The 71749-nt window shown below is 41.9% G+C and overlaps 4 protein-coding genes across 7 annotated transcripts in view; 3 read left to right on the top strand and 1 right to left on the bottom strand.

The window, feature by feature from the left end:
• The window catches only part of ddx31 (DEAD (Asp-Glu-Ala-Asp) box polypeptide 31), a 24331-nt gene extending 12523 nt beyond the window's left edge, over positions 1 to 11808 (top strand). For all 4 annotated transcript variants that reach the window (XM_061893765.1, XM_061893758.1, XM_061893770.1 and 1 more), the window contains exons 12-21: positions 562 to 668; positions 774 to 991; positions 1062 to 1205; positions 1270 to 1329; positions 1395 to 1445; positions 1533 to 1672; positions 3847 to 3931; positions 9932 to 10043; positions 10109 to 10313; positions 10396 to 11808. In XM_061893765.1, coding sequence (XP_061749749.1) covers positions 562 to 668; positions 774 to 991; positions 1062 to 1205; positions 1270 to 1329; positions 1395 to 1445; positions 1533 to 1672; positions 3847 to 3931; positions 9932 to 10043; positions 10109 to 10313; positions 10396 to 10501 — 1228 coding nt within the window. In that variant the 3' untranslated portion in view covers positions 10502 to 11808. The remainder of the gene's footprint in view (positions 1 to 561; positions 669 to 773; positions 992 to 1061; positions 1206 to 1269; positions 1330 to 1394; positions 1446 to 1532; positions 1673 to 3846; positions 3932 to 9931; positions 10044 to 10108; positions 10314 to 10395) is intronic.
• A 10683-nt stretch (positions 11809 to 22491) lies between these two features.
• Positions 22492 to 33845, bottom strand: cfap77 (cilia and flagella associated protein 77). Its single transcript, XM_061893750.1, has 8 exons — positions 33221 to 33845; positions 33010 to 33093; positions 30121 to 30220; positions 29801 to 30038; positions 29631 to 29730; positions 29482 to 29562; positions 25416 to 25508; positions 22492 to 22580 (listed from the first exon to the last, which is right to left on the bottom strand). The coding sequence occupies exons 1-8, from the start codon at positions 33233 to 33235 to the stop codon at positions 22548 to 22550; spliced, it is 744 nt and encodes a 247-aa protein (XP_061749734.1). The 5' UTR covers positions 33236 to 33845; the 3' UTR covers positions 22492 to 22547.
• On the top strand, positions 33528 to 57847 carry qsox2 (quiescin Q6 sulfhydryl oxidase 2). The gene is made up of 12 exons (XM_061893741.1): positions 33528 to 33869; positions 39797 to 39897; positions 39986 to 40034; positions 47135 to 47240; positions 49622 to 49712; positions 49782 to 49927; positions 49992 to 50132; positions 50201 to 50330; positions 50431 to 50553; positions 55323 to 55473; positions 55565 to 55750; positions 57280 to 57847. The coding sequence occupies exons 1-12, from the start codon at positions 33638 to 33640 to the stop codon at positions 57666 to 57668; spliced, it is 1845 nt and encodes a 614-aa protein (XP_061749725.1). The 5' UTR covers positions 33528 to 33637; the 3' UTR covers positions 57669 to 57847.
• A 2764-nt stretch (positions 57848 to 60611) lies between these two features.
• Positions 60612 to 70668, top strand: LOC133548794 (nucleus accumbens-associated protein 2-like). The gene is made up of 7 exons (XM_061893738.1): positions 60612 to 61731; positions 65145 to 65308; positions 65366 to 65571; positions 65625 to 65801; positions 65927 to 66032; positions 70014 to 70111; positions 70206 to 70668. Exons 1-7 carry the CDS (start codon positions 61303 to 61305, stop codon positions 70640 to 70642), a joined length of 1617 nt encoding a protein of 538 aa, XP_061749722.1. The 5' UTR covers positions 60612 to 61302; the 3' UTR covers positions 70643 to 70668.
• Positions 70669 to 71749: the final 1081 nt, after the last annotated feature.

The following is a 71749-nucleotide window of genomic DNA, read 5'->3' as shown; positions in this document are numbered from 1 at the left end:
ATCGCGAAATGATGAAGTATGACACATAGAATGGACCTGCGATCCTCGTTTAAATAAGAACATCTCATTTCAGTCTAAAATATATTTATATACTTGTTTATTTAATTTAAATTACTTATCCCACTGGGTGTGAGTTTTCCTTGCCCTTATGTGGGCCTACCGAGGATGTCCTAGTGGTTTGTGCAGCCCTTTGAGACACTAGTGATTTAGGGCTATATAAGTAAACATTGATTGATTGATATTAAGTAGCAGGGAAGAGGGAAGTCTGGGCTTCTCTGCTTAGGCTGCTGCCCCCGCGACAACACCTCGGATAAGTGGAAGAAGATGGATGAATGGATGACTTATTCAAATAAAAACATTATGACAGAGAACAAACTTGAGGGGAGCCCTAAAGTTCAAAAGAAAAATGTATTGTGTTGGTTTTGAAATAGACAAATATGAAAATGGCCCCCAGATGCTGTGATTGTTGGTGTGGAAAAGGTTTGGACCCCCCTTCATGTGGACTTTGTTTCTTCATCTGAGATCTACTGACGTTCTTACTCTCCCCGTGTGTGCGTGTAGGATCCTGGACATGGGCTTCGAGAAGGACCTGTCAGTCATTTTAAATTCTTTGAACTCCACGGGACCGAGCAGACAAAATGTTCTCTTGTCAGCCACACTAACACACGGTAACTACACACTCTCTGTGCGTGCGTGTGTGTGTGTGTGTGTGTGTGTGTGTGTGTGTGTGTGTGTGTGTGTGTGCCAACAAACACTTCCTGTGTGTGTTTCAGGCGTGACCCGCCTTACGGACGTGTGTTTGAACGAGCCAATCAGCATCCATCTATCTGAGCCCGCCCCCTCCGACCTTCCCGCCGTGACCTTGGAACCCCCCTCGGGCGACCAGTCGGAGAGTTTTGCGGTCCCGTCGGCGCTGAAGCAGTTTGTGGCGATGGTCCCGAGCAAAGTCCGCCTGGTGTGTCTGGCCGCCTTCGTCCTGGACAAATGCCAGGTCAGCTGATTGGGGGGCGTGTCTCCGGCTTGTGGGCGGGTTCTAACGCGTGCCCCTGTCGCGTCTCCAGGTCTCGGAGGACCACAAGGTGATGGTGTTCGTGTCCAGCTGCGAGGAAGTGGACTTCCTGCACTCGCTCCTCGTCGGCGTGCTGTCGGCCAATCAGAAACCCCCGCCGAGCTTCCTGCGTCTCCACGGCAACATGCAGCAGGAGGTGAGGCGGCGTGCGGCGGGCGCACCGCACGGGCGAGCTGACGTGCGCTTGTTGTGTCCACCAGGAGCGCTCCGAAGTCTTGTGGAAGTTCTCCTCTGATGCACGCGGGGTTCTGCTGTGCACGGTCAGTAGTTCACATGTCGACCACCGGGGGCGCCACCCACATTCAACGCTTCTGTCGCTTTGCAGGACGTCGCTGCTCGAGGTCTGGACTTCCCTCAGGTCACCTGGATCCTTCAGGTGCGCCCACACACACACACACACACACACACACACACAGTCTTCAGGATGTAGCGGCGCGGTCCAAACCAGGGTTCTTGTGCGCAGTACACCCCGCCCAGCAGCGCGGTGGAGTATGTCCACCGGATCGGCCGCACGGCTCGAATCGGAGCGAGAGGAAGCAGCCTCCTCCTCCTCACTCCGGCAGAGTCCGCCTTCATCTCGGAGCTGGCCAATCACAACATCAGGTGTGTGCAGTGGGGGTTCTACTTCCTGGTTCCACACAGATTACAAACACAGTCACGCCATCTTGGATGTCTCAAACTCCCACTCAGTCACGTTGCCGCTTTCAACACCAGCAAAGCAAGGAAGCTTAGTAGAAAATTCTCCGACGGAAAGTGAAGCGCCGCTCTTTTAAAATGCGCTAGCTTGATGCTAATTTGCATAGGATTTGCCATGGACTGGCTAGCATTAGCGTTGACATTTTTACACAGACATTTCAACACCTTCATATTTGGTCAAAGAAACAAGACCCATCATGATTGTGTGCAGCAAGTACAGTACTTGGAGGACCGTATTTCCTTGAATTGCTGCTTGGGCGCTAATTAATTTAAAGGCTCACTGCTCACTCTTGCTGCTTGTTGTCACTTCTTCTGCAGCCGAGTAGTCGCAAGAAGGATCACTAGCGCCCTCTACCACCAGGAGGCGGGAGTCATTTAATGACTCATATTTGACACACGCAGCTACGGTATATTAATGAAACATAGCTGCTTACTGTTCTTTTTAGCATATTTAATAGCTTGGACCTTAAATCCTACTGAATAGCTCTTAATCTTCTTCCCTTTATGCCATTTCAAATGATTGAAATCAGCCTCCTCCATTTTGAAAATGATGACAGGTGAAGTGTCACTCGTGACGTGACGAGTTTGGCCCGGCGGAAATTCTAGGCATATGCTAATTATTTGGCGAAACGAGTTTGACCCGGCAGTAATCCTAGGCAGGCGCATACTATATACCCTGCGGCAAATGAAGGAAATCTTGGAAAAAAAACTACAACAGACTGCTCATAACTTCCGTTAGGAATGTCGTAGCGACATGAAACAAAAACTTCTATGTAGAACTGACTTGGACCTACAATTCATAATTTTACTTTCTCAGGCAAAAATCAACAAAAAGTTGGCAAAAACCCCTTCAATACAAAATTTTCGCAAAAAATGCTATTTTTGCCTCTTTGAGCTGTAATTTGACCCCCTTAAAATGCTTTATAACTCACCAAACTTGGCACACACATCAGTACTGGCAGAAATTGCGATCTGATGAAAAAACTAAACCCGAAAATTAAAAAATGCGCTCTAGCGCAATTTTTGAATAAAACACAGCAAAAACTGCTCCAGGGAAGAAAACACAAACAAAATTGCTTGTAACTTCCAGTAGGAATGCCGGAAAGACATGAAACAAAAACTTCTATGTAGGTCTCACTTAGACCTACATTTAGATGATTGACATCCTTCGGCAAAAATCAACAGGAAGGTAAAAAAATTACCCCTTCAAAATAAAAGTTTGGTAAAAACCCATCACCTTTTTCAAACGTAAACTCCTCCGAGCGCGTTTGTCGTTTCGGCTTCAAACTCGCACAGGAGAGAGATTGAACCCTTTTGATTAAAACTATCCAACAAAGTTTTGATTACTGCTCCAGTTTTGATTTTACACGCCTTCAAAGAACCCCTGCGCAAAGTTTCCTAAAAAATGTCATTTTTGCCTCTTTGAGCTGTAATTTGACCCCCTTAAAATGCTTCAAAGTGCAAGTTAAAGCTCTACTATGCAAAGCGAAAGCCATATATCAACAACATCCAGAAACGCTGATCTGTAATTTGACCCCCTTAACATGCTTCAAAACTCACCAAATTTTACACACACATCAGGACTGGCGAAAATTGCCATCTAATAAAAAACCAAACCCCAAAAGTCAAAATTGCACTCCAGCGCGCCCTAGGAAAAAACCCAGACAAAACTGCTTGTAACTTCTGTTAGGAATGTCGTAGAGACATGAAACAAAGACCTCTATGTAGGTCTGACTTAGACCAGGGCTTGCAGCTTTAATTTTTAATTGTTACATGAAAAATCAGATTGTTTTATCAAACAATTAACATTTATTAACACACAAAAGCAGTGAAAATTGGTACTGTTGAGTCCTGGTATCGATTTTCATTGGTTAAACATAAAGTAAACGTCCGACAGAAGGTAACATCATTGTTTACCTTTTTAAAGCCCACTCAGGGGCGTGAGGACTCGCTGACCTCGGGTTGTTGGGGGGGGGGGGGGGGGGGGCTCGAACTCCCGACTTTCTGGTATAAATGGAAGGCAGCACTTGGTCCCTACTAGCTTAGCCTGGTGGTCTCATCCATCTCCTGGTGTCTTCCAGCCTGGCAGAGATGAAGCTGTTGGACATCCTGTCCAGCCTCATGAGGGACAACACCTACAAGGGGCGGGGCAAGTACCACAGCAAGGTAGGGCCCCTTCTCCTCTTTTTATTCATCCAAAGCCGTTCTAATGTCAGGACTTGAAGGACGCATCTTCTGCCATCTAGTGGGCGAATTATGGAATTGTTCAGACCTTTGATCATGCAACTATCGTAAATTCCGGACTATAAGCCGCTACGCTTTGACCCCTGCGGCCTAATTTATGGGTTTTTCTTTGCTGACGGCCGTAAGGAAAATTGGTAAAATTTAAAAAAAGCAAAGACACTTAAAAGGTGTGTTATTGTTTGTTCTATGGCAGCCGGGCGCCATTTTTTGGACAAATGTACTCTTCAATCGCAAGTACAAGTGCCCTCACGTCCTTTCGCCATCCATAGCATTTCTACTTGTATGAATACTTCATTCATCACTCCAAGCAACGGTTGTAAGTTTGACAATATAACTAAAACAATTCCTACTTACTAAACCAGGGGTGTCCAAACTTTTTCCACTGAGGGCCGCACACTGAAAAATCCAAGCAAGCGGGGGCCATTTTTAATTTTTTAAATTTTAAAAACCCAATACAACATACTTATAAAAATATACATTTAGGCCTCCACTCAGTCCCTATAAGATTTTGGTCAAAAATATTACAAATGTGTAATTATTCAGTATTATTATTTGTGTTATTTTTCAATCAATCAATCAATGTTTACTTATATAGCCCTAAATCACTAGTGTCTCAAAGGGCTGCACAAACCACTAGGACATCCTCGGTAGGCCCACATAAGGGCAAGGAAAACTCACACCCAGTGGGACGTCGGTGACAATGATGATATATATATATACGAAATATATATGAAGTACTCGAGCTGGTGAATTATACTCGTCCCCTCTTAACCACGCCCCCACCCAAACCACGCCCCCTCCCCACCCCTGACCACACCCCCTCCCCCCTGAAATCGGAGGTCTCAAGGTTGGCAAGTATGATATAAACAGTCTGCTTTATAGCAATTAGGGAGGTTTGTGTCACGTTTGTCCTCCTACAGAAACCGTAATAAAACAAAAAATGTATTTTATTTCCCCTCATATTTTTCCATTTTTCATATATTTTTGAAAAAGCTCAAGAGAGCCACTAAGGCGGTGCTATTTTTCAAGTTTTAAATCGCTAGATCGTCATTTGGTCATTCTGTCAATATAACATTTTTAAAGATTTAAGTTGTATGCTCTTTTTGTCAAAGAAAACCATGTTTTTTATGGAAAAAACACAAAATATGCAATATTTTCACCCAATAAAATTTTTAGGTGGAATATTTGAGATTATATAATATTTGGAGCCTTAAAAAGGTCAATCACTCATAACACCATTGATTTTATTTTTTATTTTATTGAGCAATGACACTTAAAGACCTACTGAAAGCCACTACTAGCCACCACGCAGTCTGATAGTTTATATATCAATGATGAAATATTAACATTGCAACACATGACAATACGCCCGCTTTACTTTACTAAATTGCAATTTTAAATTTCCCGGGAGCTTCTTGTTGAAAACGTCGTGTAATGATGACGTGTACGCAAGACGTCACGGGCTGTTGGGAATACGAGCGCTGCACACACACACAGCTAAAAGTCGTCTGCTTTAAAGGGGAACATTATCAGCAGACCTATGTAAGCGTCAATATATACCTTGATGGTGCAGAAAAAAGACCATCTATTTTTTTAACCGATTTCCGAACTCTAAATGGGTGAATTTTGGCGAATTAAACGCCTTTCTGTTTATCGCTCTGGAGGCGATGACGTCAGAATGTGACGTCGCCGAGGTAACACACCCACCATTTTCATTTTCAACACATTACAAACACCGGGTCTCAGCTCTGGTATTTTCCGTTTTTTCGACTATTTTTTGGAACCTTGGAGACATCATGTGTTGTCGGAGGGTGTAACAACACTAACAGGGAGGGATTCAAGTTGCACCACTGGCCCCAAGATGCCAAAGTGTCTGCCGCCAGACCCCCATTGAATGTGCCAGAGTGTCTCCACATTTGACCGGCGATGCTAAAGCAGACATGGCACAGAGATGTATGGATAACCTGCAGATGCATTTGCAACGATAGTCAACGAAATCACAAAGGTGAGTTTTGTTGATTTTGACTGCCAGCTAATCGATGCTAACATGCTATTTACCGGCGGTGCTAAAGCAGACATGGCACAGAGATGTATGGATAACCTGCAGATGCATTTGCAACTATATTACGTTTCCTTCCACCCACATTTAATGCGAAACAAACACTTACCAATCGACGGATTTAAGTTGCTCTAGTGCAGGGGTGCCCATTATGTCGATCGCGAGCTACCAGTCAACCGCGGGGGGTGTGTCAGTCGATCTCGAGCCAGGCTTTTAAAAAAAATAGACCTAAAAATGAGTGATCATCAATCTTCACCAAGACGTCACTTAAATGACATTCATGGTACCGGAGGGTCTTGTGAGATGACGCTGGCTGCTGCAAGATCATTATTATGAAAATATGACCGAGAGGAAGGCCAGAAACACTTTTTATTTCAACAGACTCTCGCGCCGTCCCTTCCGTCAAAACTCTAAAGGCCGACTGCACATTTCCTATCTTCACAATAAAAGCCCTGCTTCATGCTGCCTGCGCTAACTAAATACAGAGTCTCGGAAAACTGGCGTGCACAAGCGATCCCTCAGAAAGCTGGCGTGCACATCACTTGTGCACGCCAGCTTTCCGAGACTCTTATTTTGTTAGCGCAGGCAGCATGGAGCAGGGCTTTTATTGTGAAGATAGGAAATGTGCAGTCGGCCTTTAGAGTTTTGACGGAAGGGACGGCGCGAAAGTCTGTTGAAATAAAAAGTGTTTCTCGCCTTCCTCTCTGTCATTTTTTCCTAATAATGAACTGGCAGCAGCCAGCGTCATCTCACAAGACCCTCGGGTGCCGTGAATGTCAATCAAGCAAGCTACGGAATTTGCCGCCAATGTTTTTCTTGTAAAGTGTATGGAAGCTGGATGAATTAGATGCCAAAAAGCAACCACTTTCATGTGGTATTGTACAGAAAGGACAACTTTTTTTCTCCTCCATTTGAAAATGTGGGCGTTATCATCATTACTGTCTGATTCCAATCAATGCAAGTCATCAGAATCAGGTAATACACCAACTTATATTCTTGTCTTTGTGGAAGAAAGACATCTATATGTGTTACACATGCTTGTATTATCATTAAACACATTTAACTTGTTTACAAAAATGTCTCTTTCATAAATAAATAAATATAAATGATATATATAAATGAGGTAGATCCCCTCGAGTTGGTCAATTGAAAAGTAGCTCGCCTGCAGAAAAAGTGTGGGCACCCCTGTTGTAGAGGCAAGGCTTTTCTCTTCGCACCGAAAGTTGCGAACTTTATCTTCCATTTTCTCTACTAAATCCTTTCAGCAAAAATATGGTGTAATGATGAAGTATGACACATAGAATGGAGCTGCTATCCCCGTTAAAATAAGAACATCTCATTTCAGTAGGCCTTTAAAAACAAATCACATTAAAATTATTGGGATCAAAAAGGGTCCGACTCAGTGTTTCCCACAGGTCAGGCATCTATTTGTGGTGGTGTGGTCGGGCGGCGGGTTTTGGGGGTGTTAGTGGCGGCGGCGATGACCAAGAAGAACGCGGAGTTGGAATTTAATTCTAACACTTTATGTACATATTTATTTACATATTTATATAATAATAATAATAATAATAATGGACTTGGAGAAGGCATTGGACCGTGTCCCTCGGGAAGTCCTGTGGGGAGTGCTCAGAGAGTATGGGGTATCGGACTGTCTTATTGTGGCGGTCCACTCCCTGTATGATCAGTGTCAGATCTTGGTCCGCATTGCCGGCAGTAAGTCGACCACATTTCCAGTGAAGGTTGGACTCCGCCAAGGCTGTCCTTTGTCACCCATTCTGTTCATAACTTTTATGGACAGAATTTCTAGGCGCAGTCAAGGCGTTGAGGGGTTCTGGTTTGGCGACCGCAGGATTAGGTCTCTGCTTTTTGCAGATGATGTGGTCCTGATGGCTTCTTCTGACCGGGATCTTCAGCTCTCACTGGATCAGTGAGAAGCGACCGGAATGAAAATCAGCACCTCCAAGTCTGAGTCCATGGTTCTCGCCCGGAAAAGGGTGGATGGCCATCTCCGGGTTGGGGAGGAGACCCCGCCCCAAGTGGAGGAGTTCAAGTACCTAGGAGTCTTGTTCACGAGTGAGGGAAGAGTGGATCGTGAGATCGACAGGCGGATCGGTGCGGCGTCTTCAGTAATGCGGACGTTGTACCGATCCGTTGTGGTGAAGAAGGAGCTGAGCCGGAAGGCAAAGCTCTCAATTTACCGGTCGATCTACGTTCCCATCCTCACCTATGGTCATGAGCTTTGGGTCATGACCGAAAGGATAAGATCACGGGTACAAGCGGCCCAAATGAGTTTGGGTCTCTCCCTTAGAGATAGGGTGAGAAGCTCTGTCATCCGGGAGGAACTCAAAGTAAAGCCGCTGCTCCTCCACATGGAGAGGAGCCAGATGAGGTGGTTTGGGCATCTGGTCAGGATGCCACGGGGAAGACCCAGGACACGTTGGGAAGACTATGTCTCCCGGCTGGCCTGGGAACGCCTCGGGATCCCCCGGGAAGAGCTAGACGAAGTGGCTGGGGAGAGGGAAGTCTGGGGTTCCCTGCTTAGGCTGTTGCCCCCGCGACCCGACCTCGGATAAGCGGAAGAAGATGGATGGATGGATAATATGTAACTACAAGCTCTTTTCACAGACAGAGTCCCATTGCTTTTATGAGCGGTCGAGCGAGTCAAAAGCCAAAAAAATAAAAATAAAAAAAATAATTATATATATATATATTTTTATTTTTTTTTATTTTTTTTGTGGCAGCCATAATTCTTTCTTGGCGGGGCGCCACAAACAGATGAATGTGTGGGAAACCCTGCCTACTCATTGAAGTGTTTAAAAATGTATTATATATATATTTTTTTACTGTTTACTTTTAACACAATAATCTTGAGATCACCTTCAGATCTATCCGTCAACTATAAGTTGTATTGTTGTTTATACAGTTTATGAGAAACACAAAACATGCAAAGTTTCCCCCAAAAAATATCTCAAAGTGGAATTTATTGTTTATTATTTAATGTGATTTTTTTGGGAGCCTTGAATAGGTCAATAATTCATAATGACATAGATTTTGATTCATTATTATATTTAAAAAAAAAAAGAAACAGCCTGCATGGCAGCTTTGTGTTATTCGCGTAAACATTGCAACATTTTATTGTTACGTTCCACCTGTTTGCTCTTTCATTACACTTTTTATGTTTTAGTTTTTTTTTCCAATCGTATTTTTGAACTGGGCCGTTAAAAAATTACCCGCGGGCCGCACTTTGGACACCCCTGTACTAAACCCTTCCATGTGTGATGTCTGTAGGAGTGTTTTCATGCATGCTATCATAATGTAATGCAGCTAGCATTGTTAGCATTAGCTAAAATGTGTCTGTTTTGGTATTATTAACTTACGATGGCATTTATTTTGTATTGTTTGTTTTGTAAATTCATCAAAACATCACATTGGGGTTATTGAGTCTTTATAGCTGTTTGGAGAGCTAGCTTGCGCAGCTAGTGCGTCCATGACCACGACTTCTGTTTTGTTTAGTCAGCCGTTTTACTGCAGAGTTACAGACACCGTTTGGAAACAATTAAGGTAGTAAATAAATATTTACAAAATATTTTGTACTGGTGTATATTTGCGGCTTATAGTCCGGTGTGGTTAATATATGGAAAAATATAATTTTCTTCAAAAATGTAGTGGGTGTGGCTTAAACACCGATGCGCTCTGTAGTTTGGAAAATGTGATTAAGGAATAAGTAAATGATTATTTTGCAGCAATTCAGTGAAATTGGCTCATTTCTCACGGCACAGTGGTTGAGGCTCGCTGCCTTTAGAGGTCAGAGGTCCTTCGGGGGCGGGGCTTAGGACTGACAACTTTGATTGGATGTCCTTCAGACCTCCACCAAGGCTTGCGAGCAGGAGATGCGTGAACGAGCGACGGTCCTGCAGACGCACTTTGAGAACTTCGTCCACGCCAACGCCACGTCTCTGCGGAACGCCAAGAAAGGTAAGGAGTGCGGTCCGGCTCTACGTCAGGCGGGTCACGTGACCCACGTGTTGTGACGTCGTCAGCGCTGCAGTCCTACCTGAGGGCGTACACCAGCTACCCCGCCCACCTCAAGCACGTCTTCCACATCCGCGCCCTCCACCTGGGACACGCCGCCAAGAGCTTCGGCCTGCGAGACGCTCCACGTGGCCTCAGCGCCGCCGGCCCGCCCAGGAAGGAGGGGAAGGCGAATGCCAGGCGAGGCGTCAAAAAGACCAGCGCGCCGAAGAAGTGAGTGCGGACCTTCCTCGCATAGAATTGGATGGGTTAACTCCGCCCCTTCATGACATCTTTGCCGTGTGTTTGTGTTCAGGTTCTTTTCAGGTCAGAAGAACCGCGCCTTGCTTCGCTCGGAGTTCTCCAGCGGCTTGGACGCGCCCAAGAAGAAGAAGACGAAGAAGGAAGAGGAGCTACAGTGACCACCTGCGTATTCTTCAGTCATGTGACATTCGAATTAAAGAAGACTAGGGAGGAGGAGATGCAGTCACCGCCTGTGAATTTAGTCATGTGACATTCAAATTAAAGAAGGAGGAGCTACAGTCACCACCTGTGAATTTAGTCATGTCACATTCAAATTAAAGGAGGAGCTACAATCACCGTATTCTTCAGTCATGTGACATTCAAATTAAAGAAGACTAGGGAGGAGGAGCTACAGTCACCACCTGTGTATTTAATCATGTGACATTCAAATTAAAGGAGGAGCTACAATCACCGTATTCTTCAGTCATGTGACATTGAACTGAAAGGAGGAGGAGCTACAGTCGTGTGACATTGAAGTGAAAGGAGGAGGGGCTAAAGTCATGTGACATTGAATTGCAAGGAGGAGGAGCTAGAGTCATGTGACATTGAAGTGACAGGAGGAGGAGCTACAGTCATGTGACATTGACGTAAAAGGAGGAGGAGCTAGAGTCATGTGACATTGAACTGAAAGGAGGAGGAGCTAGAGTCATGTGACATTGAAGTGAAAGGGGGAGGAGCCAGAGTCATGTGACATTGAAGTGAAAGGAGGAGGAGCTAGAGTCATGTGACATTGACGTAAAAGGAGGAGGAGCTAGAGTCATGTGACATTGAAGTGAAAGGAGGAGGAGCTAGAGTCATGTGACATTGAAGTGAAAGGAGGAGGAGCTAGAGTCATGTGACATTGAAGTGAAAGGAGGAGCTAGAGTCATGTGACATTGAAGTGAAAGGAGGAGGAGCTAGAGTCATGTGACATTGAAGTGAAAGGGGGAGGAGCTAGAGTCATGTGACATTGAAGTGAAAGGGGGAGGAGCTAGAGTCATGTGACATTGAAGTGAAAGGAGGAGGAGCTAGAGTCATGTGACATTGAAGTGAAAGGAGGAGGAGCTAGAGTCATGTGACATTGAAGTGAAAGGGGGAGGAGCTAGAGTCATGTGACATTGAAGTGAAAGGAGGAGGAGCTAGAGTCATGTGACATTGACGTAAAAGGAGGAGGAGCTAGAGTCATGTGACATTGAAGTGAAAGGAGGAGGAGCTAGAGTCATGTGACATTGAAGTGAAAGGAGGAGCTAGAGTCATGTGACATTGACGTGAAAGGGGGAGGAGCTAGTCATGTGACATTGACGTGAAAGGGGGAGGAGCTAGAGTCATGTGACATTGAAGTGAAAGGGGGAGGAGCTAGAGTCATGTGACATTGACGTGCAAGACAAAGGTGACTGCCTGGCGACACGTGCAAACAACTTTTTGAGGAATAAATAGTAAACATTGAGCTGCCTTTTCATTGGAGAATGAGCGGGATGTTGCACAGGTAGATGTCCAGGATGGGCGGGGCAAGCGTGTACAGGTAGGGAGTGGGCGGCGGCCGGTCCAAAGCGAGCGCCGTCTGGCGTTTCCACTTGGTTCTGTGGGAGCAAGTTTGAGAATTGGAGCGTCAGACCAAGTCCCCGCCCCCGGTCCCGGTGTCACACCTGCGGTTCTGGTACCAGGTCTTCACCTGCGCGTGGCTGAGCTGCAGCGTGGCCGCCAGCGCCGCCCGCTGCTGCACGCTGATGTACTTCTGCTTCTGGAAGCTTCTCTCCAGACACACCAGCTGCTGCTGGCTGAACGCCGTGCGAGCCTTGCGCGCTTTCTTCAGGCAGGCCCCGCCCCTTTCTGCACGATTGACACTTCTCACCTTCTAAACTTTCCGTCAAAGTCACCTCTCCTACTCACCTGCCGGCTCTGGGGACTCACGCTCCACCTGCGCTCCTTCCTGTCCCGCCTCCTCCGCCAGGATGTCCCGGATAAGGAAGCTGCGGACGCGTGTCTTCATCCGCAAAGCAGGCGCCAGCCGAAGTCCTGCTGGGGTCTCCATGTCCTTCCACGACCTTTCACCTCTGTGACCTCACAATGATTGTTGATCATCAATGATTATTGATCATCAATGATTATTGATCATCAATGATTATTGATTATCAATGATTATTGATCCATCTCCTGCAGGATCCAAGTCAAAGTGAGAATACAACGCTGCTTCTGCCAAATGCAACCAATCAACACTAACTTCTCTCTCTCTCTCGCTCTCTCTCTCTCTCGCTCTCTCTCTCTCTCCATCTATCTCTCTTTCTCTCTGTTATGAAGCCAGCATTAATAGTTTATTGATTTTAGGTTCATAGTATTGATCATTTTGACAAAATTTAAGGTACTTGTATTAATGTTTGTAATAAATTATGATAATGATAATATTAAAGCTGCAAGCAGCGTTGGTCGGGTCCACCTTTGGCCGTGGTCTAAGTCAGACCTACATAGAAGTTTTTGTTGCATGTCTCTACGACATTCCTAACAGAAGTTACAAGCAGTTTTGTCAGGGTTTTTTCTCAGGGGGCGCTAAAGCGCAATTATGACTTTAGGGGTTTGGTTTTTTATTAGATGGCAATTTTTGCCAGTCCTGATGTGTGTGTCAAATTTGGTGAGTTTTGAAGCATGTTAAGGGGGTGAAATTACAGATCGGCGTTTCTGGATGTTGTTGATAAATGGCTTTCGCTTTGCATAGTAGAGCTTTAACTTGCACTTTGAATCATTTTAAGGGGGTCAAATTACAGCTCAAAGAGGGAAAAATTACATTTTTTAGGAAACTTTGCGTAGGGGTTCTTTGAAGGCGCGCAAAATCCAAACCGGAGCAGTAATCAAAACTTTGTTGGACAGTTGTAATCAAAATGGTTCAATCTCTCTCCTGTGCGAGTTTGAAGCCGAAACGACAAACGCACTGGGAGGAGTTTACGTTTGAAAAAGGTGACGGGTTTTTACCAAACTTTTATTTTGAAGGGGTAATTTTTAACTTCCTGTTGATTTTGGCCGAAGGATGTCAATTATCTAAATGTAGGTCTAAGTGAGACCTACATAGAAGTTTTTGTTTCATGTCTTTCCGGCATTCCTACTGGAAGTTACAAGCAATTTTGTTTGTGTTTTCTTCCTAAAAGCAGTTTTTGCTGTGTTTTATTAAAAAATTGCGCTAGGGTGAAATTATGAGTTTTGGGTTTTGTTTTTTTCACTAGATCGCAATTTTTGCCAGTCCTGATGTGTGTGCCAAGTTTGTTGAGTTTTGAAGCATTTTAAGGGGGTCAAATTTCAGCTCAAAGAGTCAAAAATACAATTTTTTGCGAAAATTTAGCTTTGAAGGGTTTTTTTCAAAATTTTTGTTGATTTTTGCCCTAGAAGGTAAAATTATGAAATCTAGGTCTATGTTAGACCTACGTGACAGTTTTTGTTTCATGTCTGCATGTTAAGGGGGTCAAATTACAGCGCGTAGGTGCGGAATAATAATAAAACACAGCAGTTTCAATAGGGTCCTTGGACCATGGCCTGTGGAGTCCTTTGCCATGGTCCAAGGACCCTATTGAAACTGCTGTGTTTTATTATTATTCCGCACCTACGCACTGTAATTTGACCCCCTTAACATGCTTCAAAAGTCACCAAATTTGACACACAAGTCGGTATAGCAAACCTTCCCAACATATTAAGCAACCAATCCCCCAAAATGAAAATTGCGCTCTAGCGCCCCCTAGGAAAAAATTACAGACAAAACTGCATGTAACTTCTGTTAGGAATGTCATAGCGACATGAAACAAAAACTCCTATGTAGGTCTGACTTAGACCCAATTTTCATACACTCACTTCTTTCAGCAAAAATCTACAGGAAGTTGGCAAAAACCCCTTCAAAATAAAATTTGTGCAAAAAATGCAATTTTTGCCTCTTTGCGCTGTAATTTGACCCCTTTAAAATGCTTCAAAAGTCACCAAACTTGGCGCACACATAAGGACTGGCGAATATTGCCATCTAATGAAAAAACCAAACCCCAAAACTCAAAATTGCGCTCTAGCGCTATTTTTGAATAAAACACTGAAAAAACTGATACTAGGTAGAAAACACAGACAAAATTGCTTGTAACTTCCGGTAAGAATGTCAGAGAGACATGAAACAAAAAACAATATGTAGGTCTCGCTTAGACCTACATTTCATAGATCGACAACCCCCAACAAAAATCAACAGGAAGTTTGCAATCCCCCCTTCAAAACAAAAGTTTTGTAAAAACCGGTCACCTTTCTTCAAACATTATCTCCTCTGAGTGCGTTTGTTGTTTTGGCTTCAAACTCGCACAGGAGAGAGATTGAACCCTTCTGATTAAAAGTATAGAACAGAGTTTTGATAAGTTCTCAGGTTTTGATTTTACGCGCCTTCAAAGAACCCCTGTGCAAAGTCTCCTAAAAAATGTCATTTTTGCCTCTTTGAGCTGTTATTTGACCCCCTTAAAATGCTTCTAAACTCACCAAACTTGACACACACATCAGGTCTGGCAAAAATTGCCATCTGATGAAAAAACATAACCTCAAAACTCAAAATTGCGCTCTACCGCCCCCCTAGGAGTACAACACGGACAAACTGCTCCTCGGAAAAAACACAGACGAAACTGCTTGTAACTTCCGGTAGGAATGTCAGAGAGACATGAAACAAAAAACAATATGTAGGTCTCACTTAGACCTACATTTTAATAATTAACATACTTTAGCAAAAATCAACAGGAAGTTTGATATTTTCACTTCAATACAACAACTGCATTACTTTCACAATGCATTAGATTCTCAAAATAGTGGCTCCAAGGCGTCTTCTAACGCTTATCCGGCCGTGGGTCTCGGGGGCAGCAGCCAAAGGCGGGCCCGACCAACGCTGCTTGCAGCTTTAATTAATATTATACCGCCGCCTCTTTGAGCTGTAATTTGACCCCCTTAACATGCTTCAAAACTCACCAAATTTAACACACACATCAGGACTGGCAAAAATTGCCATCTAATCAAAAAACCAAAACTCAAAATTGCGCTCTAGCGCCCCCTAGGAAAAAACACAGAGAAAACTGATTGTATCTTCCATTAGGAATGTCGTAGAGACATGAAACCAAAACCTCTATGTAGGTCTGACTTAAACCTAGATTTCACAAAATGACATCCTTCAGCAAAAATCAACAGGAAGTTGGCAAAAAACCCTTCAAATCAAAAGTTTCCTAAAAAATATGTCATTTTTGCCTCTTTGAGCTGTAATTTGACCCCCTTAAAATGCTTCAAAACCTACCAAACTGGACACAAAATTGCGATCTAATAAAAAAAAAAAAAAACAAACTCAAAATTGCGCTAAAGAGCCCCCTAGGAATAAAACAGACAAAACTGCTCCTAGGAAGAAAACACAAGACAAAACTGCTTGTAACTTCCGGTAGGAATGTCATAGAGACATGAAACAAAAACTTCTATGTAGGTCTCACTTAGACCTACATTTCATTAATTGACATCCTGCAGCAAAAATCAACAGGAAGTTGGCATTTACCCCTTCAAAACAAAAGTTTTGTAAAAACCCGTCACCTTTTTTCAAACATTATCTCCTCTGAGTGCGTTTGTTGTGTCGGCTTCAAACTCGCACAGGAGAGAGATTGAACCCTTCTGATTAAAAGTTGCGCAAAGAGCTTTTATAACTGCTCTGGTTTTTATTTTACCAGCCTTCAAAGAATTACTGCGCTGATGCTGCTGCGCTGCCGCCGTCTCAAGATGGCCGCTTAAAAGCAGGAAGCACCAGCGTGACCACACAATGCAGAGAAGGTAGGTACTGTGCAGGTAACGATATGTTGTCTGGGTGATGGCAGGAAGCACCAGCATGTATGGGTGAAAGAAAGAAGCACCAGTGTGACCCCAGGATGCAGGGAAGGTAGGTAATGTGCAGGTAAAGATATGTTGAATGGGTAAAGGCAGGAAACACCAGCAAAAGTCGGTCCCGTCCGTCGCTGCTTGCAGCTTTAATTTTTATTGTGTTTTAGAAATAAAATATAATGATGGTAATACTCATTTAAATAATGTTAAGTTCAAATGTTATACAATGTTAGTAATAACTTTAGCAATAATGTTCATTGTATTAACCATAGCAATGAAAAATGAACAATATCAATTATTATGATAATGTCCTTTTTTTTTTTGATTGAGCAAAAACATTTTTTTATTGTATTAATATGAGTGATAAAATATGATAATTGTGTTAGTGGTAATATAAATAAGAATTTTTATAATGATAATATTACAAATCATTTCAATAATTTCAGCAATATTATTTATTGAATTATTGTTTGTAAAAATAATGTCAGCAATAATGTTAGTAATAAAATGTAATATTGATGTTATTGGTAATGTTAAACATTTTAGTGTTTTTTTTAAATTATGTTGGTATTAGTAATTTAGCAGTGTTAATTGTAAAGATGTCAGTAATAAAATATAAGATAAAATGTTAGACAATGGTAGTAATCATTTTAGCAATATTGTTGATGTTTGTAATGTTAATTGTATTAGTGTTAGTAATAAAATGCAATAATGTGGTAATAATCATTTAAATGGTGTAATGATGTTAATGTTTGACATAATGTTAATTATGTCAGCAGTATTAATGTTAATTGAATTAGTATTAGTAATAATATAAACGTTATCAAAAATATTGTCAGTAATCATTTTATCAATAATAAAGTGAATTGTATTAATGTAAGTAATAACGTAATATTAACAGTAATGTTAATAATTTTTATTATGTTACAATGTTAATTTTAGTCGTAATAATATAAAAGTGTAAAAATACAAATGATGTTTATTGTATTAACGTTGCTAAAAATATTAGAAATATCGTTAGTAATATTTTAAATAATTATCTCGTCTCCGCTTTGCAGCAGCATGTTCTCCTTCAGGCCACTAACGACTGGAACTTGGACTTTTGACAGAACTGATCCGACACCAAACCAATCAGATGCCCCCAGTTTGAGTGACGTGTCTAAGGAGGCTTTAAAGGACGTGTGTGTGTGATTGACAGCAGAGAATGATCGCCTGCAGGCATTTTCCTTCATGCTAACACACTGAGACACATCACTCCGGTGATGAGCATCATTAAAAACTACACCTTCTTTTCTTATTTTTAAACAAACATTTACTATTTTACAGCAATTTTGGATTGATGGCACTTCTAAGTGCGTGTGGGTCTTTGTAGATGTGGAACAGGAGCTTGGTCCGCATGTTTGTCAGAGCTTCTGTTCAGTATTATTATGCACTCACTTTGTGGGCGCAGTCAAAACATTGAAAGGGTCCGGTCTGGGATGATGAGGCCCCCATGGGTCACCTGCAGTTGAGTGTGAAGCTTCTGGGATGAGAGTCAACACCTCAGACTGTCAGGGCAGCGGGGCATTTGCAAGGTATTCGTGAGCGGCAACCCCACACAATACAGTCCATGACACAGATGGCAAGGTATTTGCGAGTGGCAACCCAACACAGTACAGTCAATGACATTAGGTTGAGGTATTTGCGAGTGGAAACCCTGTCAATACAGTCAATGACAATATGTTATTGAGGTATTTGCGAGTGGCAACCCAACACAATACATTATATGACAATAGGTGGCGAGGTATTAGCGAGCAACAACCCCACACAGTACAGTCAACGACATTAGGTTATTGAGGTAATTGCGAGTGGCAACCCTGTCAATACAGTCAATGACAATATGTTATTGAGGTATTTGCGAGTGGCAACCCAACACAATACATTATATGACAATAGGTGGCGAGGTATTAGCGAGCAACAACCCCACACAGTACAGTCAATGACAGGTTATTGAGGTAATTGCGAGTGGCAACCCTGTCAATACAGTCAATGACAATATGTTATTGAGTTATTTGCGAGTGGCAACCCAACACAGTACATTATATGACAATAGGTGGCGAGGTATTAGCGAGCAACAACCCCACACAGTACAGTCAATGACAGGTTATTGAGGTAATTGCAAGTGGCAACCCTGTCAATACAGTCAATGACAATATGTTATTGAGGTATTTGCGAGTGGCAACCCAACACAATACATTATATGACAATAGGTGGCGAGGTATTAGCGAGCAACAACCCCACACAGTACAGTCAATGACATTAGGTTATTGAGGTAATTGCGAGTGGCAACCCTGTCAATACAGTCAATGACAATGTTATTGAGTTATTTGCGAGTGGCAACCCAACACAATACATTATATGACAATAGGTGGCGAGGTATTAGCGAGCAACAACCCCACACAGTACAGTCAATGACATTAGGTTATTGAGGTAATTGCGAGTGGCAACCCTGTCAATACAGTCAATGACAATGTTATTGAGTTATTTGCGAGTGGCAACCCAACACAATACATTATATGACAATAGGTGGCGAGGTATTAGCGAGCAACAACCCCACACAGTACAGTCAATGACATTAGGTTATTGAGGTAATTGCGAGTGGCAACCCTGTCAATACAGTCAATGACAATATGTTATTGAGTTATTTGCGAGTTGCAACCCAACACAATACATTATATGACAATAGGTGGCGAGGTATTAGCGAGCAACAACCCCACACAGTACAGTCAATGACATTAGGTTATTGAGGTAATTGCGAGTGGCAACCCCGTCAATACAGTCAATGACAATATGTTATTGAGTTATTTGCGAGTGGCAACCCCACAGTACATCATACGACAATATAACGAGGTATTAGCAAGCAACAGTCCCACACAGTACAATCCATGACATTAGATGACGTGGTATTTGCAAGTGGCAACCCCTTTTAATACAGTCAATGACATTAGGTTATTGAGGTATTTGCGAGTGGCAACCCCTCACAATACATTATATGACAATAGGTGGCGAGGTTTTAGCGAGCAACAACCCCACACAGTACAGTCAATGACATTAGGTTGAGGTATTTGCGAGTGGCAACCCTGTCAATACAGTCAATGACATTAGGTTATTGAGGTGTTTGCGAGTGGCAACCCCACAGTAAAATAAATAAATGATAAATGGGTTGTACTTGTATAGCGCTTTTCTACCTTCAAGGTACTCAAAGCGCTTTGACACTACTTCCACATTCACACACACATTCACACACTGATGGAGGGAGCTGCCATGCAAGGCGCCAACCAGCACCCATCAGGAGCAAGGGTGAAGTGTCTTGCTCAGGACACAACGGACGTGACGAGGTTGGTACTAGGTGGGATTTGAACCAGTGACCCTCGGGTTGCGCACGGCCACTCTCCCACTGCGCCACGCCGTCCCTACATCATATGACAATAGGTACGAGCAACAGTCCCACACAGTACAATCCATGACATTAGATGACGATGTATTTGCGAGTGGCAACCCTGTCAATACAGTCAATGACATTAGATTATTGAGGTATTTGCGAGTGGCAACCCCACAGTACATCATATGACAATAGGTGGCGAGGTTTTAGCGAGCAACAACCCCACACAGTACAGTCAATGACGTTAGGTTATTGAGGTATTTGCTAGTGGCAACCCTGTCAATACAGTCAATGACATTAGGTTATTGAGGTATTTGCGAGTGGCAACCCCACAGTACATCATGACAATAGGTAGCGAGCAACAGTCCCACACAGTACAATCCATGACATTACATGACGATGTGTTTGCGAGTGGCAACCCTGTCAATACCGTCAATTACATTAGATTATTGAGGTATTTGCGAGTGGCAACCCCACACAATATATTATATGACAATAGGTGGCGAGGTATTACCGAGCAACAACCCCACACAGTACAGTCAATGACATTAGGTTGAGGTATTTGCGAGTGGCAACCCTGTCAATACAGTCAATGACATTAGGTTATTGAGGTATTTGCGAGTGGCAACCCCACAGTACATCATATGACAATAGGTAGCTAGCAACAGTCCCACACAGTACAATCAATGACATTAGATGATGATGTATTTGCGAGTGGCAACCCTGTCAATAGTCAATGACATTAGATTATTGAGGTATTTGCGAGTGGCAACCCCACACAGTACATTATATAACAATAGGTGACAAGGTATTACCGAGCAACAACCCCACACAGTACAGTCAATGACATTAGGTTATTGAGGTGTTTGCGAGTGGCAACCCCACAGTACATCAAATGACAATAGGTAGCGAGCAACAGTCCCACACAGTACAATCACTGACATTAGATGATGATGTATTTGCGAGTGGCAACCCTGTCAATAGTCAATGACATTAGATTATTGAGGTATTTGCGAGTGGCAACCCCACACAGTACATTATATAATAGGTGACGAGGTATTAGCGAGCAACAACCCCACACAGTACAGTCAATGACATTAGGTTATTGAGGTAATTGCGAGTGGCAACCCCTTCAATACAGTCAATGACATTAGGTTATTGAGTTATTTGCGAGTGGCAACCCCACAGTACATTATATGACAATATAACGAGGTATTAGCGAGCAACAGCCCCACACAGTACAATCCATGCCATTAGATGACGAGGTATTTGCATGTGGCAACCCCTTTTGATACAGTCAATGACATTAGGTTGTTGAGGTATTTGCGAGTGGCAACCCCACACAGTACATTATATAATAGGTGACGAGGTATTAGCGAGCAACAACCCAACACAGTACAGTCAATGACATTAGGTTATTGAGGTATTTGCGAGTGGCAACCCCGTCAATACAGTCAATGACATTAGGTTATTGAGTTATTTGCGAGTGGCAACCCCACAGTACATTATATGACAATATAACGAGGTATTAGTGAGCAACAGTCCCACACAGTACAATCCATGACATTAGATGACGAGGTATTTGCATGTGGAAACCCTGTCAATAGTCAATGACATTAGGTTATTGAGGTATTTGCGAGTGGCAACCCCTCACAATACATCATATGACAATAGGTGGCGAGGTTTTAGCGAGCAACAACCCCACACAGTACAGTCCATGACACGAGGTAGTGAGGTATTTGTGTTTGGCAACCCCACACAGTATAGCTAGCGTGGTATTTGCGAGCAGCAACCCCACACAGTACAGTCCATGACATTAGATGGCGAGGTATTTGCAAGTGGCAACCCCCGTCAATACAGTCAATGAAATTAGGTTATTGAGGTATTTGCGAGTGGCAACCCCTCACAATACATTGTATGACAATAGGTGGCGAGGTTTTAGCGAGCAACAACCCCACACAGTACAGTCCATGACATGAGGTAGTGAGGTATTTGTGGGTGGCAACTCCAGACAATATAGCTGGCTTGGTATTTGCAAGCGGCAACCCCACACAGTACAGTCCATGACATTAGATGGCGAGGTATTTGCAAGTGGCAACCCCCTTCAATACAGTCAATGACATTAGATTGTTGAGGTATTTGCGAGTGGCAACCCCTCACAATACATCATATGACAATAGGTGGCGAGGTTTTAGCGAGCAACAACCCCACACAGTACAGTCAATGACATTAGATGGCGAGGTATTTGCAAGTGCCAACCCCCATCAGTATAGTCAATGAAATTAGGTTATTGAGGTATTTGCGAGTGGCAACTCCACACAATACATTATATGACAATAGGTGGCGAGGTTTTAGCGAGCAACAACCCCACACAGTACAGTCCATGACACGAGGTAGTGAGGTATTTGTGGGTGGCAACTCCAGACAATATAGCTGGCGTGGTATTTGCAAGCGGCAACCCCACATAATACAGTCAATGATATTAGGTGGCGAGGTATTTGTGAGTGGCAACCTCACACAATCCAGTCCATGACTTTAGGTGGCGAGGTATTTGCGAGTGGCAACCCTACGGAATCTCTTTAAAATAGGCCAGCACAGGACTTTAAACAACCCCACTGTAAATAAAGACGGTGAATCTGAAAATGGGCTGCCGGCCCCCTGGTGTTTGGATGAGACTAAGTATAAACCTAAAGAGTAAACGGAGAACACGTGTCATTTATGTACTGGGTGGAGTTCTACCAACAGTCCAGAGCACATCTCGTGAGATTACCTTTCACGTGGAAACCTGAAAAATTATTTGAATTGTATTGGCCATAAACTAGATTAGTGCACCCAGAGTTCAATACAATGAAGTAGACACTGTGACTCAAATTGACTTTTATTGGATGTCTTCACCTGTGGACTTGAACACACCTGTTCTACCTCCTGAACGTGTCCAGCGCAGCACACACCTAAACAAAAAACACACGATCACCAAAGGTTGAATGGAATAAGGAATATTTTTCTTGTTTGTTGAAGAAATAGTCTTGTAAGAGGTATGTGTACTTGATATATTCCTGTGGCGGAGACTACACTTTGTCTCCCAGGGTCGAACACTGGAGACAAAGGGGCAAGCGACAGGAAGTCGAACCTTCACCCATGAAATAGCTATACGGGATATTTCCACACATTGTTTGTTGGGAGGCGGTCCAGGGCAGGTGGCCTGGTCTTCAGTAGCCAAATCCGGTTCTTGGGTCATGGAGTGTCACCTCCTCGATGGGAAAGGAGATAAAGTCAGACTCACCTCAAGTTTAGGTTCTGTAGCCAAACTCCTTCAGAGGGGATGGACCTTTTTCTATTCTGAATTTGCTCTAAAGGAGAAGGGGGCTAGCTGAGGTCGGCTTATTCAAAGCCCCCCAGCTACGTGTGTTGGGGTCGTCCTTGGTGAACAAGAAGGTTTTTTTCCTAAGCGTCTGGGTTGAGTCCTTACTGTCACTCATGCAAATGCAGACTACCCAGTCACCTTAGAGTCTGTCAAGGGGTGCAGGAGAGGATCCCCAATGCAGACTTTCTAGTTCTACTGGGAGACTTCAACGGCCATGTTGGTAACGAGTGTGACCCAGAGGAGCATCATCGTCACATTGGTTCTGTCTCCTCAGTAACAGTGAATCCTGGGGAGGCAATCCGTCCTCCAGAAGTTACCATGTTGCTTGGTTTTGTGCTGCCACTCTCAAGGGAGTCAGGTGGCTTTGTGTCTTCAGTTGACCTCGTTGTCGGCTCCTGAAATCTGCTCTCAGTTACTTGAGGAGGTTGAGCAGTGTCTTCCTAGGGGAGCTTGGTACCTTGAGCTTCCAATGATAGCAAACTCCAGGGACTTTGGGGCAGGGCTGTTAGTGTCCATCTGGAGAACGTGACCAAACATGTTCCATCTGGACTCTGGACTTTTAAGGACAGTGGTTCTTCACTGCACTGACGGTTCTGCGCACTATTGGAGATGAGACTGCTGGGCCACTTGTGACCAGTAATAGTGCGGTGGTGGTTGTGGTGACCGGCATCTAACTTGTCAAGGTGAACTTCTGAGACAGCCCAGCTGCTGCATGTGAAGTTGTGGAGGCTGTCTTGAGGGGGATCCTGGTCCGACGGGTCCACATCATCCGGTAGGACTTGAAAGCTTTGTTTCCCTGTGTGCATCCGGATTTGAAATCTTTGTGCTGCAAAGTGCTGAGCCGGGTATACTTTCTTCCTGCGCCATGTTTCTCTGCCACAAAGTGGTTCACCCTCATTGGTTTGGGAGGGTTTGATTGATTGAGTGAAACTTTTATAAGTAGATTGCACAGTACAGAACATATTCTGTACAATTGACCACTAAATGGTAACACCCCAATAAGGTTTTCAACTTGTTTAAGTCGGGGTCCACGTTAATCAATTCATGGTCATGGTCTGATTGGGAGGAACATCCTCCCCAATCCAAACCTGTGCATTGTTATGGTATTGGACTTCCGTGCTAACTACAGTGTGTACATAACAAATACAATGTTCTTGCATAACGATGTCCATAAGTTTTCCTTAGGCAGCAGATCTATGATCGACTTTGTAGTCTTATCATCAAACCTGGGTCCGAATGTTTTGGACTAAAGTGGAACGCAAGGGACTGAGCTGTCAGCTGATCAGCATCTGGCAATGAGTTGGTTTAGATGCGGGACAAGCCTGGCAGACCCAAACATATATTGAGGGTGTGCTGGGAACCTTTGGCGGAGTCTCCAGTTTGTTGAGTCTTCAACTCACACCTCCAGCAAAGCTTTTTCTGCATGGCATTGGATTTCAAGCCAAATGGCGAGGTATTTGCGAGTGGCCACCCTACGGAATTTCTTTAAAATTAGCGAGCAACAGCCCCACACAGTACTTGTGTGGGGCTGTTGCTTTGTTGGGTCCGCTCCTGTCTCTGGCCAATGTCCCTCCACCCCAGCAGACCATGGCGTGGAACACCGCAGAGGCCACCAATGAGTTGGTTTAGATGCGGGACAAGCCTGGCAGACCAAACATATATTGAGGGTGTGCTGGGAACCTTTGACGGAGTCTCCAGTTTGTTGAGTCTTCAACTCACACCTCCAGCAAAGCATTTTCTGCATGGCATTGGATTTCAAGCCAAATGGCGAGGTATTTGCGAGTGGCAACCCTACGGAATCTCTTTAAAATTAGCGAGCAACAGCCCCACACAGTACTTGTGTGGGGCTGTTGCTTTGTTGGGTCCACTCCTGTCTCTGGCCAATGTCCCTCCACCCCAGCAGACCATGGCGTGGAACACCGCAGAGGCCACCAATGAGTTGGTTTAGATGCGGGACAAGGCTGGCAGACCCAAACATTTATTGAGGGTGTGCTGGGAACCTTTGGCGGAGTCTCCCGTTTGTTGAGTCTTCAACTCACACCTCCAGCAAAGCTTTTTCTGCATGGCATTGGATTTCAAGCCAAATGGAGTACACCAGAGGTTAGGGAAGCCATCAGGCTGAAGAAGCTGCTGGATCTCAGCAGGCAAAGCAGCGTCGGGTTTCGGCGATGGTCCAAGCGAAAACTGGGGTGGAGGAAGAATTGGTTGAGGCTGTGGTTCTCAGTTCTCAGGAAAAGAGTGGATTGTACCCGAGGGTTCGAGAGTGAGGTCTTGCCCCGAGTTGGTGGATTCTACTATCTATGGATTTTGTTTATGAGTGAGAGAAGCTGGAGCGCAAGATGGAAAGGTGGTTGAGGCAGAACCATCATGGTAAAGAACAAGCTGTGACTGAAGGCAAAGTTATCGTCTTGTGTTGTGTTACCTTAGTGTGGACACTTTGTTTGTTGCTATGAGGAAGACGTGTGCTCCTTCGCACTGAAGTAGTCCTCGAGTCTTCAATGGAACCACATTGCACCTACAAACACACGCAAAGGCGCACATGAGCAATTATCTGTCTTCTGTGCGCGTGTGTTCATATACTTTAGTGTTACGTATCTCCCCTCTGACGGCGTCTGCTTTGATTTCTAGTTCTTCCGTGGTGGGTGGTCCCGGACTCGTAATTCTCTTCCAAAACACTAATGGGCAGTGTCCCCAGAAGGAGAAACCGCAGCCGTCGTTGACTAAATACTTGTATTTCTTGTGAAGGGTAACGACAACCACAACATCGACATGTTTTTCTACTCATTCAGAATAATCAGTTAAATTTCAACGGACGCTTAAACCGGAGGAAAATACGTTGGTGAAGATTGACTGTGCGACTTCCGAACGAGTCCCGGAGGACGCTATTAATATTTGCTCAGTTTACATGTTGGTAAATAAACCGTGGCTGTAAAATTACTGGCGGAGAACGAGATGTGTTGTGATTGGGAGAAAAATATGTGTTGGAAGTGAACCTGTTGTTAGCACAGGATCGGCAATAAAAGTTAAAAAGAGTGTCATACTTTGGGACTTCTTTTGGACGCAACAAAAACCACACATTCAGTAATTGTTTTTTAAAGCACACAGATATAAAGTACACAAGATCAGTTTTCATGCAAATGTTTCACAACTCTTCCTTTATTTTATACAATATTTTCTGTATTTCAAACACAATAACTTTTAACTTTTATTTGTTTTTTCCCCAAGATAGTGCCGTTGTATCATCCTTCCTGATTTTCCCCTCTTGTTTTCATGCGGGGGTTTTTGAACTGAAATTTGACCCCCTTAAAATGCTTCAAAACCCACCAAACTTGGCACACACATCAGGACTGGCAAAAATTGCGATCTAGTGAAAAAACCAAACCTTAAAACTCAAAATTGCGCTCTATTGCAATTTTTGAATAAAACACAGAAAAAAATGCTCCGAGGAAGAGGAAACAGATAAAACTGCTTGTAACTTCTGGTAGGAATGTCGGACAGACATGAAACAAAAACCTCAATGTAGGTCTCACTTAGACCTACATCGTTGGGGACTCTGGGACTGTGCAAGGGGTGGCACTTTTGTGACTTCTGCGGTGCTTTTTTGTGAACTTTTGGATCTGCCTCCCGGTAGTCTTTTGGTCATGGAGAACAGCTGCTGGGTCTCTGCCACACCAGAGTCTGCTTGGAGAGACTGGCGGATGATGGTGCTGAGTGCCGGGACGGACAAGCTTCAAAGTGTCTTGGCTGAATGAGCGTGTATCGAACACCTCGGTCTCCTTGGACCTGTCTTCGCTCATCCATGCGGACTGGACACTGGCCGAGAGTTAGTGGGCGGCCGAGGGTGGAGTCGGCTCTCTTGTTTGCTTTGTTGGGTCCGCTCCTGTCTCTGGCCAATGTCCCTCCTCCCTGGCAGATCATGGCGTGGAACACCGCAGAGGCCACCAGAGTGTATATTTTTGTTGTTGTTGTCTTTGTTTTACTTTTGTAGCTGTGTGTAGAAATGGCTGGTTGCATCAGCTCTGCTCTTTTTAATGTGTCATGTCTTGTGATCATGTTTTGTTTAGTTATGTTGTTTTGCTTAAGGGCCTACTGAAAGCCACTACTAGCCACCACGCAGTCTGATAGTTTATATATCAATGATGAAATATTAACATTGCAACACAAGCCAATACGGCCGCTTTAGTTTACTAAATTGCAATTTTAAATTTCCCGGGAGTTTTTTCTTGACGTCACGGGCTGTTAGGAATATGAGCGCTACACACACACACAGCTAAAAGTCGTCTGTTTTAACGGCATAATTACACAGTATTCTGGACATCTGTGTTGCTGAATCCTTTGCAATTTGTTCAATTAATAATGGAGAAGTCAAAGTAGCAAGATGGAGTTGGGAAGCTTTAGCCTTTAGCCACACAAACACAAGGTGATTCTTTGTTTAACATTCCAGGAGGTTAAACTTTACTATGGATCACAGCGAACATGGATGTCAACCAGCAGGTTTCGGTGAGAAAATTGTGGTTGAAAAGTCGCTTCTTACCGGATATCAGCTGAGCTTAAAGCTGCCGTCGACTTCCCAGAGACACTGGCGTCAACACCCGTGGACGTACACCTCCGACTATCAGGTACTGTTAAACTCACTAAAACACTAGCAACACAATAGAAAGATAAGGGATTTCCCAGAATTATCCTAGTAAATGTGTCTAAAACGGACGGCGTGGCGCAGTGGAAGAGTGGCCGTGCGCAACCCGAGAGTCCCTGGTTCAATCCCCACCTAGTACCAACCTCGTCATGTCCGTTGTGTCCTGAGCAAGACGCTTCACCCTTGCTCCTGATGGGTACTGGTTAGTGCCTTGCCGGTAACAGTTCGAGATGCTACCTCAGTAGAAGCATTTAAGTCTCACCTTAAAACTCATCTGTATACTCTAGCCTTTAAATAGACCTCCTTTTTAGACCAGTTGATCTGCCGCTTCTTTTCTTTCTCCTATGTCCCCCCCTCCCTTGTGGAGGGGGTCCGGTCCGATGACCATGGATGAAGTACTGGCTGTCCAGAGTCGAGACCCAGGATGGACCGCTCGCCTGTATCGATTGGGGACATCTCTACGCTGCTGATCCGCCTCCGCTTGAGATGGTTTCCTGTGGACGGGACTCTCGCTGCTGTCTTGGATCTGCTTTGAACTGAACTCTCGCGGCTGTGTTGGAGCCACTATGGATTGAACTTTCACAGTATCATGTTAGACCCGCTCCACATCCATTGCTTTCGGTCCCCTTCAGGGGGGGGGTTGCCCACATCTGAGGTCCTCTCCAAGGTTTCTCATAGTCAGCATTGTCACTGGCGTCCCACTGGATGTGAATTCTCCCTGCCCACTGGGTGTGAGTTTTCCTTGCCCTTTTGTGGGTTCTTCCGAGGATGTCGTAGTCGTAATGATTTGTGCAGTCCTTTGAGACATTTGTGATTTGGGGCTATATAAATAAACATTGATTGATTGATTGATTGCATGGCAGCTCCCTCCATCAGTGTGTGAATGTGTGTGTGAATGTGGAAGTAGTGTCAAAGCGCTTTGAGTACCTTGAAGGTAGAAAAGCGCTATACAAGTACTACCCATTTATCATTTAAAAACATCTGAATCCGTCTCAATGCAATTGCGTTTTTTCTTTCTTTTCTGGTCCGTCGCTATCAATATCCTCAAACACGAATCTTTCATCCTTGCTCAAATTAAAGGGGAAATTGTTGTTTTCTCCGTCCGAATATCTGTTTTTGTTGGAGGCTCCCATTAAAATCAATGTGAGGAGACATCAACACGTGACGTCATCGGAGAGGCAGGGCTTTTCTTTTAGCACCGAAAGTTGCAAACTTTATGGTGGATGTTCAATCAATCAATCAATGTTTATTTTTATAGCCCCAAATCACAAATGTCTCAAAGGACTGCACAAATCATTACGACTACAACATCCTCGGAAGAACCCACAAAAGGGCAAGGAAAACTCACACCCAGTGGGCAGGGAGAATTCACATCCAGTGGGACGCCAGTGACAATGCTGACTATGAGAAACCTTGGAGAGGACCTCAGATGTGGGCAACCCCCCCCCCTCTAGGGGACCGAAAGCAATGGATGTCGAGCGGGTCTAACATGATACTGTGAAAGTTCAATCCATAGTGGCTCCAACACAGCAGTGAGAGTCCCGTCCACAGGAAACCATCTCAAGCGGATCAGCAGCGTAGAGATGTCCCCAACTGATACAGGCGAGCGGTCCATCCTGGGTCCCGACGAGCGGTCCATCCTGGGTCCCGACTCTGGACAGTCAGTACTTCATCCATGGTCATCGGACCGGACCCCCTCCACAAGGGAGGGGGGGACATAGGAGAAAGAAAAGAAGCGGCAGATCAACTGTTCTCTACTAAATCCTTTCAGCGAAAATATGGCAATATCGGGAAATGACGAGGGCGTGGCTTCTGCAAGTTAGGTGAGGCGGGAGCATGGCCCAGGCTTTACCTGCGTGTTGGCGTGGGGAACACGCATGCTCCTCCGCAATAACGTAGTCCTTGTCTCGATGGGGGAACCACACTGCTGCACCTGCACACACACACACACACAGGTGCGGCTCAGGGGTCTGTGTCTTCTGCACCTGTGTCTACACTCACCCTCTTAAATCGTTCGCTGTCACGACTCCGTTTCATGATGTCTTCCCGCCAACGACGGCCGTAGTCGTGAGACAGAAGATCAAAGAATGGAGACGCCGACCTGAACACAACACACACTTCTTGAAATTACACGGACTGCTTTTTTCCAAAGGCGGGCTCGTCGGGTCCACCTGGTGGTTGAGATTCCAAAGGTGATGTCGGGGATCGCCGGATGCGGGGAGGTTCTCGCCCTCTGGACTTTGGGGACCGGGTCCTGCTTGGCCCTTTGCGCCCGGTACTCCTTCAGTTGTTTGGCCGTCACCAGCCCGCAGCGGGCCGCGTCCCGGTTGAGGGCCACAAAATCCGGGGTGCGCGGTTTACGGGGGGCGGAGCTTTGTTGTTTGGACTGGACCCTCCACCCCGACAGGACTGATCAGCCACATCAAAGAGTCCAATCAGAAACACTTAGCATGCTTTAAGATCAATCAAAGAAATAATATCAACCTGTTACCTTCAGCCACGCCCCCATCTCCTTGTGTACTGCAGGCTCCACAAGTGAAATCTGGACCAGGAATATAAAGACCTCTGGAACCGATCTGACCCACACGTGCCTACACACACACACACACACGTTTGTTTGCATGTTCTAGAGCAGGGGTCGGGAACCTTTCTGGCTGAGAGAGCCAAAAAGCCAAATATTTTAAAATGTATTTCCGTAAGAGCCATATAATGTTTTTTTTTAACACTGAACACAACCATCCATCCATTTTCTACTGCTTATTCCCTTTTGGGGTCGCGGGGGGCGCTGGCGCCTATCTCAGCTACAATCGGGCGGAAGGTGGGGTACACCCTGGACAAGTCGCCACCCCATCGCAGGTCCAACACAGATAGACAGACAACATTCACACACTAGGGACCATTTTTAGTGTTGCCAATCAACCTATCCCCAGGTGCATGTCTTTGGAGGTGGGAGGGGCCTATCCCCAGGTGCATGTCTTTGGAAGTGGGAGGGGCCTATCCCCAGGTGCATGTCTTTGGAGGTGGGAGGGGCCTATCCCCAGGTGCATGTCTTTGGAGGTGGGAGGGGCCTATCCCCAGGTGCATGTCTTTGGAGGTGGGAGGGGCCTATACCCAGGTGCATGTCTTTGGAGGTGGGAGGGGCCTATCCCCAGGTGCATGTCTTTGGAGGTGGGAGGGGCCTATCCCCAGGTGCATGTCTTTGGAAGTGGGAGGGGCCTATCCCCAGGTGCATGTCTTTGGAGGTGGGAGGGGCCTATCCCCAGGTGCATGTCTTTGGAGGTGGGAGGGGCCTATCCCCAGGTGCATGTCTTTGGAGGTGGGAGGGGCCTATCCCCAGGTGCATGTCTTTGGAGGTGGGAGGGGCCTATCCCCAGGTGCATGTCTTTGGAGGTGGGAGGGGCCTATCCCCAGGTGCATGTCTTTGGAAGTGGGAGGAAGCCGGAGTACCCGGAGGGAACCCACGCATTCACGGGGAGAACATGCAAACTCCACACAGAAAGATCCCGAACCCGGATTTGAACCCAGGACTGCAGGACCTCCGTATTGTGAGGCAGACGCACTAACCCCTCTGCCACCGTGAAGCCCAAAATTGCAACATTTTCTTGTTAAATTTCACCTCTTTGCTCTTTTACACCACTTTTTATGTTTTGTATTTTTTTAATCGTATTTTTAGAACGTGCCGTTGAAATTCCCTACGGGACGCAAATGGCCCCCGGGCTGCAAATTGGACAGCCATGTTTAATATTGAAAGTGTAAATGCCATTACGATGTGAACTCATGTTTTCTAATGACTGTAAGTCTTCAACTATACTGAGTCTTTCAATGCTTGGAATCTGCATGATTATGGTCATCTAATTAGTTACCATGGTCTTACTTTGGTCACCATGAGATATCTCAGATTGTAAGTGGGTTGTTTTTTTTACCCTTTGCGTTCATATTTCACTGTTAGTTGCATTTTGGTTGTGTTTCGGTTGATTGTAAAATATGTTGTCAATATTCAGTGTTGTATCCTTCATAGTTATTAATATTGTAAATACCACATTATTTAATGTCAGGTAAATTCTGGGTGTCTCATTCAGTTAAAAAAATGTCAAATTCCGTTCCTTTTTTTAAGGCAGTCTGTCATAATGTTTTTAGCTTTCAATCATTATTGTGAGGTTTTGTGTTAGTGTTCCTAAAAAATAGATACACCGGCCCCCAGACACACTTTTGTATCTAAATCTGGGCCCCCGAGTAAAATAATTGCCCAGACCTGGTCTAGTGGGACAGACAAAAGTTAAAGGCCTACTGAAAGCCACTACTAGCGACCACGCAGTCTGATAGTTTATATATCAATGATGAAATATTAACATTGCAATTTAGTTCACTAAAGTTCCCAGCTATAAATCGTCTGTTTTCATCGCATAATTCCACAGTATTATGGACATCTGTTTTGCTGAATATTTTGTAATATGTTCAATGAATAATGGAGACGTCAAAGAAGAAAGCTGTAGGTGGGACAGCGGTGTATTGCGGCCGCCTTTAGCAAGACAAACACAGCCGGTGTTTCATTGTTTACATTCCCGAAAGATGACGGTGAAGCTTTACTATGGAACCGAGCGGTCAAGCGAACGCGGTTGGAATGCACCACACACACAAAGTACAGTGTATTATGCACCGATCATTTCGAAAGATGGTGTTTGGAAGAGGGTCGCTTGCGAAGGGCAGAGATGGGCATCGCCACCACCAGTCGACTGGTGCTGAAGAAAGGTGCGGGGCCGACATTCAAGTTGTACAAGTACGACCATATAATCTCACTAAAACACCAGTAACATAAAAAGCAGATAAGGGATTTTCCAGAATTATCCTAGTATATTTGTCTAATAACATCCGAATCGCTCCCACTGTATAATCTTTTTTTTTTCTTTTCTAGTCCTTCACTCTCACTTTCCTCATCCACGAATCTTTCATCCTTCCTAAAATTAATGGGGGAATCATCGCTCTCTCGGTCCGAATCGCTCTCGCTGCTGGTGGCCATGATTGTAAACAATGTTCAGCTGTGAGGAGCTCCACAACCCGTGAGGTCATGCACACATCGTCTGCAACTTCCGGTACAGGCAAGGCTTTTTTATCAGCACCAAAAGTTGCAAACTTTATCGTGGATGTTCTCTACAAAGTCCTGTCAGCAAAAATATGGCAATATGGCGAAATTATGAAGTATGACTCATAGAATGGACCTGCTATCCCCGTTTAAATAGGCCTTTAAGTTGTAAAAAAAAGGTGTCGTTTATAAATGATTTAATGTTTTCCTGCGGCCCGGTAGCAAATGCGTCACAGAACCGGTGTGGACCTGGACCGGTGGTTGGGGACCACTGCTTTAAACCAACTCATTTTTGCTTACCTTGATCAGCAATGGATTGGTTAGCATAGACTCTCTGACCACGCCCAATCTGGGTGACGTCACGCTCCCGCTGAAGATGACGGCCTGTAGTTGCATCAAAATAAAAGCTTCATGTGCCGTTCTTCTCCGAACATGAACATGTCAACGGTTCAACAACGACATCATAAAATAAGGACATCAAGTTTGGACTTCTGTAAAGTAAAAAACTCACTCTATTCAACGCCATTGTGTCTCCGCGGTGTCCTAGTGGTGAGTTGCCATGGTTACAGAACGCCGTGTGAACAGGAAGTGGAGAATGATTAGCTTCCTTTGAACCGCGTTAAAAAAACAAACACATAGATCCACTTTAGCAAAGCCAGCAGTGTCGTGTTTTCTTGAAAATGATGCATGAGCATGTACTGCTTATGACAACCAGGATTTAAAACCGGAAGGGAAAGTTGTAATACAGCAGCGTCATCGTGTGGACAAAAGCAGGCGGCAGCACGCTCGTTACCGGAAACGACGCCAAGTGAGACGTGCTTACTTCCGGTGGAGAAGGGAGGAGGAGGAGGAGGAAGAGGGGGGAGTTTACTCATGTCTGACCGCCGCTGTTTGTCTCCCTGGACTCTGACGGCTTGTCCTCGCCACCATGCTCGGGATGTTCCGCTTGTGCTGGACGCTGCTGCTCGCCCTCCAAATGGCGTCCGCGGCGGACCGGCTGTACTCGGAGGACGACGGACTGGCGGTGCTGAGCGGGGCCGGCCTGACGTCCGCCGTCACCAACTCCTCCTCCGCCTGGCTCGTCCAGTTCTTCTCGTCCTGGTGCGGACACTGCGTCCACTTCTCCGCCGCCTGGAAGGAGCTGGCCCGGGACGTCCAAGGTACCACGCCGCCACTCTTGACCACCTTCGCCTCATTGTTGAATATTCATCTTCTCACTGTGTCTATTAATGTTCTCACTATGTTTAATAACGTTCTCACTGTGTTTAATAACGTTCTCACTGTGTTTAATAACGTTCCTGCTTTGTTTATTAATGTTCTCACTATGTTTAATAATGTTCCTGCTTTGTTGATTAATGTTCTCACTATATTTAATAACGTTCTCACTGTGTCTGTTAATGTTCCCGTTGTGTTTAATAACGTTCTCACTGTGTTTATTAATGTTCCCACTGTGTCTATTAATGTTCCCACTGTGTCTATTAATGTTCCCACTGTGTCTATTAATGTTCCCACTGTGTCTATTAATGTTCCCACTGTGTCTATTAATGTTCCCACTGTGTCTACTAATGTTCCCACTGTGTTTAATAACGTTCTCACTGTGTCTATTAATGTTCCCACTGTGTCTATTAATGTTCCCACTGTGTCTATTAATGTTCTCACTGTGTCTATTAATGTTCCCACTGTGTCTACTAATGTTCCCACTGTGTTTAATAACGTTCTCACTGTGTCTATTAATGTTCCCACTGTGTCTACTAATGTTCCCACTGTGTTTATTAATGTTTTCACTGTGTTTATTAATGTTTTCACTGTGTTTATTAATGTTTTCACTGTGTTTATTAATGTTTTCACTGTTTATTAATGTTCCCACTGTGTCTATTAATGTTCCCACTGTGTTTAATAACGTTCTCACTGTGTTTAATAACGTTCTCACTGTGTCTATTAATGTTTTCACTGTGTTTATTAATGTTCCCACTGTGTCTATTAATGTTCCCACTGTGTCTATTAATGTTCCCACTGTGTCTATTAATGTTTTCACTGTGTCTATTAATGTTCCCACTGTGTTTAATAACGTTCTCACTGTGTTTATTAATGTTCTCACTGTGTTTATTAATGTTCCCGCTGTGTTTAATAACGTTCTCACTGTGTTTATTAATGTTCTCACTGTGTCTATTAATGTTCCCACTGTGTTTAATAACGTTCCCACTGTGTCTATTAATGTTCCCACTGTGTCTATTAATGTTTTCACTGTGTTTATTAATGTTCTCACTGTGTTTATTAATGTTCCCACTGTGTCTATTAATGTTTTCACTGTGTTTATTAATGTTCTCACTGTGTCTATTAATGTTCTCACTCTGTTTAATAACGTTCTCACTGTGTCTATTAATGTTTTCACTGTGTTTATTAATGTTCTCACTGTGTTTATTAACGTTCTCACTGTGTCTATTAATGTTCTCACTGTGTTTATTAATGTCCCCACTGTGTTTATTAATGTTCTCACTGTGTCTATTAATGTTCTCACTGTGTTTATTAATGTTCTCACTGTGTTTAATAACGTTCTCACTGTGTCTATTAATGTCCCCACTGTGTTTATTAATGTTCTCACTGTGTTTAATAACGTTCTCACTGTGTCTATTAATGTTCCCGCTGTGTTTAATAATGTTCACACTGTGTCTATTAATGTTCTCACTATGTTTAATGACGTTCTCACTGTGTCTGTTAATGTTCCCGCTGTGTTTAATAACGTTCTCACTGTGTTTATTAATGTTCTCACTGTGTCTATTAATGTTCCCACTGTGTTTAATAACGTTCCCACTGTGTCTATTAATGTTCCCACTGTGTCTATTAATGTTTTCACTGTGTTTATTAATGTTCTCACTGTGTTTATTAATGTTCCCACTGTGTCTATTAATGTTCCCACTGTGTCTATTAATGTTTTCACTGTGTTTATTAATGTTCTCACTGTGTTTATTAATGTTCCCACTGTGTCTATTAATGTTTTCACTGTGTTTATTAATGTTCTCACTGTGTCTATTAATGTTCTCACTCTGTTTAATAACGTTCTCACTGTGTCTATTAATGTTTTCACTGTGTCTATTAATGTTCTCACTGTGTTTATTAATGTCCCCACTGTGTTTATTAATGTTCTCACTGTGTTTAATAACGTTCTCACTGTGTCTATTAATGTTCCCGCTGTGTTTAATAATGTTCACACTGTGTCTATTAATGTCCCCACTGTGTTTATTAATGTTCTCACTGTGTTTATTAATGTTCTCACTGTGTTTAATAACGTTCTCACTGTCTATTAATGTTCACACTGTGTCTATTAATGTCCCCACTGTGTTTATTAATGTTCTCACTGTGTTTAATAACGTTCTCACTGTGTCTATTAATGTTCTCACTGTGTTTATTAATGTCCCCACTGTGTTTATTAATGTTCTCACTGTGTTTAATAACGTTCTCACTGTGTCTATTAATGTTCTCACTGTGTTTATTAATGTCCCCACTGTGTTTATTAATGTTCTCACTGTGTTTAATAACGTTCTCACTGTGTCTATTAATGTTCTCACTGTGTTTAATAACATTCTCACTGTGTTTATTAATGTTTTCACTGTGTTTAATAACATTCTCACTGTGTCTATTAATGTTCTCACTGTGTTTATTAATGTCCCCACTGTGTTTATTAATGTTCTCACTGTGTTTAATAACGTTCTCACTGTGTCTATTAATGTTCTCACTGTGTTTATTAATGTCCCCACTGTGTTTATTAATGTTCTCACTGTGTTTAATAACGTTCTCACTGTGTCTATTAATGTTCTCACTGTGTTTATTAATGTCCCCACTGTGTTTATTAATGTTCTCACTGTGTTTAATAACGTTCTCACTGTGTCTATTAATGTTCTCACTGTGTTTATTAATGTCCCCACTGTGTTTATTAATGTTCTCACTGTGTTTATTAATGTCCCCACTGTGTTTATTAATGTTCTCACTGTGTTTAATAACGTTCTCACTGTGTCTATTAATGTTCTCACTGTGTTTAATAACATTCTCACTGTGTCTATTAATGTTCCCACTGTGTCTATTAATGTTCTCAGTGTGTTTAATAATGTTCACACTGTGTCTATTAATGTTCCCACTGTGTTTATGAATGTTCTCACTGTGTCTATTAATGTTCTCACTGTGTTTATTAATGTTCCCACTGTGTTTATTAATGTTCCTACTGTGTTTATCAATATTCCTACTTTATTTATTAATGTTCCTACTGTGTTTATTAATGTTCCTACTATGTTTATTAATGTTCTCACTTTGTTTATCAATGTTCCTACTTTGCTTATTAATGTTCCTACTTTGTTTATTAATGTTCTCACTGTGTTTAATAATGTTCTCACTGTGTTTAATAATGTTCTCACTATGTTTAGTAATGTTCTTACTTTGTTTATTATTGTTCCTTTTGTGTTTATTAATTTTCTCACTGTGTTTATTATTGTTCCTACTGTGTTTATTATTGTTCCCACTGTTTTTATTAATGTTCTTACTGTGTTTATTAATGTTCCTATTGTGTTTATCAATGTTTTTACTGTTATTAATGTTCTCAGTGTGTTTGTTAATGTTCTCACAGTGTTTAGTAATGTTCTTACTTTGTTTATGATAGTTCCTTTTGTGTTTATTAATGTTCTCACTGTGTTTAGTAATGTTCTTACTTTGTTTATGATAGTTCCTTTTGTGTTTATTAATGTTCTCACTGTGTTTAGTAATGTTCTTACTTCGTTTATTAATGTTCTCACTGTGTTTTTCAATGTTTTCACTGTGTTTATTAATGTTCCTACTGTGTTTATTAATGTTCTCACTGTGTTTTGTAATGTTCCTATTGTGTTTATCAATGTTCCTACTTTGTTTATTAATGTTCCTACTTTGTTTATCAATGTTCCTACTTTGTTTATTAATGTTCCTACTTTGTTTAGTAATGTTCTTCCTGTGTTTATTAATATTCTCACTGTGTTTATTATTGTTCCTACTTTGTTTATTAATGTTCTCACTGTGTTTATTAATATTCTCACTGTGTTTATTAATGTTCTCACTGTGTTTAATAATGTTCTCACTGTGTTTAGTAATGTTCTCACTGTGTTTATTAATGTTCCTATTGTGTTTATCAATGTTCCTACTTTGTTTATTAATGTTCCTACTTTGTTTATCAATGTTCCTACTTTGTTTATTAATGTTCCTACTTTGTTTAGTAATGTTCTTCCTGTGTTTATTAATATTCTCACTGTGTTTATTATTGTTCCTACTTTGCTTATTAATGTTCCTACTTTGTTTATTAATATTCTCACTGTGTTTATTAATGTTCTCACTGTGTTTAATAATGTTCTCACTGTGTTTAGTAATGTTCTTACTTTGTTTATTATTGTTCCTTTTGTGTTTATTAATGTTCTCACTGTGTTTAGTAATGTTCTTACTTTGTTTATTAATGTTCTCACTGTGTTTTTCAATGTTTTCACTGTGTTTATTAATGTTCCTACTGTGTTTATTAATATTCTCACTGTGTTTAGTAATGTTCTCACTGTGTTTATTAATGTTCTTACTTTGTTTATTAATGTTCCTATTGTGTTTATCAATGTTCCTACATTGTTTATTAATGTTCCTACTGTGTTTATTAATGTTCCTAATATGTTTATTAATGTTCTCACTTTTTTTTATCAATGTTCCTACTTTGTTTATTAATGTTCCTACTTTGTTTAGTAATGTTCTTCCTGTGTTTATTAATATTCTCACTGTGTTTAATAATGTTCTCACTGTGTTTAGTAATGTTCTTACTTTGTTTATTATTGTTCCTTTTGTGTTTATTAGTATTCTCACTGTGTTTAATAATGTTCTCACTGTGTTTAGTAATGTTCTTACTTTGTTTATAATTGTTCCTTTTGTGTTTATTAATGTTCTCACTGTGTTTATTATTGTTCCCACTGTTTTTATTAATGTTCTTACTGTGTTTATTAATGTTCCTATTGTGTTTATCAATGTTGTTACTGTGTTATTAATGTTCTCAGTGTGTTTATTAATGTTCCTACTGTGTTTAGTAATGTTCTCACTGTGTTTAGTAATGTTCTTACTGTGTTTATTATTGTTCCTACTGTATTTATAAATGATCTTATTGTGTTGACAAATGTTATCGCTGTGTCTAAATGCACTTACTGTGTTGATAAACGTTCCTACTGTGTTTGTAAACATTCCTCCCGTTACTTGTTTGATCATGTTTTTATCGTGGCTAAATGTTCTTAAGTGTTTATAAATGTTCCCACTGTGTCTGTAAACATTCTAGAAGTATTTAGTAAATGTTGTTTCGATATGTTCTCACTGTGTTCCAAAATGTTTTTACTTGCTCCAAAATGTTGCCAATATATTTGTAATTGTTCTCGCTGTGTTTATTAATGTTCTTACAGTGTTTATTAATGTTCTTGCTGTGTTTACAAACAATCTAAATGTTTTTACTGTGTCTAAATGCACCTACTGTGTTTATAAACTTTCCTACTGTGTTTGTAAACGTTTTTACCGTTAGTGTTTAAACATGTTTTTACTCTGTCTACATGTTCTTAACTGTTTATAAATGTTCTTACTGTATTTGTAAACAGTCTGAGGGGTTTGTCAACGTTGTATATAAATGTTCTTAAAGTGTTTGTAAACATTGTCGCTGTTTGTAAATGTTATTACCATGTTTATTTATTAATTTTGTTGTTTTTTTAAACATTTCTAGTGTGTTTGTAAACATTCTTACTGCCTTTGTTAACAATCCTCATGTGAAACATTGAGGAACAACTCACTTTACTTCTACGTAAATACTGCTGACATCTTGGTGTGAACACAACAGCTCCTACTTGGAGTTTGCACTAAAGAGTAGGAATTTTGAACGTGTCTTTGTCTGGAAAGCAGCTGGTGTGCAGTTGACTGGTCCCCAGGGACAGAGGTAGTGACAGATGGACACTTTCTCACTTTGTGTGTGTGTGTGTGTGTGTGTGTGTGTGTGTGTGTGTGTGTGTGTGTGTGTGTGTGTGTGTGTGTGTGTGTGTGTGTGTGTGTGTGTGTGTGTGTGTGTCAGACTGGCAGCAGGTGATCAACATGGCCGTGCTGGACTGTGCACAGGAAGACAACTATGACGCCTGCAAAGAATACAACATCAAGTTTTACCCGACATTTAAAGTGAGTAACCCCCGCCCATTATTTACTTGATAAAAAAACTTCTTATTTACTTGATAACAAACAACTTATGTGGTCTCTCCGTCCAAAGTATTTCCACGCTCACTGTCCACCCACGGACAAAGGGACGAGCTACAGAGGTGAGCAGCATCCCACACACCTAATGTGTACTCACTGTACCCGATTTGCCGCCGGGTATAAAGTATGCACCTGTTTAGAATTACTGCCGGGTCAAACTCGTTTCGCAAAATAATTAGCGCATGCTTAGCATTACCGCCGCCTCAGGATTAACGGCGGGTCAAACTCGTTTCGCAAAATATTCTCTTTATTAGCGCATGTCTAGAATATCCCCCGGGTCAAACTCGTCACGTCACGAGTGACACTTCACCTGTCATCATTTTCAAAATGGAGGAGGCTGATTTCAATCATTTGAAATGGCATAAAGGGAAGAAGATTAAGAGCTATTCAGTAGGATTTAAGGTCCAAGCTATTGAATATGCTAAAAAGAACAGTAAGCGGCTATGTTTTATTAATATACCGTAGCTGCGTGTGTCAAATATGAGTCATTAAATGACTGGCTTCACGGTGGCAGAGGGGTTAGTGCGTCTGCCTCACAATACGAAGTTCCTGCAGTCCTGGGTTCAAATCCAGGCTCGGGAACTTTCTGTGTGGAGTTTGCATGTTCTCCCCGTGAATGCGTGGGTTCCCTCTGGGTACTCCGGCTTCCTCCCACTTCCAAAGACATGCACCTGGGGATAGGTTGATTGGCAACACTAAATTGGCCCTAGTGTGTGAATGTGAGTGTGAATGTTGTACGTCTATCTGTGTTGGCCCTGCGATGAGGTGGCGACTTGTCCAGGGTGTACCCCGCCTTCCGCCCGATTGTAGCTGAGATAGGCGCCAGCGCCCCCCGCGACCCCAAAAAAGGGAATAAGCGGTAGAAAATGGATAAATGACTCCCGCCTCCTGGTGGTAGAGGGCGCTAGTGATCCTTCTTGCGACTACTCGGCTGCAGAAGAAGTGACAACAAGCAGCCATCGTTTATTTTTACTTCTCGCTCGCACTTTTAAGATGGAGGATTACATATGTAAAATAAAACAGTTTTCTAAACTGGACTTTTAATCGAAGCCGGAGGTAATAAAGGAAGATCTCCATCGAGACGGAGAGACTTTTAAAACTGAAGAAAGATAAGGAAGACTTCTATAAACAAGTTATCGATGCTTTTGATCAGAAGGAGCTGAGCATGGACTTCATTTATAAGTAAAGGTAAGACCATAGTAACATTTTTTTTATTAAATGTGCTTTTCATGATGATATCCTTACATCACACTCAAATTTTAGGCGCAGGCCTAAATTTACCGCATGCCTTTGGTAAGTGCCGGAGTGAGAAGAGGTTTTAAATGAATAAGCACCCCGGCGGCAATTCAAGGAAATACGGTAGATCAACATATACTTCAAGCATGGGTGTCCAAACTGCGTGGCTCGGGGGCCACATTGGACTAAAAGCATTTGTCCAGGGGCCGAAAGTTGACCGTGTGTAAAGTAACAATATACAGTGGTGGTCAAAAGTGTGCGTACACTTGTAAAGGACATCATGTCATGGCTGTCTGGACTTTACAATCATTTCTACAACTCTTATTTTGTTGTGATGTAGTGACTGGAGCACATACTTGTTGCTCACAAAAACATTCATGAAGTTTTCTTCTTTTATGAATTTATTATGGCTCTACTGGAAATGTGAGCTGGGTCAAAAGTATACGTACAGCAATGTTAATATTTGCTTCCATGTCCCTTGGCAAGTTTACCTGCAATAAGGTGCTTTTGGTCGCCATCCACAAGCTTCTGTTTACATTTTTCACCACAAAATTGCTGCAGTTCAGCTAAATGTGTTGCTTTTCTGACCTGGACTTGTTTCTTCAGCATTGTCCACACCTTTAAGTCAGGACTTTGGGAAGGCCATTCTAAAACCTTCATTCTAGCCTGATTCAGCCATTCCTTTACCACTTTTGAGGGGTGTTTGGGGTCATTGTCCTGTGGGAACTCCCAACTGTGCCCAAGACCCAACCTCCGGCCTGATGGTTTGGAACTAATCCTCCTTTTTCATTGTCCCATTTAAAGCAAAACAGGCCCAGAGCATAATACTACCACCACCATGCTTGACGGTAGGTGTGGTGTTCCTGGGATTAAAGGCCTCAGCTTTTCCCCTCCAAACATATTGCTGGGTATTGTGGCCAAACTGCTCCATTTTTGTTTCATCTGACCACAGAACTTTCCTCCAGAAGGTCTTCTTTTAGTTTTCCCTAGGGAACTCTCCTGAAGGAGTCAATAAAGTACTATCTATCTATCTATCTATCTATCTATCTATCTATCTATCTATCTATCTATCTATCTATCTATCTATCTATCTATCTATCTATCTATCTATCTATCTATCTATCTATCTATCTATCTATCTATCTATCTATCTATCTATCTATCTATCTATCCATCCATCCATCCATCCATCCATCCATCCATCCATCCATCCATCCATCCATCCATCCATCCATCCATCCATCCATCCATCCATCCATCCATCCATCCATCCATCCATCCATCCATCCATCCATCCATCCATCCATCCATCCATCCATCCATCCATCCATCCATCCATCCATCCATCCATCCATCCATCCATCCATCCATCCATCCATCCATCCATCCATCCATCCATCCATCCATCCATCCATCCATCCATCCATCCATCCATCCATCCATCCATCCGTCTATCATCTTATCTTCGTCCATGTGATGTCATATTAAAAAAACATTTGTGAGCAACAAGTATGTGCTCCAGTCACTCTAACACAAAAAAATAAGAGTTGTAGAAATGATTGGAAACTGAAGACAGCCATGACATGATGTTCTTTACAAGTGTATATAAACTTTTGACCACCACTGTATACAATCATCAAAATGCCCACAGCAAGTATGTATGTACATATACTGTACATACGGGTAAACATGTATTTATATATATATATATATATATATATATATATATATATATATATATATATATATATATATATATATATATATATATATATATGTATATATGTATATATAATTATACTAGGGTTGTCCCGATACCAATATTTTGATACTTTTCTGAATAAAAGGGACCACAAAAAATGTCATTTTTGTCTTTATTTAAAAAAAAAAAATGTTAGGGTACATTAAATATATGTTTATTATTGCATCTTAGTTCTTAAATAATGGAGACCAGGATTAGTGATTTAGAAGTAGCTAAAACACTGGATGGTAGTTAGCTGCTAGCTAGCTTGCCATGTGTTAAAGCAGCTCTCACTGAGGGAGTTTCAGAGTTATAACTTCACCTTTATCTTGACTTTTTACACCAACATGCGTCCATTCCCCTTTTTCTGTCTACACATTGTGTCTGCTTGTAAGTACTCTGTGTGTGTGCACTGCCGAACATGCTCCTCTGCTCAGTAAAACCAGCAATGTCACCACGCGATGACACGGTGTCTGCCCGTTTTAAAAAAAAAAGGTGGGGGCAGGGTGGCGGTACTTTTTAGAGGCGGTATAGTACCGTTTTTGATTCATTAGTATTGCGGTACTATAGTAGTATCGGTATACATACATATAATATTTTAATGGAACTATAATTAATGATTCATATAATTGGATGTGAAGAGTGGAGAGTGTGGATTGGGTGATGTAAGTGTGGAGAGTGTGGATTGGGTGATGTAAGTGTGGAGAGTGTGGATTGGGTGATGTAAGTGTGGATTGGGTGATGTAATTGTGGAGAGTGTGGATTGGGTGATGTAAGTGTGGATTGGGTGATGTAAGTGTGGATTGGGTGATGTAATTGTGGAGAGTGTGGATTGGGTGATGTAAGTGTGAATTGGGTGATGTAAGTGTGGAGGGTGTGGATTGGGTGATGTAAGTGTGGATTGGGTGATGTAATTGTGGAGAGTGTGGATTGGGTGATGTAAGTGTGGATTGGGTGATGTAAGTGTGGATTGGGTGATGTAAGTGTGGAGAGTGTGGATTGGGTGATGTAAGTGTGGATTGGGTGATATAAGTGTGGAGAGTGTGGATTGGGTGATGTAAGTGTGGATTGGGTGATGTAATTGTGGAGAGTGTGGATTGGGTGATGTAAGTGTGAATTGGGTGATGTAAGTGTGGAGGGTGTGGATTGGGTGATGTAAGTGTGGATTGGGTGATATAAGTGTGGAGAGTGTGGATTGGGTGATGTAAGTGTGGATTGGGTGATGTAATTGTGGAGAGTGTGGATTGGGTGATGTAAGTGTGGATTGGGTGATATAAGTGTGGAGAGTGTGGATTGGGTGATGTAAGTGTGGATTGGGTGATGTAAGTGTGGAGGGTGTGGATTGGGTGATGTAAGTGTGGATTGGGTGATATAAGTGTGGAGAGTGTGGATTGGGTGATGTAAGTGTGGATTGGGTGATGTAATTGTGGAGAGTGTGGATTGGGTGATGTAAGTGTGGAGGGTGTGGATTGGGTGATGTAAGTGTGGATTGGGTGATATAAGTGTGGAGAGTGTGGATTGGGTGATGTAAGTGTGGATTGGGTGATGTGAGTGTGGAGAGTGTGGATTGGGTGATGTAAGTGTGGATTGGGTGATGTGAGTGTGGAGAGTGTGGATTGGGTGATGTGAGTGTGGAGAGTGTGGATTGGGTGATGTAAGTGTGGATTGGGTGATGTAAGTGTGGAGAGTGTGGATTGGGTGATGTGAGTGTGGAGAGTGTGGATTGGGTGATGTAAGTGTGGATTGGGTGATGTAAGTGTGGAGAGTGTGGATTGGGTGATGTAAGTGTGGATTGGGTGATGTGAGTGTGGAGAGTGTGGATTGGGTGATGTAAGTGTGGATTGGGTGATGTGAGTGTGGAGAGTGTGGATTGGGTGATGTAAGTGTGGATTGGGTGATGTAAGTGTGGAGAGTGTGGATTGGGTGATGTAAGTGTGGATTGGGTGATGTGAGTGTGGAGAGTGTGGATTGGGTGATGTGAGTGTGGAGAGTGTGGATTGGGTGATGTAAGTGTGGATTGGGTGATGTGAGTGTGGAGAGTGTGGATTGGGTGATGTGAGTGTGGAGAGTGTGGATTGGGTGATGTGAGTGTGGAGAGTGTGGATTGGGTGATGTGAGTGTGGAGAGTGTGGATTGGGTGATGTAAGTGTGGATTGGGTGATGTAAGTGTGGAGAGTGTGGATTGGGTGATGTAAGTGTGGATTGGGTGATGTGAGTGTGGAGAGTGTGGATTGGGTGATGTGAGTGTGGAGAGTGTGGATTGGGTGATGTAAGTGTGGATTGGGTGATGTGAGTGTGGAGAGTGTGGATTGGGTGATGTGAGTGTGGAGAGTGTGGATTGGGTGATGTAAGTGTGGAGAGTGTGGATTGGGTGATGTAAGTGTGGATTGGGTGATGTGAGTGTGGAGAGTGTGGATTGGGTGATGTGAGTGTGGAGAGTGTGGATTGGGTGATGTGAGTGTGGAGAGTGTGGATTGGGTGATGTGAGTGTGGAGAGTGTGGATTGGGTGATGTAAGTGTGGATTGGGTGATGTAAGTGTGGAGAGTGTGGATTGGGTGATGTAAGTGTGGAGAGTGTGGATTGGGTGATGTAAGTGTGGAGAGTGTGGATTGGGTGATGTAAGTGTGGAGAGTGTGGATTGGGTGATGTAAGTGTGGATTGGGTGATGTAAGTGTGGATTGGGTGATATAAGTGTGGATTGGGTGATGTAAGTGTGGATTGGGTGATGTAAGTGTGGATTGGGTGATGTAAGTGTGGAGAGTGTGGATTGGGTGATGTAAGTGTGGATTGGGTGATGTAAGTGTGGAGAGTGTGGATTGGGTGATGTAAGTGTGGATTGGGTGATGTAAGTGTGGATTGGGTGATGTAAGTGGGAAACGAGTGTTTTGCATTTCCCCCATCATGGATTACATTAGATTTAAATGGGTGTCATTTAAACATTTTTCTGGTGATTGGACATGGGATTTTTTTGGATTGGTTCCTACAAGTAAATGCTGTGCCATGTTCATTTCAAATGTAGAATGTATGGTCATTGACCAGATATGCTCATGTTGTTCTCATGACGGTCACAAAAATTAGCCCAAATTGGACTACTGTTTATTCTAAACGAGGCCGCAGACGGGCCAAATGCCGTATTAATATTAATAAGCTGGTGACGTCCAGTGGGCCTCACTGAAGACGCAGGCGGGCCACATTTGGACACACCTGACTTAAAGGGATTCACAATCCATATGGAAGACAAGAACATATATGCTTTTCTCTTTTTCATGCATTGTAATTTGTAATATAGAGCAAGTAAAATGTGGCTAACGGGAGTCATCTATTGCGACATAAAAGCCTCTAAAAACATCCAAACAGCACCAACAATACTCCTTTTATAATCTGTGACCTGAATATTAACCAAGTATTAGTTATATTGTTATTATAGAACCTGGATATTAACCAATTATTAGATATATTGTTAGTATACGACCTGGATTTTAACCACGTATTAGTTATATTGTTATTATAGGACCTGGATATTAACCAAGTATTAGTTATGTTGTTAAATCCCTAACTAGCAGATAAACTGAGCTGCTGCATGGCCTCTGACTTGGTGAAAGTTACAAGTTCTACATTATAAATCATGCCGCTTTAGACTATTGTAATGCTCTCGGGCCATCCCGAAAAGAACATCAGAAGTCGAGCACGACCTACAAAAGTCAGCTGACGAGGACCAGAGAGCGGGAGCACATTACACCAGTTTTAAAGTCGCCCCATTGGCTCCCTCTGTCCATCTCGGGGAGTTTTTGAACGCCTTTATGGCTTTTTTATTTGTCTGAGCTGCTTTTACACGGATCCTGAGGTCCTCCGGTATTTTCACCAAATCCCAGAACAAAGACCCAGGGTTATGTAAGTGACTTATTCTTACTCCACATGTTCCTCCAAAGAACTTCTTTAACAAGCCTGAAACAAAATAATCATAACCATAATATAATAAATATTTTTTTTAATTAAAATGTTATTAAATGTTTGGATTAAATCATTTATTTAAAAAAAAAAATGAAATGGACTTTGACACAAAATAAATGAATAGCACATTTAATAACAGATCCAATTCTACTGAATTCATGACAATTGATTGAATTGTGTCCCATCTGAGCCTCCATACAGTTCTTACCTGTCTCCCTGCCGTGTGTGGACAGGTGCAGACAGACAGGTGCAGTCCATGAGACGGCTGATGGTGGACATCTTGCAGAACCACACCCGAGAACATTTACCGGATCACTGTCCACCTTTAGAACCCTGGAGGTACCAAACACCACAACAGTGTGTGTGTGTGTGTGTGTGTGTCTGACACGTCTGTGTGGGACCAAGTCTTGGGCTTGTGTCAGAACCAGGGCCATGTCCATATGGCAGAGACCAAGTCCCCCAAAGTGGACACCCAGTCAGTCTCAAAGTTCTGTCCATGACCAGAGTTGGACACGTAGAGCTGCTTTAGTGTTCTGCTACCAGAACCAGAACCACATCAGGACCAGCATCATCTGGGACACATTTCCCCGGCAAGGTGGAGGACCGTCCCCACAGAACAGGCCTGCTGGTCCAGTGTTGGCGTGGGTCTGTCACAGTGACATCATCGTGTCCCAAAACTTTTGATTTCCACACACACGACTGTTACGTATTGCTGCTTTAAAAATACTCTTTTATATGAAAAATGTCGGAATAGTAAATATATTTATTACATTAAATAGTGAAAGTTATTACTTTTACTACATTAAAATATTTGAACTATTTTAGTAAACTGCGATGAGGTGGCGACTTGTCCAGGGTGTACCACGCCTTCCGCCCGATTGTAGCTGAGATAGGCGCCAGCGCCCCCCGTGACCCCAAAAGGGAATAAGCGGTAAAAAAATGGATGGATGGATATTTTAGTAAATATATTAATTACTTTTACTACATAACAAATATTGAAATAGTAAATATATTTATTGTTTTTTTTGTACAAAAAACAATATTGAAATAGTAATATATATTTATTTATTTTACTGCATATACAAATATTGAAATAGTATATATATTTATTTAAATTTAACTTCATTAAAATATTGAAGTAGTAAATAGATGTATTCCCTTTTTTACTACTTAAAAAATATTAAAATAGTGAATATATTTATTCCAGTTTTACTACATAAAATATTGAAATCATATTTATTTAGTACATAAACATTGAAATCCATCCATTTGTTCCTGTTTTATTACATAGATATATTGAAATATTAAATATATTTATTCCTGTTTTACTACTTAAAACTATTGAAATAGTAAATATATTTACTCATGTTTCACTACATAAAGTTTTGAAATAGTAAGTATATTTGTTCCTGCTTTACTGCATAAAAATATTAAAATAGTAAATATATGTATTCCTGTTTTATTAAATAAAAATATAGCAATAGTAAATATTTATTCCTGTTTTACTACATAACATTTTTGAAATAGTAAATATATTTATTCCTGTTTTACTACATAAAAATAGTGAAATAGTAAATATATTTATTCTAGTTTTACTACATAAAAATATAGAAATAGTTAATCGATTTATTCCCTTTTTACTACATAAAAGATATTAAAATAGTAAACATTTGTTCCAGTTTTACTACATAAAATATTGAAATAATAAATATATTTATTTTACTACATAAACATTGAAATAGTAAATCTATTTATTCCTGTTTTATTACATAGATATATTAAAATAGTAAATATATTTATTTCTGTTTTACTACTTAAAAATATTGAAATAGTAAATATATTTATTCATGTTTCACTACATAAAGTTTTGAAATAATAAATATATTCATTCCTGTTTTACTGTAAAAAATATTAAAATAGTAAATACGTTTATTCCTGTTTTATTACATAAAAATATTGAAATAGTAAATAAATGTATTCGCTTTTTACTACATAAAAAATATTAAAATCGTAAATATATTTATTCCAGTTTTACTACATAAAATATTGAAATAATAAATATATTTAATTTACTACATAATCATTGAAATAGTAAATATATTTATTCCTTTTTTATTACATAAAATATTGAAATAGTTAATATATTTATTCTTATTTTACGGCATAAAAATATTAAAATTGTAAATAAATGTATTCCCTTTTTACTACATAAAAAATATTAAAATCGTAAATATATTTATTCCAGTTTTACTACATAAAATATTTAAATAATAAATATATTTAATTTACTACATAATCATTGAAATAGTAAATATATTCCTGTTTTATTACATAAAATTTTGAAATAGTTAATATATTTATTCTTGTTTTACGGCATAAAAATATTAAAATTGTAAATATATATATTTCCTGCTTTACTGAATACAAATATAAAAATAATAAACGTATTTATTCCTGTTTTACTACATAAAATATTGAAATCGTAAATATATTTCTTCCGGTTTTACTTCATAAAATATTGAAACAATATATTTATTCCTGTCTTACTGCATACAAATATTGAAATAGTAAATATATTTATTCCTGTTTTAATACATGAAAATGTTTGGACAGTTCTGATGTATACAACAGCAGCCTGTTGCCATGGCGACATGCAGTCACTGTGTTTGTGCGTGCGTGCGTGTGTGTGTGTGCGCGTGCGTGCGTGTGTGTGTGTGTAGCTCTGCGCAGATCCTTCCTCTGCTGGGTCAAAGGTCAAGTGACTACTCCGCCGTCATCGTGGAGGAGGCGGAGTCATACGTTGGCCGAGAGGTAGGACACCCGCCGAACCATCCCAGGTGTTAGTGGGCGTGGTCACATTTGGTGTTGATTGCTGGTCAGGTGACCCTGGACCTGCTGCAGTACTCGGGCGTGCACGTGAGGAGAGCGCTGAGCTCAGATCGCCTCCTGCTGGACGCTCTCAACACCTCCGCCTTGCCCTCCGTCTACCTGCTGCACCCCAACGGGACACACGCACACCTGCACGCGTCAGTACACACACACACACACACACACAGTGTGGCCTTTTTGGATGCTGGTGTTGTTTTTCAGTGAAAAGAGACAGAGGTTCTTCTTCACGTCTTTGTTGAGGACGTTGCCAGGCGTCCATCGCAGGTGGAATAGTGCACGCTCGCCCAGCAGGGAGGGACCCTCGGCCCCACACTCCTCCAACACCTGGAGACACTTTGACAGGTGCACCGCTCACCTGGACACCAGCCATCTTTCTGCAATCCTCAATACTAACTGTGTGTGTTCAAAAGCTCCAAGGTGTACACAGCTGATCTGGAGTCAGCCCTGCATTACCTGCTGAGAGTGGAGCTGGCCAGTCATCCCACACTGCAGGGGGAGGAGCTGAGGGTCTTTAAGGACTTTGTCACCTTGGTCGCCAAGGTAACACCCAACTCAGTGATTATTAGCAGCTGACATCTTCACAGCGTCATGCTGCCGAGACAAAACACGGCGGACATGTATTGTGTGTGTGTGTGTGTAGTTGTATCCAGGTGGGGGTCCAGTGGTGAAGCTCATGGAGACCCTCTCTGATTGGCTGCACAGTCTGCCATTGCAACAAATCCCCTACCAAGCTGTCCTGGACCTGGTAGACAACAAGATGAAGGTTAGAAGTGTTTGGAAATGTTCTCAATGTGTTCATAAATGTGCTTAAAGTGTTTATAAATGTGCTTAAAGTGTTTATAAATGTGCGTAAAGTGTTTATAAATGTGCTTAAAGTGTTTATAAATGTACTTAAAGTGTTTATAAATGTGCTTAAAGTGTTTATAAATGTGCTTAAAGTGTTTATAAATGTGCTTAAAGTGTTTATACATGTGCTTAAAGTGTTTATAAATTTGCTTAAAGTGTTTATACATGTGCTTAAAGTGTTTATAAATGTGCTTAAAGTGTTTAGAAATGTGCTTAGTGTTTATAAATGTGCTCAAAGTGTTTATAAATGTGCTTAAAGTGTTTATAAATGTGCTTAAAGTGTTTATAAATGTGCATAAAGTGTTTATAAATGTGCTTAAAGTGTTTATAAATGTGCTCAAAGTGTTTATACATGTACTTAAAGTGTTTAGAAATGTGCTTAAAGTGTTTATAAATGTGCTTAAAGTGTTTATAAATGTGCTCAAAGTGTTTATAAATGTGCTCAAAGTGTTTAGAAATGTGCTTAAAGTGTTTATAAATGTGCTTAAAGTGTTTATAAATGTGCTCAAAGTGTTTATAAATGTGCTTAAAGTGTTTATAAATGTGCTTAAAGTGTTTATAAATGTGCTTAAAGTGTTTATAAATGTGCGTGAAGTGTTTATAAATGTGCTTAAAGTGTTTATAAATGTGCTTAAAGTGTTTATAAATGTGGTTAAAGTGTTTATAAATGTACTTAAAGTGTTTATAAATGTGCTTAAAGTGTTTATAAATGTACTTAAAGTGTTTATAAATGTGCTCAAAGTGTTTATAAATGTGCTTAAAGTGTTTATAAATGTGCTTAAAGTGTTTATAAATGTGCTCAAAGTGTTTATAAATGTGCTTAAAGTGTTTATAAATGTGCTTAAAGTGTTTATAAATGTGCTTAAAGTGTTTATAAATGTGCTTAAAGTGTTTATAAATATGCTTAAAGTGTTTATAAATGTACTTAAAGTGTTTATAAATGTGCTTAAAGTGTTTATAAATGTACTTAAAGTGTTTATAAATGTGCTTAAAGTGTTTATAAATGTACTTAAAGTGTTTAGAAATGTGCTCAAAGTGTTTATAAATGTACTTAAAGTGTTTATAAATGTGCTCAAAGTGTTTATAAATGTGCTCAAAGTGTTTATAAATGTGCTCAAAGTGTTTATAAATGTACTTAAAGTGTTTATAAATGTGCTTAAAGTGTTTATAAATGTACTTAAAGTGTTTATAAATGTGCTTAAAGTGTTTATAAATGTACTTAAAGTGTTTAGAAATGTGCTCAAAGTGTTTATAAATGTGCTTAAAGTGTTTATAAATGTGCTTAAAGTGTTTATAAATGTACTTAAAGTGTTTATAAATGTGCTCAAAGTGTTTATAAATGTGCTCAAAGTGTTTATAAATGTGCTTAAAGTGTTTATAAATGTGCTTAAAGTGTTTATAAATGTGCTTAAAGTGTTTATAAATGTGCTTAAAGTGTTTATAAATGTACTTAAAGTGTTTATAAATGTGCTTAAAGTGTTTATAAATGTACTTAAAGTGTTTATAAATGTACTTAAAGTGTTTAGAAATGTACTTAAAGTGTTTAGAAATGTACTTAAAGTGTTTATAAATGTACTTAAAGTGTTTATAAATGTGCTTAAAGTGTTTATAAATGTACTTAAAGTGTTTATAAATGTGCTTAAAGTGTTTATAAATGTGCTTAAAGTGTTTATAAATGTGCTCAAAGTGTTCTGAAATGTTTTTACTGTGTTTTTAATGTTTATAAATGTTCCCACGGTGTAGATATTGTCATTGTGTTTATAATTATATCTCTGTAAACATTCCTTAAGTGTTTGTAAATGTTTTTAATGTGTTTGTAAATATTCTTACTGTTTTTGTTAATATTCTTAATGCTTGTAGATATTTCTACTGTGCTTGTAAACATTCCTAATGAGTTTGTAAATATTGTGAACATAGTTAATCTGTTTGTAAATGTGTTTACTGTGTTTGTAAACATTCTTACTTTGTTTGTAACCATTCCTAATATGTTTGTAAATGTTCTTACCGTGTGTTCGAACACTCCAAATGGGTTTGTAAATCTTCTTACTGTGTTTGTAAACATTCTTAATGTGTTTTTAAACATTCCTAATGTGTTTGTAAATGTTCTTACCGTGTGTGCAAACATTCTTAATATTTGTATAATATGTATAATATTTGTAAACATACATAATGTGTGTGTAAATGTGTTTAGTGTGTTTGTAAATATTCCCAATGTGTTATGTTCTTACAGTTTTTTGGTTAATATTCTTAATGCGTTTGTAAATATTTCAAATGTGTGTGTAAATATTCATAAGGTATTTGTAAATGCTTTTTAATGTTTGTAAACGTTCCTAATGTGTTTGTAAACATTGTACTGTGTTTGTAAATATTCTTACTGTGTTTGTAAACAACCGTAATGTGTTTGTAAATATTTTTACTTTGTTTCTACACATTTCTAATGTTTTTGTAAATATTCTCACTGTTTGTAAACACTTGTAATGTGTTTGTAAATATTCTTACTCTGTGTGTAAACATTCCTTACGTGTCTGTAAATGTTCATAGTGTTTTATGGCTGTTTGTACATATTTTTGACCTGTGTGTAAATATTCCTAAGGGGTTTGTAAACGTTCCTAATGTGTTTGTAACCGTTATTGCCGCGTGTGTAAACATTCCTAATGTGTTTGTAAATGTTCCTACTGTGATTGCAAATATTTTGTGTTTATAAATGTTCTTTCTGTGGTTGTAAACGTTCCTACTGTGTGCGTGTGTGTGTAAACATTCCTAGCGTGTTTGTAAACATTCTTACTGTGTTTGTAAACATTCTTAGTGTTTTTGTAAACATTCCTAGTGTGTTTGTAAACATTCCTAGTGTGTTTGGAAACATTCCTAGTGTGTTTGTAAACATTCCTACTGTGTTTGTAAACATTCTTAGTGTTTTTGTAAACATTCCTAGCGTGTTTGTAAAAATTCCTAGCGTGTTTGTAAACATTCCTACTGTGTTTGTAAACATTCTTACTGTTTTTGTAAACATTCCTAGTGTGTTTGTAAACATTCATAGTGTGTTTGGAAACATTCCTAGTGTGTTTGTAAACATTCCTAGTGTGTTTGTAAACATTCCTAGTGTTTGTAAACATTTTTAGTGTGTTTGTAAACATTCCTAGTGTGTGTAAACATTTTTTGTGTGTTTGTAAACATTCCTAGTGTGTTTGTAAACATTCCTAGTGTGTTTGGAAACATTCCTAGTGTGTTTGTAAACATTCCTAGTGTGTTTGTAAACATTCCTAGTGTTTGTAAACATTCCTAATGTGTTTGTAAACATGCCTAGTGTTTGTAAACATTCCTAGTGTGTGTAAACATTCCTAGTGTGTTTGTAAACATTCCTAATGTGTTTGTAAACGTTCCTAGTGTTTGTAAACTTTCCTAATGTGTTTGTAAACATTCCTAGTGTGTTTGTAAACATTCCTAGTGTGTTTATAAACATTCCTAGTGTGTTTGTAAACATTCCTAGTGTGTTTGTAAACATTCCTAGTGTTTGTAAACTTTCCTAATGTGTTTGTAAACATTCCTAGTGTGTTTGTAAACATTTCTAGTGTGTTTATAAACATTCCTAGTGTGTTTGTAAACATTCGTAGTGTGTTTGTAAACATTCCTAGTGTTTGTAAACTTTCCTAATGTGTTTGTAAACATTCCTAGTGTGTTTGTAAACATTCCTAGTGTGTTTATAAACATTCCTAGTGTGTTTGTAAACATTCCTAGTGTGTTTGTAAACATTCCTAGTGTTTGTAAACTTTCCTAATGTGTTTGTAAACATTCCTAGTGTGTTTGTAAACATTTCTAGTGTGTTTATAAACATTCCTAGTGTGTTTGTAAACATTCCTAGTGTGTTTGTAAACATTCCTAGTGTGTTTATAAACATTCCTAGTGTGTTTGTAAACATTCCTAGTGTGTTTGGAAACATTCCTAGTGTGTTTGTAAACATTCCTAGTGTGTTTGGAAACATTCCTAGTGTGTTTGTAAACATTCTTAGTGTTTTTGTAAACATTCCTAGTGTTTTTGTAAACATTCCTAGTGTGTTTGTAAACATTCCTAGTGTGTTTGGAAACATTCCTAATGTGTTTGTAAACATTCCTAGTGTTTGTAAACATTCCTAATGTGTTTGTAAACATTCCTAATGTGTTTGTAAACATTCCTAGTGTGTTTGTAAACATTCCTAATGTGTTTGTAAACATTCCTAGTGTGTTTGTAAACATTCCTAGTGTGTTTGTAAACATTCCTAGTGTGTTTGTAAACATTCCTAATGTGTTTGTAAACATTTTTTGTGTGTTTGTAAACATTCCTAGTGTTTGTAAACATTCCTGGTGTGTTTGTAAACATTTTTTGTGTGTTTGTAAACATTCCTAATGTGTTTGTAAACATTCCTAGTGTGTTTGTAAACATTCCTAGTGTTTGTAAACATTCCTAGTGTTTGTAAACATTCCTAATGTGTTTTTAAACATTCCTAGTGTGTTTGCAAACATTCCTAATGTGTTTGTAATTTTTTTTTGTGTGTTTGTAAACATTCCTAGTGTTTGTAAACATTCCTAATGTGTTTATAAACATTCCTAGTGTGTTTGTAAACGTTCTTCCTGCCTTTGTAAATGTTCTTGCAGTGTTTGTAAACGTTCCGAATTAGTGCGCGTAAATGCTGCACCTGACTTTGTGTTTCAGATCCCCGGTGTGTTCTTGGGGGCGGGGCTTAACTGGGTTGGTTGCCAAGGCAGCAGAGAAGGGCTGCGTGGTTACCCGTGTGCTTTGTGGACTCTTTTCCACGTCCTGACGCTCCAACTTGACGCCGCACCTCGTGCACTGGCTAACACGGGTACTCTCACACACACACACACACACACACACACACACACACACACACACACACACACACACATTGTACTAACACACGTGTGTGTGTGTAGGCCTGGATGCTGAAGGCGCTCCAGTCTTGAAGGTCATGCGAGGTTACATGAAGAACTTTTTCGGGTGTGAAGACTGTGGCCGACACTTTGAGAAGTCCTGCTCAACTTTGACCTCCGTCCACTCTCCCCAAGAGGAAGTCCTGTGGTTGTGGACACAACACAACATGGTCAACTCCAGACTAGCAGGTCACACACACACACACACACACACACACACACACACACACACACACACACACACACACACACACACACACACACACACACACACACACACACAGTAGTTGTCACCTTCAAAACCAGCACAATACAAACTACTACAAAAGGAAATTTTGGTAGAAACATGTTGTGTGGATTTTAAAAGCCAAACTGAAATGCTAACAGATAGCATAAAGTCACAAAATGAGCAAAAAAAAAGCTAGAATGCTAACAGTACAATGTAAAAATGCTAACAATTGCGTTCTCACAGTTAGAATTAGAGAAATACCAAAATATATGTTCATTATACCTGCAAAAATTAGATCTAAAAAAAGCTAGCGTGCTAATTTTGGTATGCTAAAATGCTAACTGTACCATGCGTCAAGTACCCAAATATCTTATCCTGAGGCATGTACCTGAAAAATGTGTTTCAAAATCATTAAGTACTGACGTATGACTGAGGTGTACACCTACAAAATTAGCACAAAAAAACGCTAGCATACTAACATTAGCATGACAACAGGTATCATTTGTCGAGGAATAAAATATTTGACACTGAGGTGTATATATGCAAAATTTGCCAACCCCCCCCCAAAAAAACTTAGCATGCTAATATTTGGATGCAAACAATTGTCTACCTGAAAAATCTGTTTAAGATGTTAGCATGCTATCATTAGCCGGCATCAAGCACAGACAAATGACTCGGGTATATACCTACAAAATTAGCTAAGAAAAAAGTTTGCATGCTTACATTAGCATGCTAACAGATATCATTTGTCAAGGAACAAAATATTTGACACTGAGGTGTATATCTGCAAAATTTGCCCAAAAAAATCAAAAAAACATAACATGCTAATATTAAGATGCTAACAATTGTCTACCTGAAAAATCTATTTAAAATGCTAGCATGCTAACATTAGTGGGCATCAAGTACAGACAAATGACTCGGGTATATACCTACAAAATTAGCTAAGAAAAAAGTTAGCATGCTTACATTAGCATGCTTAAAGATATCATTTGTCAAGGAACCAAATATTTGACACTGAGGTGTGTATCTGCAAAATTTGTCCAAAAAAACAAAAAAACATAATATGCTAATATTAGGATGCTAACATAGTCTACCTGAAAAGTCTATTTAAAATGCTAGCATGCTAACATTAGCCGGCATCAAGTACAGACGAATGACTCGGGTAATACCCACACAATTAGCTAAGAAAAAAGCTAGCATGCTAACATTAGCATGCTAACAGGTATCGTTTGTTAGGGAACAAAATATTTACACACACATTTGCAAGATTAGCAAAAAAGCTAGCATGCTAACATTAGCATGCTAACAGGTATCATTTGTCAAGGAACAAAATATTTACACACACATTTGCAAAATTTGCAAAAAAGCTAGCATGCTAACATTAGAATGCTAACGATTGTGCCGTTAAAAATTGTGCTGACGTCGACACACACACACACACACACACACACACACACACACTCTGTCTCATCATGTTGTTCTCCTGCAGGTTCTCTAAGTGAAGACCCCCTGTTCCCCAAAGGGGCGTGGCCTAGCCCCTCCCTATGTCCGTCCTGTCACGAGGAGAAGAAGGGCGTCCACGTCTGGGACATGACCAACGTGCTCAGCTTCCTGCGGCGTCACTACGGCGCCGACAACCTGTCCTCCGCACACGCCGCCGTCCCGCCCACGCCGGACGCGGCTCAGAGCGCCCGTCCGCCGCCCCGCCCCCAAACGGGGGCCGGCAGAGGGGTGTGGACTTTGGCGGCGGGCTTCACCGGCGTGGACATGAGTCTGTGTGTGCTGCTCTACGTGTCCTCCTGCCTGCTCCTCATGCTCCTCTTCTTCTTCTTCAGGGTGCGCTCCAGGAGGTGGAGGCAGCCCCGCCTCCCCCTCTGATGGACACCTCCCTCATGCTGCTCGCTGCCATTTTAGGCCCCGCCCCTCGCCAGGGGGCGGGAACGTCTTGTCAAAATGTTTTGAACTCCTCCTCTTGTGGAAATGAAACTGTGACCAAATGTCATGACTCAGCACTTTTACCTTTCTATGATATCCAATAAACTTGACTGATGACTAAACATCTGCACCGTGACTTAAACATGTACTTAGTGATGACTAAACATGACTTAAACATGTACTTAGTGATGACTAAACATGACTTAAACATGTACTTAGTGATGACTAAACATGACTTAAACATGTACTTAGTGATGACTAAACATGACTTAAACATGTACTTAGTGATGACTAAACATGACTTAAACATGTACTTAGTGATGACTAAACATGACTTAAACATGTACTTAGTGATGACTAAACATGACTTAAACATGTACTTAGTGATGACTAAACATGACTTAAACATGTACTTAGTGATGACTAAACATGACTTAAACATGTACTTAGTGATGACTAAACATGACTTAAACATGTACTTAGTGATGACTAAACATGACTTAAACATGTACTTAGTGATGACTAAACATGACTTAAACATGTACTTAGTGATGACTAAACATGACTTAAACATGTACTTAGTGATGACTAAACATGACTTAAACATGTACTTAGTGATGACTAAACATGACTTAAACATGTACTTAGTGATGACTAAACATGACTTAAACATGTACTTAGTGATGACTAAACATGACTTAAACATGTACTTAGTGATGACTAAACATGACTTAAACATGTACTTGGTGATGACTAAACATGACTTAAACATGTACTTAGTGATGACTAAACATGACTTAAACATGTACTTAGTGATGACTAAACATGACTTAAACATGTACATAGTGATGACTAAACATGACTTAAAAGTGTAGTTAGTGATGACTAAACATGACTTAAACATGTACTTAGTGATGACTAAACATGACTTAAACATGTACTTAGTGATGACTAAACATGACTTAAAAGTGTAGTTAGTGATGACTGAACATGACTTAAACATGTACTTTGTGATGACTAAACATGACTTAAACATGTACTTAGTGATGACTAACATGACTTAAACATGTACTTGGTGATGACTAAACATGACTTAAACATGTACTTAGTGATGGCTAAACATGACTTAAACATGTACTTAGTGATGACTAACATGACTTAAACATGTACTTGGTGATGACTAAACATGACTTAAACATGTACTTAGTGATGACTAACATGACTTAAACATGTACTTAGTGATGACTAAACATGACTTAAACATGTACTTAGTGATGACTAAACATGACTTAAACATGTACTTAGTGATGACTAAACATGACTTAAAAGTGTAGTTAGTGATGACTAAACATGACTTAAACATGTACTTAGTGATGACTAAACATGACTTAAACATGTACATAGTGATGACTAAACATGACTTAAACATGTACTTAGTGATGACTAAACATGACTTAAACATGTACTTAGTGATGACTAAACATGACTTAAACATGTACTTAGTGATGACTAAACATGACTTAAACATGCACTTAGTGATGACTAAACATGACTTAAACATGTACTTAGTGATGACTAACATGACTTAAACATGCACTTAGTGATGACTAAACATGACTTAAACATGCACTTAGTGATGACTAAACATGACTTAAACATGTACTTAGTGATGACTAAACATGACTTAAACATGCACTTAGTGATGACTAAACATGACTTAAACATGTACTCAGTGATGACTAAACATGACTTAAACATGTACTCAGTGATGACTAAACATGACTTAAACATGTACTCAGTGATGACTAAACATGACTTAAACATGTACTCAGTGATGACTAAACATGACTTAAACATGTACTCAGTGATGACTAAACATGACTTAAACATGTACTCAGTGATGACTAAACATGACTTAAACATGTACTTAGTGATGACTAACATGACTTAAACATGTACTTAGTGATGACTAAACATGACTTAAACATGCACTTAGTGATGACTAAACATGACTTAAACATGTACTTAGTGATGACTAAACATGACTTAAACATGTACTTAGTGATGACTAAACATGACTTAAACATGTACTTAGTGATGAGTAAACATGACTTAAACATGTACTTAGTGATGACTAAACATGACTTAAACATGTACTTAGTGATGACTAACATGACTTAAACATGTACTTAGTGATGACTAAACATGACTTAAACATGTACTTAGTGATGACTAACATGACTTAAACATGTACTTAGTGATGACTAAACATGACTTAAACATGTACTTGGTGATGACTAAACATGACTTAAACATGTACTTAGTGATGACTAAACATGACTTAAACATGTACTCGGTGATGACTAAACATGTACTTAGTGATGACTAACATGACTTAAACATGTACTTAGTGATGACTAAACATGACTTAAACATGTACTTAGTGATGACTAAACATGACTTAAACATGTACTTAGTGATGACTAAACATGACTTAAACATGTACTTAGTGATGACTAAACATGACTTAAACATGTACTTGGTGATGACTAAACATGACTTAAACATGTACTTAGTGATGACTAAACATGACTTAAACGTGTACTTAGTGATGACTAAACATGACTTAAACGTGTACTTAGTGATGACTAAACATGACTTAAAAGTGTAGTTAGTGATGACTAAACATGACTTAAACATGTACTTGGTGATGACTAAACATGACTTAAACATGTACTTGGTGATGACTAAACATGACTTAAACATGTACTTAGTGATGACTAAACATGACTTAAACATGTACTCAGTGATGACTAAACATGACTTAAACATGTACTTAGTGATGACTAAACATGACTTAAACATGTACTTTGTGATGACTAAACATGACTTAAAAGTGTAGTTAGTGATGACTAAACATGACTTAAACATGTACTTAGTGATGACTAAACATGACTTAAACATGTACTTAGTGATGACTAAACATGACTTAAAAGTGTAGTTAGTGATGACTAAACATGACTTAGTCAGCATGAATGGCAGCACTGCAATGCAGCTGTACATTCATGCCACACACACACACACACACACACACACACACACACACACACACACACACACACATGCCAGTGCCCCCCCCCCCTCCCTCCTGGTCCTCTGCAGGACAGTTAGCCGCATTAGCTCCAGCGCTGTCCTCAGATGACTCCGCCCCCTCCCTCCCCATGTCTGTCTGCTCCCCCCGCCCCTCACACACACACACACACACACACACACACACACAGGAAGCAGCAGACGCTGCGTAGCCGCACGGAGGAGGAGGAGGAGCAGGAGCAGAGAGGAGGTGAACATCTCCACAACAACTAAAGTCTTCTCGCTCCTCGGACTTGCCAGCCGGGTCGGACTAAGCGTGAGCAGGACTGGACTTCAGCAGGTCAGACAGTAAAGCAAAGATTTGACCTTCCGACCTTTTCCACAGCCTCCTCCTTTGACCCCCGACCCCGCCGCCACGCCATGGCCTCGAACCCCCGCGTAGGCGACCCCGACACGTGATCCCGCCCTGACTCGGTCCCGCGCCGCCATGACGGAGGGGCTGCTGCAGGTTGAGATCCCGGACTTCGGCAGCAGCGTGCTGGGCAGCCTGAACCAGCAGAGGCTGCTGGGAAACCACTGTGACGTGGCCATCCTGGTCCAGGGTCAGCTCTTCAAGGCCCACCGCGCCGTCCTGGCCGCCTCCTCGCTCTACTTCCGAGACCTGTTCAGCGCCGAGTCCTGCCAGGCCAGCGAGTCCTCGCAGGTGACTTTCGAGCTGCCCTCCTCCGTCACGCCCGCCTGCTTCCGGCAGATTCTCTCCTTCTGCTACACGGGCCGCCTCAACGTGGCGCACGGCGAGCAGCTGGTGCTCATGTACACCGCCGGGTACCTGCAGATCCAGAACATCGTGGAGCGGGGGCTGGAACTCATGATGATGAAGTCCTCCTCGTCCTCGCCGTACTGCTGTGACTCACAGGTGAGCCTGGCCACACCCACCGACACACCTGTCCAGGTAGACCAGGGTTGTCCTAAGTGTGGCCCTTAACTCATTTTTTAACAATATGAGCCTGGCCACACCCACTGACACACCTGTCCAGGTAGACCAGGGGTGTCCCAAGTGTGGCCCGTACCTCATTTTTTAACAATATGAGCCTGGCCACACCCACTGATACACCTGTCCAGGTAGACCAGGGGTGTCCCAAGTGTGGCCCGTACCTCATTTTTTAACAATATGAGCCTGGCCACACCCACTGACACACCTGTCCAGGTAGACCAGGGGTGTCCAAAGTGCGGCCCATAGCTCATTTTTTAACAATATGAGCCTGGCCACACCCATTGACACCTGTCCAGGTAGATCAGGGTTGTCCAAAGTGCGGCCCATAGCTCATTTTTTAACAATATGAGCCTGGCCACACCCATTGACACCTGTCCAGGTAGACCAGGGGTGTCCAAAGTGCGGCTTGTCGCTAATTTTTTAACAATACGAGCCTGGCCACACCCACTGACACACCTGTCCAGGTAGACCAGTGGTGTCCAAAGTGCGGCTTGTCGCTCATTTTTTAACAATATGAGCCTGGCCACACCCACTGATACACCTGTCCAGGTAGACCAGTGGTGTCCAAAGTGCGGCTTGTCGCTCATTTTTTAACAATATAAGCCTGGCCACACCCACTGATACACCTGTCCAGGTAGACCAGGGGTGTCCAAAGTGCGGCCCATAGCTCATTTTTTAACAGTATGAGCCTGGCCACACCCACTGACACCTGTCCAGGTAGACCAGGGGTGTCCAAAGTGCGACCCATAGCTAATTTTTTAACAATATGAGCCTGGCCACACCCACCGACACCTGTCCAGGTAGACCAGGGGTGTCCAAAGTGCGGCTTGTCGCTCATTTTTTAACAATATGAGCCTGGCCACACCCACTGACACCTGTCCAGGTAGACCAGGGGTGTCCCAAGTACGGCACGTAGCTCATTTTTTAATAATCCACAACACAATGGTTAGCATTCTGATACTAATATGCGAATATATCAAATGATATCTGTTAGCATGCTAATGTCTGCATGCTAGCCTTTTTCAAAGTTAATTTTGTAGCTAAACACCTCAGCGTCAAATATTGTTAGCAGACTAATTTCAGTTTGCTAGCTTTTTAAAGCTAATTTCGTTGGTATTAACCTCAGTCATGTTTTGGTACTTGACACATGCTAATGTTAGCATACTAACAATTTATACGAATGTTTCAGTTGCACACCTCAGAGTAATATATTTCGGTACTTTACGCAAGTTACAGTTAGCGCTTTAGCTTAGCATGCTAACTTTTTTAGCCAATTTAGCAGGTATACACCTCAGCGTCAACCATTTTGTTACTTTGTAAAGTCAGTGTGCTAGCTTTTTTAAGCTAATTTTGTAGTCATATTTTGGTAATTAATGCATGCTAATGCATGCATCCATCCATTTCCCACCGCTTGTGCCCTTCGGGGTCACGAGGGTTACACAAAAGTTTCAGGTACACACCTAATATTTTGCATGTAATAGCGTTTTAGCACGCTAATTAGCATTTTTTTTAACTAATCAAGAAGGTGTACACCTCAGCGTCAAAAATTGTGTCACTTGTTGAATGCTACTTGTTAGCATGCTACCGTCAGTTAGCCATATTTTTTGTGAAGGCTCATTTTGTAGATGTACACCTCAGACTTATTATGCTACATGATACATGTTAATGTTAGCATGCTAACATTTTATACATGTTTCAGTTACACACCTCAGAGTAATATATTTCGGTACTTCACGCAAGTTACAGTTAGCGCTTTAGCTTAGCATGCTAACTTTTTTAGCCAAATTAGCAGGACTATTTTGTTACATGATGAATGATACTTGTGAGCATTTTAACCTCAGTGTGCTATTTTTTTAAGCTAATTTTGTATTTTGTAAGCATACATGTTAATGTTAGCATGCTAGCATTTTAAACACAGGTCCACACCTCAGAGTAATATATTTTTTGGTACTTGACGCAATTTAGTTTGCGCTTTAGCTTAGCATGCTAGCTCTTTTGAGCACAATTTAGCAGGTATACACCTCAGCATTAAATATTTTGTTACTTGACGAATGATACTGTTAGCATTTTAACCTCAGTGTGCTAGCTTTTTTAAGCTAATTTTGTAGGTACACAGGTTAATGTCTGCAAGCTAGCATTTAAAACATCTCAGAGTAATATATTTTGGTATTTGACACAAGTTACAGTTAGCCCTTTAGCTTAGCATGCTAACTTTTTTAGCTAATTTAGCAAGACTATTTTGTTACATGACGAATGATACTTGTGAGCATTCTAACCTCAGTGTGGTAGTTTTTTTAAGCTAATTTTGTAGGCATACATGTTTATGTTAGCATGCTAGCATTTTAGACACAGGTCCATACCTCAGAGTAATATATATTTTGGTACTTGACGCAATTTAGTTAGCGCTTTAGTTTAGCATGCTAGTTATTTTGAGTCAATTTAGCAGGTATACACTGCAGTGTCAAATATTTTGTTACTTGACGAATGATACTTGTTAGCATTCTGTTAGCATACATGTTAATGTTGTCAGGCTAGCATTTTAAACACATCAGAGTAATATATTTTGGTACAGTTAGCATTTTAGCACGCTATGGTTAGCATGTCAGCTGTTTTAGCTAATTTAGCAGGTATCCACTTCAGTGTCATTTATTTAGTTTTTTCACTGATGCCAGTTAGCATAGTCCTGTTAGCATGCTAATGTTTTGTTAGCTGGCGCAATCTGGCCCGCGTGCTAACTGTTAGCATTTCAGTTTGGTGTTGGCTCTTCAGCAGTCGCACTAAATTGCATTTTCTACGTCTTTGGAAAGAATCCGGTACTAGTTTTGAAGGTGAAAACTACCAAAACCGCCCCCGCATTCTTTGGCTTTGTCCGTCTGGGCACCCCTGAGGTAGACCGAGAACCTTTAGTCCAGGGACCATGACCCAATCAGTCCGGGGAGATGAGAACTTCTGGATTTGTCCGTCTGGGCACCCCTGAGGTAGACCGAGAACCTGTAGTCCAGGGACCTTGACCCAGTCAGTCCGGGGGGATGAGAACTTCTGGCTTTGTCCGTCTGGGCACCCCTGAGGTAGACCAAGAACCTTTAGTCCAGGGACCATGACCCAATCAGTCTGGGGAGATGAGAACTTCTGGCTTTGTCCGTCTGGGCACCCCTGAGGTAGACCAAGAACCTTTAGTCCAGGGACCATGACCCAATCAGTACGGGGAGATGAGAACTTCTGGATTTGTCCGTCTGGGCACCCCTGAGGTAGACCCAGAACCTTTAGTCCAGGGACCATGACCCAATCAGTCCGGGGAGATGAGAACTTCTGACATGGAGGTCGGTGTTCCTCAGACCACTTCAGCGGACGAGCTGGGAGCTTCCGAGCCGCCGCTGGTCCAGAATCCTCGGCCGCGGGGGGCCAGTCCGTCCATGAGTCCAGAAGAGCTGCTGCTGGCGGTCAGCAGGATCAAACAGGAGAGACAAGACTCGCCTCCCGCAGAAGACATGGAGTCCAGGTGAGGAGGTCCCGCCCCTCGGACTCCGCCCCCACTGACCGGTCTTTCTGTCCTCAGAGCCGAGCTCCGGACCGCCACAGGGGGCGCTGTGTGCTACCTGGGCGCAGGTGGGGGCGTGGTTCTGGGCCTGCAGTCCTACCTCCTGGCAGGTGGGGGGCGCTCTAGTTCGGAAGGCACGGACTCGCCCCCCTCGCACCCCCCGACCGAGGAGGAGCTGGAGGACAACTACTTCAGCCAGTCCGGAATGTTCCAGCACGTCTTTGGTAGGTTAGCGCCGTAGCCCCTCCCACTTGACAAGACACGCCTCCTTCTCCAGGACAGGAGAAGATGGAGCTGCTGCGTCCGGCGCCGGGCAGCGAGCGGCGTGCGTGCGTGCTGGTGGGCGGGGACAACATGGCGCTCCCGGCCAGTCTGGTCAGTCAGATTGGATATCGATGCCACCCCTCCCTCTACGGCGAGGGGGAACCTGGGGAGAAGGTGGAGCTGGTGGCAGGTAGGACCGCCCCCCCCAGAACAATGATGATGTCACTTCCTCCTTACAGCACCACCACCTGTGTGGTGTGTGTGTGTGTGTGTGTGTGTGTGTGTGTGTGTGTGTGTGTGTGTGTGTGTGTGCAGGCTCAGGTGTGTTCATGACCCGAGGTCAGCTGATGAACTGTCACTTGTGTGCTGGAGTCAAACACAAAGTTCTGCTCAGGAGGCTGCTGGCAACCTTTTTTGACAGGTGAGACATTGGTTTGTGTGCTTATCCCACTTCCTGTCTTACCTCCTCACTTCCTGTCTCACCTGTCTGTATACTTCACTTCCTGTCTCATCTGTTTCTATACCTCACTTCCTGTCTCATCTGTCCGTATACCTCACTTCCTGTCTCATCTGTCCGTATACCTCACTTCCTGTCTCATTTGTCTCTATACCTCACTTCCTGTCTCATCTGTCCGTATACCTCACTTCCTGTCTCATTTGTCTCTATACCTCACTTCCTGTCTCATCTGTTTCTATACCTCACATCCTGTCTCATCTGTTTCTATACCTCACTTCCTGTCTCATTTGTCTCTAAACCTCACTTCCTGTCATACCTCACTTCCTGTCCCATCTGTCCGTATACCTCACTTCCTGTCTCATTTGTCTCTATACCTCACTTCCTGTCTAATCTGTCTCCATACCTCACTTCCTGTCATACCTCACTTCCTGTCTAATCCATGACTATACCTCACTTCCTGTAAAATCTGTCTCTATACCTCACTTCCTGTCTAATCCATGACTATACCTCACTTCCTGTAAAATCTGTCCCTGTACCTCACTTCCTGTCTAATCTGTCTCTAGACCTCACTTTCTGTCTCATCTGTCTCTATACCTCACTTCCTGTCATACCTCACTTCCTGTCATACCTCACTTCCTGTCTAATCTGTCTCTATAGCTCACTTCCTGTCTAATCTGTCTCTAGACCTCACTTTCTGTCTCATCTGTCTCAATACCTCACTTCCTGTCATACCTCACTTCCTGTCTAATCTGTCTGTATACCTCACTTCCTGTTTCAGCTGTCCCTGTACCTCACTTCTAATCTGTCCCTATACCTCACTTCCTGTCTGATCTGTCTCTATACCTCACTTCCTGTCTCATCTGTCTGTATACCTCACTTCCTGTCTCACCTAACTTCCTGTTTCATCTGTTTGTATACCTCACTTCCTGTCTCATCTGTCTCTATACCTCACTTTCTGTCTCATCTGTCTCTATACCTCACTTCCTGTCTCATCTGTCTCTATACCTCACTTCCTGTCTCATCTGTCTCTATACCTCACTTCCTGTCTCATTTGTCTATATACCTAACTTCCTGTCATACCTCACTTCCTATCTCATCTGTCCATATACATCACTTCCTGTCTCATTTGTCTCTATACCTCACTTCCTGTCTCATCTGTCTCTATACCTCACTTCCTGTCTCATCTGTCTCTATACCTCACTTCCTGTCATACCTCACTTCCTGTCTAATCTGTCTTTATACCTCACTTCCTGTCATACCTCACTTCCTGTCTCATCTGTCTCTATGCCTCACTTCCTGTCTCATCTGTCTCTATACCTCACTTCCTGTCTCACCTAACTTCCTGTTTCATCTGTTTGTATACCTCACTTCCTGTCTCAGCTGTCTCTATACCTCACTTCCTGTCATACCTCACTTCCTGTCTAATCTGTCTCTATACCTCACTTCCTGTGTCATCTGTCTCTATACCTCACTTCCTGTCTCATCTGTCTCTATACCTCACTTCCTGTCATACCTCACTTCCTATCTAATCTGTCTCTATACCTCACTTCCTGTCTCATTTGTCTCTATACCTCACTTCCTGTCTAATTTGTCACCATACCCCACTTCCTGTCTAATCTTCCTCTATACCTCACTTCCTGTTTCATCTGTCTCTATACCTCACTTCCTGTCTAATCTATCTCTATACTTCACTTCCTGTCTCATCTGTCTGTATACCTCACTTCCTGTCTCACCTAACTTCCTGTTTCATCTGTTTGTATACCTCACTTTCTGTCTCATCTGTCTCTATACCTCACTTCCTGTCTCATCTGTCTCTATACCTCACTTCCTGTCTCATTTGTCTATATACCTCACTTCCTGTCATACCTCACTTCCTATCTCATCTGTCCATATACCTCACTTCCTGTCTCATTTGTCTCTATACCTCACTTCCTGTCTCATCTGTCTCTATACCTCACTTCCTGTCTCATCTGTCTCTATACCTCACTTCCTGTCATACCTCACTTCCTGTCTAATCTGTCTTTATACCTCACTTCCTGTCATACCTCACTTCCTGTCTAATCTGTCTCTATGCCTCACTTCCTGTCTCATCTGTCTCTATACCTCACTTCCTGTCTCATCTGTCTCTATACCTCACTTCCTGTCTCATTTGTCTCTATACCTCACTTCCTGTCATACCTCACTTCCTGTCTCATCTGTCCATATACCTCACTTCCTGTCTCATTTGTCTCTATACCTCACTTCCTGTCTCATCTGTCTCTATACCTCACTTCCTGTCTCATCTGTCTCCATACCTCACTTCCTGTCTCATCTGTCTCTATACCTCACTTCCTGTCTCATTTGTCTCTATACCTCACTTCCTGTCATACCTCACTTCCTGTCTCATCTGTCCATATACCTCACTTCCTGTCTCATTTGTCTCTATACCTCACTTCCTGTCTCATCTGTCTCTATACCTCACTTCCTGTCTCATCTGTCTCTATACCTCACTTCCTGTCATACCTCACTTCCTGTCTAATCTGTCTCTATACCTCACTTCCTGTCTCATTTGTCTCTATACCTCACTTCCTGTCATACCTCACTTCCTGTCTCATCTGTCCATATACCTCACTTCCTGTCTCATTTGTCTCTATACCTCACTTCCTGTCTCATCTGTCTCTATACCTCACTTCCTGTCTCATCTGTCTCTATACCTCACTTCCTGTCTCAGCTGTCTCTATACCTCACTTCCTGTCATACCTCACTTCCTGTCTAATCTGTCTCTATACCTCACTTCCTGTGTCATCTGTCTCTATACCTCACTTCCTGTCATACCTCACTTCCTGTCTAATCCATGATTATACCTCACTTCCTGTCTAATCTATCTCTATACTTCACTTCCTGTAAAATCTGTCTCTATACCTCACTTCCTGTCTTAGCTGTCTCTATACCTCACTTCCTGTCTAATCTATCTCAAAACCTCACTTCCTGTAAAATCTGTCTATACCTCACTTCCTGTCTCATCTGTCTCCAAACCTCACTTCCTGTCTCATTTGTCACTCCCTAAAACCCATTTCCTGTCTCATTTGTCTCTAAACTTCACTTCCTGTTGTATCTGTCCCTTACCTCTCACTTCCTGTCCCCCACCTCACTTCCTGTCTTATACGTCCCGTTCCTTACCTCACTTCCTGTCTCATCCGTCCCTATACCTCACTTCCTGTCTAATCTATCTCTATACTTCACTTCCTGTAAAATCTGTCTCTATACCTCACTTCCTGTCTTAGCTGTCTCTATACCTCACTTCCTGTCTAATCCATCTCAAAACCTCACTTCCTGTAAAATCTGTCTATACCTCACTTCCTGTCTCATCTGTCTCCAAACCTCACTTCCTGTCTCATTTGTCACTCCCTAAAACCCATTTCCTGTCTCATTTGTCTCTAAACTTCACTTCCTGTTGTATCTGTCCCTTACCTCTCACTTCCTGTCCCCCACCTCACTTCCTGTCTTATACGTCCCGTTCCTTACCTCACTTCCTGTCTCATCCGTCCCTATACCTCACTTCCTGTCTTATACGTCCCGTTCCTTACCTCACTTCCTGTCTCATCCGTCCCTATACCTCACCTGCTGTCCCCCACCTCACTTCTTCTCATGTCTGTCTCTCTACCTCACTTCCTGTCTTACCTGTCCCCTGATGGCTTCTAGAAGATTCCGCTGTGCAGGTCTTAGATGTGTGCACATGTGACATCATCAGCAGGGCGTGTCCTCACATGTCACACGCTCATGTCCTGACTTCATTTGACTTTAGCGAGTTGACGTATTCTAGAAGATTCTCAGCAAGGAGCCTCCATCACAATGCAGCTGCTTTACATAACTGCTCTGTCACATGGTGTGTGTGTGTGTGCGTGTGTGTGTGTGTGTGTGTGTGTTTTAGTATCGGCACTGATTGGCTTGTTATGGTATCCATAGAAACACTCTGGCCAATAGCTGTGGGACTGGGATCCGCTCCTCCACCAATGATCCCAGCCGAAAGCCCCTGGACAACCGAGTGTTGAACACAGTCAAAGGTAAGACGCACACACACACACACACACACACACACACACACACACACACACACGTGTGCGGAGGTAAAGGTTGTTGTGTGTGTGTGTTCCTCAGTCTACTGTCAGAAGTTTGCTCCGAGCTTCAAGGAGAGCGAGATGAACGTGATCGCAGCAGATATGTGCACCAATGCTCGCAGAGTAAGAAAGCGTTGGCTCCCCAAGATCCATTCTCTGCTCGCTGACTCCGCCCCCCAGCCCCGCAGGGCCAGGAGGGGGGCCGCGGTGCGAGGGGACGTCCATTTGGAACTGGAGCTACGTCCGGCAGGCCAGGAGGCGGACAGGGAGGAGCCTCGCCTGCAGCTGGTTGGCTCGCGAGGGGGAGGAGCCAGGCAGATGGGCGTGGACGCAGGAAGTGACGGGCGGTCACAACATCAGGACCCCGCCCTCTGCGTCTCGTCCTCCTACTCACCTGAGTCCTCCCCCTACCTGGCTGAGACTGCACCTCCTGACACTGATGACAGGGGGGCGGAGCCTCTTCAACACAGCCAATAAGCTCTTGACTGCAGGCGCCTAACTGTCTGTTAGCTCTTCCTGTCTGTCTGCTGTCCATCCGTCCCCTACCTCATTTCCTGTCTGTCCCCTATTGCACTTCCTGCCTTTCTGTCCCCTACCTCACTTCCTGTCTGTCCCCTATTGCACTTCCTGCCTTTCTGTCCCCTACCTCACTTCCTGTCTGTCTGCTGTCCATCCGTCCCCTACCTCACTTCCTGTCTGTCCCCTATTGCATTTCCTGCCTTTCTGTCCCCTACCTCACTTCCTGTCTTATCTGTCCCCTACCTCACTTCCTGTCTTATTTGTCCCCTACCTCACTTCCTGTATTTCTGTCCCCTACCTCACTTCCTGTCTGTCTGCTGTCCATCCGTCCCCTACCTCACTTCCTGTCTGTCCCCTATTGCATTTCCTGCCTTTCTGTCCCCTACCTCACTTCCTGTCTTATCTGTCCCCTACCTCACTTCCTGTCTTATTTGTCCCGTACCTCACTTCCTGTATTTCTGTCCCCTACCTCACTTCCTGTCTTTCCCCTATTGCACTTCCTGCCTATCTGTCCTGTACCTCACTTCCTGTCTGTCCCCTATTGCACTTCCTGCCTTTCTGTCCCCTACCTCACTTCCTGCCTTTCTGTCCCCTACCTCACTTCCTGTCTCATCTGTGCCCTACCTCACTTCCTGTCTTTTCTGTCCCCTACCTCACTTCCTGTCTTATCTTTCCCTTACCTCACTTCCTGTCTCATCTGTCCCCTACCTCACTTCCTGTCTTTCCCCTATTGCACTTCCTGCCTATCTGTCCTCTACCTCACTTCCTGTCTGTCCCCTACCTCACTTCCTGTCTCATCTGTTCCCTACCTCACTTCCTGTCTTTCCCCTATTGCACTTCCTGGCTATCTGTCCTCTACCTCACTTCCTGTCTGTCCCCTATTGCACTTCCTGCCTTTCTGTCCCCTACCTCACTTCCTGTCTTTTCTGTCCCCTACCTCACTTCCTGTCTTATCTTTCCCTTACCTCACTTCCTGTCTCATCTGTCCCCTACCTCACTTCCTGCCTTTCTGTCCCCTACCTCACTTCCTGTCTCATCTGTGCCCTACCTCACTTCCTGTCTTTT

Source organism: Nerophis ophidion, linkage group LG01 (genome assembly GCF_033978795.1).
Source record: "Nerophis ophidion isolate RoL-2023_Sa linkage group LG01, RoL_Noph_v1.0, whole genome shotgun sequence".
Taxonomy (NCBI): domain Eukaryota; kingdom Metazoa; phylum Chordata; class Actinopteri; order Syngnathiformes; family Syngnathidae; genus Nerophis; species Nerophis ophidion.
Note: the sequence above shows the minus strand (reverse complement) of the source record. Positions and strands in the feature narration are given on the sequence as shown.

Coding starts and splice junctions, on each gene's coding strand:
- LOC133548794 (XM_061893738.1), top strand. CDS start 61,303: ATGACGGAGGGGCTGCTGCAGGTTGAGATCCCGGACTTCGGCAGCAGC. Junction 66,033..70,013: donor CTGGCAACCTTTTTTGACAG/GTGAGACATTGG, acceptor TGGTATCCATAG/AAACACTCTGGCCAATAGCT. Junction 70,112..70,205: donor AGTGTTGAACACAGTCAAAG/GTAAGACGCACA, acceptor TGTGTTCCTCAG/TCTACTGTCAGAAGTTTGCT.
- qsox2 (XM_061893741.1), top strand. CDS start 33,638: ATGCTCGGGATGTTCCGCTTGTGCTGGACGCTGCTGCTCGCCCTCCAA. Junction 33,870..39,796: donor GCTGGCCCGGGACGTCCAAG/GTACCACGCCGC, acceptor TGTGTGTGTCAG/ACTGGCAGCAGGTGATCAAC. Junction 49,713..49,781: donor AGTCATACGTTGGCCGAGAG/GTAGGACACCCG, acceptor ATTGCTGGTCAG/GTGACCCTGGACCTGCTGCA.
- cfap77 (XM_061893750.1), bottom strand. Junction 25,509..29,481: donor TTCCCCACGCCAACACGCAG/GTAAAGCCTGGG, acceptor GTGTGTTTGTAG/GTGCAATGTGGTTCCATTGA. Junction 22,581..25,415: donor AACAAAGTGTCCACACTAAG/GTAACACAACAC, acceptor TTTTTTGTTTAG/GTGTGTGCTGCGCTGGACAC.